The sequence below is a fragment of the Canis lupus genome, unplaced genomic scaffold, assembly GCF_011100685.1.
Source record: "Canis lupus familiaris isolate Mischka breed German Shepherd unplaced genomic scaffold, alternate assembly UU_Cfam_GSD_1.0 chrUn_S1451H1635, whole genome shotgun sequence".
In the NCBI taxonomy this organism is placed as follows: Eukaryota; Metazoa; Chordata; class Mammalia; order Carnivora; family Canidae; genus Canis; species Canis lupus.
The window spans coordinates 213,339-268,668 of record NW_023330284.1 but is presented as its reverse complement, the minus strand read 5'-3'; the positions used below and the strand labels follow the sequence as shown (position 1 = coordinate 268,668).

The 55,330-nt window shown below is 42.0% G+C and overlaps 1 protein-coding gene across 1 annotated transcript; it reads left to right on the top strand.

The window, feature by feature from the left end:
- The first annotated feature begins 24,026 nt into the window (after nucleotides 1-24,026).
- On the top strand, nucleotides 24,027-49,857 carry LOC119878318 (teneurin-3-like). Its single transcript, XM_038588954.1, is given in 9 exon segments — nucleotides 24,027-24,056; nucleotides 24,683-24,893; nucleotides 25,363-25,405; nucleotides 25,407-25,462; nucleotides 25,654-25,848; nucleotides 26,959-27,159; nucleotides 45,152-45,338; nucleotides 48,948-49,132; nucleotides 49,374-49,857. Coding segments are annotated over 9 exon segments (1,353 nt in total). The 3' UTR covers nucleotides 49,619-49,857.
- The last annotated feature ends 5,473 nt before the right edge of the window (nucleotides 49,858-55,330 follow it).

Genomic DNA, 55,330 nt, shown 5'->3' with positions numbered 1-55,330 from the left:
GAGGCTAGGACTTCCAATACTATGTTGAATAGCAGTGATGAGAGTGGACATTCCTGTCTTGTTCCTGATCTTAGGGCAAAGGCTCCCAGTGCTTCCCCATTGAGAATGATATTTGCTCTGGGCTTCTCGTAGATGGCTTTTAAGATGTTGAGGAATGTTCCCTCTATCCCTACACTCTGAAGAGTTTTGATCAGGAATGGATGCTGTATTTTGTCAAATGCTTTCTCCGCATCTAATGAGAGGATCATATGGTTCTTGGTTTTTCTCTTGCTGATATGATGAATCACATTGGTTGTTTTACGGGTGTTGAACCAGCCTTGTGTCCCAGGGATAAATCCTACTTGGTCATGGTGAATAATTTTCTTAATGTGCTGTTGGATCCTATTGGCTAGTATCTTGAGAATTTTTGCATCCATGTTCATCAGGGATATTGGTCTGTAATTCTCCTTTTTGGTGGGGTCTTTGTCTGGTTTTGGAATTAAGGTGATGCTGGCCTCATAGAACGAATTTGGAAGTACTCCATCTCTTTCTATCTTTCCAAACAGCTTCAGTAGAATAGGTATGATTTCTTCCTTAAACGTTTGATAGAATTCCCCTGGGAAGCCATCTGGCCCTGGACTTTTGAGTCTTGGGAGGTTTTTGATGACTGCTTCAATTTTCTTCATGGTTACTGGTCTGTTCAGGTTTTCAATGTCTTCCTGTTCCAGTTTTGGTAGTTTGTGGCTTTCCAGGAATACGTCCATTTCTTCTAGATTGCCTAATTTATTGGCCTATAGCTGTTCATAATATGTTTTCAAAATCGTTTGTATTTCCTTGGTGTTGTTAGTGATCTCTCCTTTCTCATTCATGATTTTATTAATTTGAGTCTTCTCTCTCTTCTTTTTAATAAGGCTGGCTAATGGTTTATCTATCTTATTAATTCTTTCAAAGAACCAACTCCTGGTTCTGTTGATCTGTTCCACAGTTCTTCTGGTCTCCATTTCGTTGAGTTCTGCTCGAATCTTTATTAACTCTCTTCTTCTGCTGGGCATGGGGTCCATCTGCTGTTTTTTCTCTAGCTACTTTATGTGTAAGATTAGCTTTTGTATTTGAGTTCTTTCCAGGTTTTGAATGGATGCTTGTATTGCGATGTATTTCCCCTTTAGGACTGCTTTTGCTGCATCCCAAAGATTTTGAATGGTTGTATCTTCATTCTCATTAGTTTCCATGAATCTTTTTATTTATTTATTTTTTCTTTATTTATGATAGTCACACAGAGAGAGAGAGAGGCAGAGACACAGGCAGAGGGAGAAGCAGGCTCCATGCACTGGGAGCCCGACGTGGGATTCGATCCCGGGTCTCCAGGATCACGCCCTGGGCCAAAGGCAGGCGCTAAACCGCTGCGCCACCCAGGGATCCCTCCATGAATCTTTTTAATTTTTCCTTAATTTCCTGGTTGACCCTTTCATCTTTTAGCAGGATGGTCCTTAACCTCCACGTGTTTGAGGTCCTTCCAAACTTCTTTTTTTTTTTTTAAATTTTTTTTTTATTATTTATTTATGATAGGCACACAGAGAGAGAGAGAGAGGCAGAGACACAGGCAGAGGGAGAAGCAGGCTCCATGCACCGGGAGCCCGACGTGGGATTCGATCCCGGGTCTCCAGGATCGCGCCCTGGGCCAAAGGCAGGCGCCAAACCGCTGCGCCACCCAGGGATCCCCCTTCCAAACTTCTTGTTGTGATTTAGTTCTAATTTCAAGGCATTATGGTTTGAGAATATGCAGGGGACGATCCCAATCTTTTGGTATCAGTTCAGACCCGATTTGTGACCCAGTATGTGGTCTATTCTGGAGAAAGTTCCATATTCACTCGAGAAGAATATGTATTCAGGTGAGTTTGGATGTAAAGTTGTGTAGATATCTGTGAAATCCATCTGGTCCCATGAATCATTTAAAGCTCTCGTTTCTGGGATCCCTGGGTGGCGTAGCGGTTTAGGGCCTGCCTTTGGCCCAGGGCGTGATCCTGAAGACCCAGGATCGAGTCCCACATCGGGCTCCCGGTGCATGGAGCCTGCTTCTCCCTCTGCCTGTGTCTCTGCCTTTCTCTCTCTCTCTCTGTGACTATCATAAATAAATAAAAAAAATAAAGCTCTCATTTCTTTGGAGATATTGTGCTTAGAAGACCTATTGAGGGTAGAAAGAGCTAGATTGAAGTCACCAAGTATAAGTGTATTATTATCTAAGTATTTCTTCACTTTGGTTATTAATGGCTTTAAATATTTGGCAGCTCCCACATTCGGGGCATATATATTGAGGATTGTTAAGTCCTCTTGCTGGATAGATCCTTTAAGTATGGTATAGTGTCCCTCTTCATCTCTCACTACAGTCTTCGGGGTAAATTTTAGTTTATCTGATATAAGGATGGCTACCCCGGCTTTTTTTGAGGACCTTTTGAATGGTAAATAGTTCTCCAACCTTTTATTTTCAGGCTGTAGGTGTCCTTCTGTCTAAAATGAGTCTCTTGTAGACAGCAAATACATGGGTCCTGCTTTTTTATCCAGTCTGACACCCTGCGCCTTTTGATGGGGTCATTAAGCCCGTTCACGTTCAGAGTTACTATTGACAGATATGAGTTTAGTGTCATCATGATATCTATTCAGTCCTTGTTTTTGTGGATTTTTGCACTGAACTTCTTCTTAAAGGGGAATTTTAAGAGTCCCCCTTAAAATTTCTTGCAGAGCTGGTTTGGAGGTCACATATTCTTTCAGTTCCTGCCTGTCTTGGAAGCTCTTTATCTCTCTTTCCATTCTGACAGAGAGCGTTGCTGGATAAAGTATTCTTGGTTGCATGTTTTTCTCATTTAGGACCCTGAATATATCCTGCCAGCCCTTTCTGGCCTGCCAGGTCTCTGTGGAGAGGTCTGCTGTACCCTAATATTCCTTCCCATAAAATTCAGAGATTTCTTATCTCTTGATGCTTTAAGGATCTTCTCTTTATCTTTGGAATTTGCAACCTTCACTATTAAATGTCGAGGTGTTGAACGGTTTTTATTGATTTTAGGGGAGGATCTCTCTATTTCCTGGATCTGAATGCCTGTTTCCCTTCACAGATTAGGAACGTTTTCAGCTATGATTTGTTCAAATACATATTCTGGCCCTCTGGCCCTTTAGGCGCCCTCGGGAACCCCAATTAAATGTAGGTTTTTCTTCCTCAGGCCATCGTTTATTTCCCTTAATCTGTCTTCATGGTTTGTAATTGTCTGTCTCTTTTTTCCTCAGTTTCCCTCTTTGCCATCAACTTGTCTTCTATGTCACTCACTCATTCTTCCACCTTGTTAACCCTCGTCGTTAGGACTTCTAGTTTGGATTGCATCTCATTCAATTGATTTTTAATTTCTGCCTGATTGGATCTAAATTCTGGAGTCATGAAGTCTCTTGAGTCCTTTATGCTTTTTTCTCGAGCCACCAGTACCTGTATAATAGTGCTTCTGAATTGGCTTTCTGACATTGAATTGTAACCCAGATTGTAACTCTGTGGGAGTGAGGACTGTGTCTGATTCTTTCTTTTGAGTTGAGGTTTTCCTTCTAGTCATTTTGCTCAGTGCAGAGTGGCCAAAAGCAAGTTGTAATGGGTAAAGGAGAAAAAGAGAGAGTGAGAAGGAAAGAAAAGGGAAAAAGAAAAAAGAAAAAAGGAAGAAAAAAGGAAAAAAGAGAATAAAAATAGAAAAAGAAAGAAATGTGACAACAAGGGTGGGGGAAGCAATCAGAAATCAAAAAGAAAAAAAAAACACGGGGGAATATCTTCTGATTCTGTATACTTTAAGTCCCTTGACCTCCCCTGGAACTTGTCCGTCTAGCTGGTCTTGTGGGGGAGGGGCCTGTTGTGCTGATTTTCAGGTGTTAGCACTTGGGGGAGCTGCTCTGCCCCCTGCCTGGTGCAGGGTTCAGTGGGGGTTGTTTACCCCGTGAGGCCGCAGGAGGAACACTCCAGTGGCTGTGGCAGCTCTGGAAACCTGGATTCAGCTCCCGCAGGAACTACTTCGTCTGCAGTGGCCTGGATGCTCCGGGGGCGCGGCCGCTGATCTGCTCAGCTCGGGGCAGGAGCGTCCTTGCTGTCCTGGGCCCTCCCGGACTCTGCCTGTCCCGGGGGAGGCCGGATCTTGGGCTGTGTCCTGGCGCCCTGTGCTCCGGGGCCTGCGCTGTTGGTTCACACTCCGGCCGAGCAGCCCCCTCCGTGGAGCCGCTACCCGAGCCCCTCCCAGCTGCTCCCAGAGCCATGCAGCCCCCTCTGCACGGAGCCTCTTCCTCTGCTGGAGCCCCTCCGAGTTGCTCCCGCTCCGCAGCCCCCTCCGCACGGAGCCTCTTCCTCCGCCGGAGCCCCTCCGAGCTGCTCCCGCCCCGTAGCTCCCGCCGCATGGATCCTCTTCCTCCGCCCGAGCCCCTCCGAGCTGCTCCCAGGCCGGCAGCCCCCTCCGCGGAGCCGCCGCCCGAGCTCCTCCGAGCTGCTCTGGGTCCCGCTGTGCCAGCTGCAGCCCTTAGGGAGCTCGGCGCACTCTCCCCGGGGCGCAGTTCCTCTGTTACTGTCCCAGGGAGCCTGAGGGCATCCCCGCCCTCCCGGGGTCCTGCTCTAACTCCCTGCGGGCCCCTTTCCACCCGGGAAGGTTGGTGCAGCTCCTGCTTCTCCAGGACGGGGCTCTCCTGTCCTGGGGACACTCGCTCCGGCCTTAGCCCGGGTCCTCGCGGGCCCCTCCCTCTTGGAAGCCTTTTGTTTCTTTATTTCTTTTTCCCCGTCTTCCTACCTTGATAGAAGCACGAACTCTTCTCACTGTAGCGTTTCAGCTGTTCTCTCTTTAAATCTCAGGCCGAATTCGTAGATTTTCAGGGTGATTTGAAGGTTATCTAGGTAATTTGGTGGGGACAGGTGATTTGGGGACCCTACTCTTCCGCCATCTTGCCCCTCCCATCTCTCTGTCCATTTTTTAATTGGATTGTTTCTTGCCACTGAGTTATGTAAGTTCTTTATTTTGGATTTAATCTTTTATCAGATATATGATTTGAAAATGTTATCCCCATTGTTTTGATGGTTTCTTTTCCTGTGCAGAAGGTTTTTTAGTCTGTAGTAGTCCCACTTGTTTACTTTTGCATTTGTTCCTAGGATTTGGTTATTACCTTAGTAATATAAGTCCTTGTGAAACAGGGTTATCATTACTTTAGAGTTGAAATTAGCAGTTTATTCAGGTATCTCTCAAAAAGATACCTAGTGTTTTTGGGGAAATATGAAGGTGAGGTCAGAGCAATTTCTTAGAGAACCAAAACTATACCCAGTGCCAAGCATTATGTTTGGCACTTAAGTTAGTGATCAATAAATATTTGTTGAATGAATGAATAATGACTGTAAGAAGGACTTAACTCTCTACTGTTTGTCTTTTTTATCTTAAATTCCTTCAGATCATGGTTTAACTTAATAATTTTTCATATGTGGGCCACTTTTACTTTTAACATTTTCTGCCTACACATCTATAATTATCTATTAAAACATTCTCAAATTGTCTTCTGTGGAAAAATATGTGTGTTGCAATTTTCAAAAAGGGATGGTAATTTCATGCACAAAAGTCAGGCTAATATTTTATCCAGCACTTTCCTCACAGACACTTTTATATACTATTATTGTACACTGTGAATTTCTTGGAGGAAGGAGAATATTCAGTATCTTTGAAGCTTATTTAATGATAAAATCCATTTTCTCAGTTTGTTAGAGACCATAGTGTCATAGAACACACTTCAGGAAATGTTTATCTGATCTCTAAAGTTCTGCTTAACTTTCTTTAGGCTAATTCCCTTGTTTTCTTTGTTTGTTTGTTTCATATTGTCATTTTTGGTTTACTTGATATACCCCAAGTGACTTTTCTTTCTTATTAATCCAGACAGCCTCTTTTCAGCTAAATGATGTCTTACAAAGTCCACCGATTTTCCAAAAAGCTGAGCCCATGTATGACAGATGACTTTAGGAAGATTATTCATCTAAACATTTGTCACATTTAAAAAAAAAATAAACATTTGTCACATTTTCATCAGACAATTTAATGCATAACTTTAAAGTCATTTAGATTCTTTGTAAACCATTCTATACACCTTGGTGGGGATGTTTTGTGTTTTAGTAGAAAAAGTAGTAAAATTTTTCAACATTCATGGAATGTTGAGTCAGTCTCTTAATGGCAAAATTGTACAGAGTAAGAAAAAAGTCCCTAGATATAGAACCAAGAGGCATCTATATAAATAGTAATGTGAAGAAGAGTGAATTCCTTTTTAGCTGTAACACTACATTTTTCGCATGTTGCACAAATTCTTTAGCCGTTTCTAAACACATTTCCATTTACGTTATTTATAAAAACTGACTAGCTTTATATTCTGGAAAATTGACAAAGTTATAATGAACAGATGCAGATTCCATAATTGTAATTGGCGTTTACTCTAATGTTCTGACTCATGCATCATTAATGATTTCTATTTTTCTCCATATATTACCTTACAAATATGAAAGCGTATCTTTCAGAATGAAAAACTTGATTGTTAAAAATCAGGGCTTATTACATTATAACCTATGTATTCTCCAAACACCTATATTTAAACCTAGAATTTCAACTTAGCTACCCTTTTATATATTTTTGCTTATATTTCTCTTTTCATTATCTTTCTCATTTTTTTTATTCCTCAGAGGAGCACACAGTTTTAAATGTAATCCTTTTTATTATATTTTTCTTATCAATGATAAGTTCTTATTTCTAAATTAGATATTATACTATATAATTTATCTATTTTATGTTTTTTTTCACAAATTCAACTTTATCTGGAGAATGAGAAATAAATATGAGTAGAATGCCAAACAGAAACAAAAAGATGTACTCTCATGTTAACTTGTTTTCTGATAAGATTTCAACAATAATATGGAAAGGACTTTTACTTTCCAAAGTGGAACTAACTTAAGTAAAGAACTGAAGGACTTAAAGGGACCAAAAAATCTTGTTTTAAGCATAATACACATACAATTTAAAATTAGGTTAAATAAACCCTCCAAACTCCTAGACTTTGAATAATTCTTTTGACAGTTTCTGACTATTGCTGAATTTTGTTATATGAGTAGAGAACACTATATTAATGAAGGAATGGTTTTATAATTACTTTTTTGGGGGAATCATAAGTTCTTTTGTGAAAGTACCAAAATACAGAGCAAGTGTTTTGGCATATTGTTGCTTGTTGTAAGGAAGATCTAAGCTTGTTATGGACTATTAATATGAATAGAAGTCATTTAGAGTTCAGATATATATTTAGAACTAACATGTGGACAGAAAGATACAAAGTGAATCAAGAAATTCTAGAAAAGATTGTTTGAAAAGGAGAAATAGCTATTTTTCTGGTTAGCACTAATGAAATAAAGAAATTTAAAGTTTTCTTTATTTTGAAGAATTTTGAGTCTCAAATAGTAACTTAGAATTGATAGAATTAAATCAGTGAAAGTATGAAACTCTTTAGCTGAAAAAGTAGTTACATAAATATAGTTTCATTGACTAGGAAACCCAAAAGTTACAGCTGTTTGTTATATGAGATGATTACCAACTGAACATCTGAGTTTAGTAATAAAATGTCATTTGTTAAGGCTTATAGCAAATTTAAAACAATTACATATAAATTAGTTTTCTCTGGTTTTGAAAATATCGTTACCATGCTATTTTGCATAAAGAAGAGAAAAATCTTCACATTCTAGACCTATTGAAGAAATGTTAATAGGAATGTAAGTGAATGATTTGTTCTCTAAGTTCTAATTTGTTGATTAAAAAGTATGTATAATGAAAGCACATGCCAAGTAGGTTTGCAGCATGAATTTTGCAACGTATGGTAAACTAAAACCCCGTTGACCTTTTGGTCTTGTTGATCACATGCATGAAGATAATCATCTGTTAATCTCTACTAATCACTGGTACATTCTTGTACAGAAGACAGAACGGTTTTTATTTGTGCTACATTTGCTCTTTTGGAAATTGCTTTAACAAGGAATTTTTAAAAATTATTTTATATCTTAAGATTCTAAGATAATGAACATTGTTTTTTTTTGTTTTTTTTTGTTTTTTTTTTAAGATTTTATTTATTTATTCATGATAGAGAGAGAGGCAGAGACACAGGCAGAGGGAGAAGCAGGCTCCATGCACTGGGAGCCCGATGTGGGATTCGATCCCGGGACTCCAGGATCACGCCCTGGGCCAAAGGCAGGCGCCAAACCGCTGCGCCACCCAGGGATCCCGATAATGAACATTGTATATCTAAAAGAGAATTTTAAAATAAGACTTAGAATTCTCAACCTGCATATATCTCAATATTGTGTTTTTTATGAGTTTTAGATACCACTAATAATTTTATGAAAGACATGGATATATATATATTTTTTTTTTGTAAGAAAAGGAAAACAACAGGGCTTCTCGGGCTTTGATATGAATTATCTAGGGATTTTGGTAAAATCCAATTTCTGATTCAATAGTTATAGGGTGTTGTTTGTTATTCTGAATTTCTAGCATGCTTTCCACTCATAACTGTTCAGCTAGTTTGAAGTCTGCAAACTTTTTCTTTAAGGGTCTTGGTAGCAAATATTTTAGACTTTGTACAATAAGGATATCACATAGGTGTTTACATAAGACAAAAATGTATGGAAATGCTTTATTGGTGAAATTCAGAGTATACTGATAGTTATTTTTTGTGGTATTTCCATATAACAAAACATTATTCAGCAATAGAAAGGAATGATCTATCAATACACACAACAGGACCCAGTCTCAAAAGCATGCCGAGTAAAGAGGCCTTACACAAAAGTTATATTCTCTGAGATTCCATTTACATGAAGTTCTAGAAAATACAAAGTAATCCACAGTAATAGAAAGCCAAGTTTCTCCTTTGCAGAAGGAGAAAGATACCGTGTTGTAGATCACAAGAAGGAAGAAGAGTTCCTCACTAGTGGGCTTTCCATAAAATTGATGCATTTGGAATAGAAGAAAGCCAAACCATAGCAGCATCTTGAACAGGAGCAGGAACTCCAGGTCAACAAAGTGATGAAGAAAAATTTTAAAACTGGAGAATGATACCATTTCTTAGAAGGTTACATTAGATCAAGTTTGTTGGAAAGATTAACCTTCCATCCAGCCTCTCCTCACATGCATATGGAAGGTCTTTCCTGCCTCGGATGTACAGTTATTCAAATATGTACTACGTAGGGCACCTGGGTGGCTCAGTTGGTTGAGTGTCTGCCTTCAGCTCAGGTCAGGATTCCAGGGTCTAAGGATGGAGCCTGCCAGGGAGCCCGCTTCTCCTCCTCCTCCAGCCAATCCCCCTGCTTGTTCTTTCTCTCTCTCTTTCTGTCAAATAAATAAATAAAAATATGAATTGCACAGCAAGAAATAAGTTTATGTAGTAACCCAGTATATGGATATTTTTGTAGCTGTGTCTGTGACTGCAATGGATTTCATGAAGTAATGCAAAACAAACCCAAACACACTTCTAGGGGCAGAAGGGCAGCGAGTCCCTGAGAGCCATTTGGATGAAAGAAACATTCTGTATCTTGATTGTAAGTGTAACGTTGTGCAGATGTATTATGTTTTTCAGAATTCCTTGAACTTGGGGAATCCACCTGACATTTTGTGAGGATATTCAAGCAGCCCAGTGGAAAGGTCTGTGGGTGAGAGGAACTAAGGCCTATTTCCAAGAGCCAAGTGAGTGAGCCGCCCTCCAAGCATATCTGCTAGCCTCACTCAAACATTCAGGTTACCCTATACCATAGCTCACAGCTTACTGCAACTTTACAAGAGTGTTGGAGCCAGAAGCATCCAACTAAGCCCTCCCAAATTCCTATTCATAGAAACTGTTAGTAAATTCTTGTTGTCTTAAGCCAAAAAGCACAGCAAAAAAAAAAAAAAAAAAACCTCAAACCATGCATTTTAAAAGAGTTTTGCTCTAGTTTATGGTATTTAAGTTATACTTCAATAAGACAAATTTTTAAAAATAAACTTAGGTGAGAGTCTTTGGCTAATATAATAAGTGAAATGACATTGTAATTGTGAATCAGTATCCAAATATGTTATTACTGTTTTGAGTACTCCCTAAGGGTACTTTACATTGTAGGTGGGTCCACCTTTTATCAGGAGGTTGCTTATTCTGACCAGTATATATTTAGGATAAATATAAAGACTAAAATATTAAGACCAAAAATATGTCTAACCTCCTCAACAGAAGAGTAGGGACTTCTGAAATGTTTGCTTCAAGGATTTAAACATGCTATAGTTACTACTCGACTATCCAAAATAGAAATAGAGGTAGTATGGTGGTATAGTGTAATAAGCTTTGGACTCTTTATCAGAAAATCTGGGGTTAATTTGCCACTCAGGCACTAATTCACAAAACAGTCATGGAGAAATCAGTCAGATTTCTCTGGATCTCAATTTCCTCCTTTTAAAAAACGAAGTTATTGGACTAGGTGGTTTTAAATAGCTTAAAAATCTATGATTTATGAAGTAGGAACTTTAAAGGATGATGAGAATATAGTATGTATCATAAAAGCAGCACAAATGTTCATTAAAAATGTTTCTACTTCTGATTTTATATGAAATGGTTTTAGGTGCTATGGATCTTCCATGATAGTTCACTGTGATACTTTTCTAAATTCCTACTTTTTAAAAGAAGCATTTAAAAGAGAAGATTTTAACAACCTGGAAGTGTTGCCTTGTTGGAGTATTGTATGTTGTGATGCAAAAAAGTAGAAACTAAAATGTCTATTTTCAGATATTTATCTTAAACACAATGTTTTTCCTTTTAACCTATAAAATGTTTTCAGTCCAAAATTCTGGAAAAATCTGAATTTATCTTCTATTACTAGATTTTTAGTCATGAAAAATGAGTGCATATATTATGATCAAAGAGTTATTTCTTTCTTAAATCTTCAAATAGAGATTTTATTTTTTAAAAATATTTATTTATTCATTCATGATAGAGAGAGAGAGAGAGAGAGAGGCAGAGACAGGCAGAGGGAGAAGCAGGCTCCATGCCAGGAGCCTGATGTGGAACTCGATCCCGGGACTCCAGGATCACACCCTGGGCCAAAGGCAGACGCCAAACCTCTGAGCCATCCAGGGATCCCCCAAATAGAGATTTTAAAGCAAATGATTTTACACTTTTGCAAATGTTTTCATGACTAAATCTTGCATTTCATACAAGAAAGCTAGTTTCCTCTGTAACTTAGATAAGTGTAGTAATCTGTGGTCAGCACACATAAACATTTTGAGCACATATAAACATTATTTTAAAGTACAGTTCATTATTTTCCTAATTGTGCTTTCCTACATTGACATTAGCCTATGTCTAGTGCAACTTTGGGGTCATTTGGGCCTAGAAGCAAGTAACTTTGTTGTTTATCAGTTAGATATGAGTTGCTCAGACTTTCTGAACCCCATTCTCTTTCTTTCTTTTTTTTAAATGGAAGAATACCTATCTCATGAAACGGCTGATTAGTTATGGATTAAGTGATCAAGCATAACAAAAGTACCTATGAATAAGTAACTATTTTCTTTTGTTCCCCAAAGTTAACAAGTTTAACAATTCATCAGTTATTAGATCTAACAGTTGAACTTTTGTTTTGCCATATATGAAGAACTAGTAATGGAGAAAAGATGAATTTGATCCTTTAGGTTTCATCCTATTCATCTGCATATGCTTTGGCTTGATGTGTTGACCATTTTCTGTATATTTTTGCATTGAATAGTTTTCAAGTATGGATTTTTAAGTATTCACATATTTTTATAAGTATATGATTTTAAACTATTTTACTAGTGCTTAAGTCATTTTCATTAGTCTATTATTGCTTAGTAGCTAAATGTATAAAATGTTTAATGAAGATGCAATGTGGCACTTTGTAGCCAGACAGCAGAGTTGGAATCCCCATACAAGCTATGTGACCTGGAGCAAGTTGCATAGTCTCTGAACCTAAATTTTTCAAGAAGTTAAATAGTGATAATGATTAAGTGCTTAGGTTGGTACCTGGAAAGTGTTGAACACTGAAAAATGTTAGTTGTATAGTGTCATCAGTACTAAATGACAATTAACAGATTTAATCCTATATAGATTTAAGTTAGCTCATTGTTGGTGATTTCTGATTGTAACCAGAGTTTTCAAATTTCTGTGAAGAATAAATTTTTTACCATTATGCAAAAGTGCACACTTTGTTGATGGTGGGCCAATAGTATTATCTCTATTGAAGATGGCATGTTACATGAAAATATGAAACAATGAGTTTATGTTGCTGAGATTCTTGACTTGGGAAGTTACCAAATCATCATTGTTTGTTGAGTCATGCCAGACTGACTTGGTAGAAAGTTTGGATTATTGAATATTTAACATATAATAAATACTTTTGTTTACTTCCTTGGAACTTACCACAGTGGTAAATACATTGTACATAGTATATAAATATTTATCCATTAATATTATTTGCTATAAGTTGGGAAATTTTAAGACATTTAGCGTTCTCAACTTCACTATATACCAGCAAATTAAATCCAGAAAGTTAACAGAGGAAGAAATGAATTCACAATTTATAAAATATTTTTTCCCAAGTCTCAGTTTTCACACATTCAGAAAATGAGATTCCTATCAGAAGAATTATTACTTTGTCTCTGCCTCAGCTAAGAGGACGCAGGACTTTCTGAACATCTTGTTTTCCTTTGAAGTTTAATTTTATAAGTTTAACTCTTTAAAGTGAGTTTTTTTCTTATTGCTATAGTAACATGCACTCACCACTCACCAAAAAGAAACTTTAATACAAAGAACAAAATAAAAAGTACATGTAGTTCTACTCCCCAGCAATATGTGTCTGTAATTTTATGGGCTCTACTTATTTTTTATGTATTTACATATATATTTATAAATGCATATAAATTCATACACATATACCCACCCCAAGAAACCTGCTAGAAACACTAGAAACATGTCTTTCCAAGTTAATATATTAAATCTATAGTGTCACTTAAATTATCAGTTGCCTTATATTGCCCTTTGACTTTTTCTATTAAGGTCTTTATTTTTTAGTTTAAGTGTTCTTCCATATAAAACATATATAACATGTTAACATATATATAGCATATGCATAGCAAAGTACTGCAACAATTTTAATTTATGATTTTTACTGTCATATAAATTTTAAATTTTTATTCAGTGAAAGCGTTAAAATTTTTTTCTTTTAGTATACTTTCAGTGTTAAGCTTAGAAACATCTTTTCACCCCAAGATTATTTAAGTATTTCTTTATATTTTTGCTAGTTCTTTCATGGTTTCATAAAATTCTTTAATCCTTTGGTAAATGCTTACATTGAAAGGCAAAACCACGCAGTAGGGAAGTGCATCTGTAGGTAGGCCAACAAGCTATGACCTACATTTCACTGTCCTAAAATATTTTCCCAAATGCCCTTCCAAATCCTGAAAGTCTAAAGTTAGAGAATCATCGTACCTTAGTTTTTTTTTAATTCTTTTTAAACTTTTATTTATTTATGATAGGCACACAGTGAGAGAGAGAGAGAGGTAGAGACACAGGCAGAGGGAGAAGCAGGCTCCATGCACTGGGAGCCCGACGTGGGACTCGATCCCGGGTCTCCAGGACCGCGCTCTGGGCCAAAGGCAGGCGCCAAACCGCTGCACCACCCAGGGATCCCCGTACCTTAGTTTTTCATGTAACATTTGCTTAAAACAAGAAAGGGGCTTAAGTTGGTCTCTCTTTCTCCCTCTGCCCTAAGGTGGTCAGTGATACATCCTCAGAGCTTGAGCTCCTTTTTGATCAGCTTCCAAGTCAGATGCCATTGGGAATTGAAAGAAAGCAATTTTTCTCCTTGAGTGAGTGCCTAGATTAGAAATAAAAGAAGATTCTATTTAGAATTCTAAGGCAAGAAGTTAGCTTTTCCTTTTTATCTGCTCCATTCCCTGAGGGCAACATTTATAAATGAGAAGAAATGGGTAAAAGAAAGTTAACAGGGGATCCCTGGGTGGCGCAGCGGTTTGGCGCCTGCCTTTGGCCCAGGGCATGATCCTGGAGACCCGGGATCGAATCCCACATCAGGCTCCTGGTGCATGGAGCCTGCTTCTCCCTCTGCCTGTGTCTTTGCCTCCCCCCCCCCCCTGTGACTATCATAAATAAATAAAAAAAAGAAAGTTAACAATAAGGAATGAGAAGAGCAACCTTTCAATATCTAAAACCAACCCATTACAGTTATTTTATGATCATTTTGAAGCAGGATATTTCCATTTACTTAGGATATACAACAGTAGGATGATTAATTACAGGCATGTATCTTTTAAAGAACTTTTGCCTTGAAAACAGTAGGCTATTGTAATGGAAAGGAGGAAAATGTGGACTAAGATTAATGTCAAAACAGAGGACAATAATGTAATACTAGCAACAGAAATGAGAAATAAGTGGTCAAGTGTCTTTGTTATCTGTGCCAGTCCTAGGAACTGTATCCTTTCTTGATGGCTTCACATTTTGGTGCCTACTAATGTGATAGCATCCCTAGCCAAAGACTTTCTGTCCTGGGTTCACTTATGACTCTGAGATAGGAAATGGCAGACAGTTTGGAGCTAAAAAGACATTCCCAAGGGTCTTGTCTATCTAGTTTACCAATATTTTCTGGATATGTAATAGAATGCTTGACACATAAATGCTCAAATAACAACAATAATGTTAATAAAAGCAAAATTTTAAAACATTTAAAAACATTTTTAAAACATATTGACGTATCAAAGAATTTAAATCTGGAAGAGACCTTAGAGATCCTTTTGAGGAAGTTCTTTTGATATTATAAAATGGGAGATCTAAGCCTCAGAGAAGCCCAGTGACTTGCCAAGGTCCCACAACTCGTTAGAAGCAGAATTGAGACTGGGACTTGGTTCTCCTTTAGTATAAACAAAGTTCCACAAGACACCACGGGCAATCTGTGTTGAAAACTGTGCTCTTGGGATCCCTGGGTGGCGCAGCGGTTTGGCGCCTGCCTTTGGCCCAGGGCGCGATCCTGGAGATCCGGGATCGAATCCCATGTCAGGCTCCCGGTGCATGGAGCCTGCTTCTCCCTCTGCCTGTGTCTCTGCCTCTCTCTCTCTCACTGTGTGCCTATCATGAATAAATAAAAAATTAAAAAAAAAAGAAAACTGTGCTCTTAACTGTAAAAGGTCAGATTCTGATTTTCTTTTCCAGCAACTTCTGATAACATGTTCTTAATGACTCTTTCTCAGAAAGATTATTTTTGGGAAACTGTACCATGGTGGATATGAGGTGATTTACAAGACAGGACAACTCTAGACCTTAGCTTACCTCCATGGACTTTCAGGGTTTGGGAGGCATAAGCAGAACCGACTTGCAGACATTTTCAGGATGATATTTTATTAAGCCCATTTTTTCTGAACCAGACTCTGGTTCTCATATTATCTCTTATTTTTTTGTCTTTGTGAGAATGGTTGCTTGCTCTTGTAATATTAAACAGCATTTAGCCAATAAATTGCATTTAGCCAATAATAGTTTAAGAACTATAGTCCAGGTTGCCAAAACCTCAGAGTGTCACTCTTCAGGGTTCTGGTGGCACAAGCTACGTTTGGGTTTCTGATGGCAAAGGTGCTTGCTTCTGTGTTCGCTTCACAACATCCCCTGTGATTTGCTCTAAGGTTCTGGCAGACTGCTTGAGCATGTCACCAGCTGTCACCACCCCTCCTTCCCATCCATATTTGGCAGTATCTAAGAACAGGCATGCCAGTAGAAATAATAGTAGCTGTGATAGCAACCTCAGTCCCCAGAGACAAGATCAAAATTTGGCACCATTTCTCTCAACATGGAACTAAAAATGGTGCTGAACTTGCTACTTGGTGGTATATAATTTTCTTTAATGACACGTTTTAGTTTTAAGTGTTCCCCATGCTGGCTTTTAAGTATCAAACCAGCGTACATTGGTTAAAAAGAATGGCATGCCTTTTTTTGCCATGGAGAAGATGTGGAATTGCTCTAATATCATGGATTCCTTTCATCTCCGTCAGCCTTGAAAGGTAAAAAGAATGTGCACTATAATTTCTTTCACTGGAATGGTCATTGAGTCAGAAAGAAAATGTCTTCATAAGATTTCACTAGCCTATTGTCTCAAAATTATTTCAGTGAGGGTTTTCTGCTTCTCATTAACTAGAAAAGCCTACAGGGGAAAAAAACCAAGAAGGTTATAAAATGAATTTTTAACTATATAAGAAATATTTCATTTTAAACATCTTCAGATCTGTTGAATCCAAGAATACCACGAGACAACCTAAAAAGATAAAGTCTGTAAAGTGGACCATTTGGCTGTTAGTAAGACAGTTTGCAGTAATAACGGAAGGTTTAACATCCATATCCATTACTTCTTGAGTTGATAGGACAATTTTTATCATCAATTTGGGTGATAGTATTGAAAGTGTGCTCATTAAGTTTGTAGATGAAAAATGTTAGCTATTATAACTAATCTAGAAGGGTTCTGACTGCGAATCATCTTGGAAGTCTATGTTTTCCTACCCTGAGAAAAGTGGAGGAATTATACGAGGTGCCCCCCAAGGCTTCTCCTTACTATTAATGGTTTCAGGGGCTTTGTTAGTCACCCCTGTTTCTCATGAGCCAGTTCAGCTATCCAGGCCTCTAAGATCAACTTTCAGCAAAGTATTGAAAAAGTTGAATTAGGGATCCCTGGGTGGCGCAGCGGTTTAGCGCCTGCCTTTGGTCCAGGGCGTGATCCTGGAGACCCGGGATCGAATCCCACATCGGGCTCCCGGTGCATGGAGCCTGCTTCTCCCTCTGCCTGTGTCTCTGCCTCTCTCTCTCTCTCACTGTGTGCCTATCATAAATAAATTTAAAAAAAAGTTGAATTATATATTAAATAGCTAAAATCCTCATTTATTCCCTTTCTTCTCAAGCTCCTCTTTTTTTCCCTCCATGTGTCTGTTTTACCCTTAATTTCAAAGATCCATTTCTGCTTCTCTGACAACTCCCCTCACTCCTCACAACTGCAGAAAGTAAAAAATTTATTCAGACAAAAAGTGGGATGTTTTAGATAAAATACTACAAAGTGCTATGGTAGTTTTTAATTGTAGAGGGCCTCTCATGAAGACATTTCAACTAGATTTCAAGGTACTGGTGAGATGTCATCAGAAAGAACTTGGAAACGGTATCCCAGAAGCCAGGAATGACAGGAACAAAGCCATGGAAACCAAGAAGTTACGGGCAGAATTTCAGTGGTAGACAAGCACATCTGGCCAGTTCAGGGTCCTTGTGATACATTCACATGGTTGCACAACAGATTTCCAGAACTGTTCCAACTTACAAAACTGAAACTCTCCACCTTTTAGACAAATTCCCATTTCCCCTTACCCTGTCGCCAAGTAACCATCGTTCTTTCTGCCTCTTTGAGCTTGAACTACTTTAGATAGCCCATATTAGTAGAATCAAAACAGTATTTATCTTTTTGCAACTAACTTATTTTATGTGATCTAATGTCCTCAAGATTCATCCATGTGACAGCCTGTGGCAAGGCTTCCTTCCTTTTTAAGACTAATATTCCCTTGTGTGTTTATACCACATATTCTTTCTCCATTCTTCTGTTGATGGCCATTTGGGTTGCTTTTGCCTCTTGACTGTTATGAATAGTGCTTCTATGAACATGGATGTGCAAATATCTCTTCGAGACCCTGCTTTCAGTTCTTTCTTGAGTGTATATCCAGAAAGGAGATTCTAGATCATATGGTAGTTCCAGTTTCAATGGTTTATTTTTGGAGATTTTTTTGAGGAACTTCCATAGTGTTTTCCATAGCATTTTATGGTCTCATCAGCAGTGCACCAGGGTTCCAGTTTCTGCACACCATCACCAAGACAAGTCACAATGTTTTGTTTATTGTTTTAAAGATTTTATTTATTTATTTATTTATTTATTCATGAGAGACACAGAGGGAGAAAGAGAGGCAGAGACAGAGGCAGAGGGAGAACCAGGCTCCATATGGGGAGCCCGACATGGGGCTCGATCCCCGTTCTCCAGGATCATGCCCTGGGCTGAAGGCAGCACTAACCTGCTGATCCACCCAGGCTGCCCAAGTCACAATGTTTTTAAACTACAAATCAATCTGGTTAAGGTCCTGAGTTGACAGTCATTAACCTAGTACATGCATTTGTTTAACCAGATTGTTTTCCTTCAAACACCTGAGATTTGCACCAAGGATGCCTTTTCTCACTCTTCGCTCTACCTTCTATCTGATGGAGTCACTTACCTTTCAACCTTCATATCTTTCCTAGAGGAGCACCTAAGAGCCTTGCAGAGATGGGCGGCTGCAGGGAAGTTTTAGGGAAGATGAAAATAGATGTTCTTTAGTTCTGCTAGACAGTTGGTGGACTACTTTTTAATAAACATTTAAATTTAAATGTACACATTTAGAAAACTGTACAGATCATAAGTGAACACATCAGTGGAACCGCCACCTGCATAGAAAAGTAAAATATTACTTGCATTCCAGAAGTCCCCTACGGCCTCTCCCAGTCATTCCCTAGGCCCCCTTCCCTAGAGGTAATTACTCTGGTGACTTTTATAAAAGATATTTTATTATTTTAATTTATTCATGAGAGACACACAAAGAGAGAGAGAGAGGCAGAGACATAGAGGGAGAAGCAGGTTCCTTGCAAGGAGCCCCATGTGGAGCTCAATCCTGGACCTTGGGATCACACCCTGAGCTAAAGGCAGATGCTCAACCACTGAGCCACCCAGGCATCCCCTCTGGTGACTTGTTCCTACCAGTTAATTTTACCTGCTTTTGAGCTTTATATATATTAGCTTATGCAATATTCTTGGGAGTTGTTTTTGGGAATAGGTTTTCTTGCTCAATACTGTGTTTGTGAGATATAGCCATGTCATTACACCTGGCAGTGTCTTACTCATTACATCGGTCTATAGAATTCCTTGTATGGGAGGAGGGGCAAGATGGCGGAAGAGTAGTGTTCCCAAATCACCTGTCCCCACAAAATTACCTAGGTAGCCTTCAAATCATCCTGAAAATCTATGAATTCAGCCTGAGATTTAAAGAGAGAACAGCTGGAATGCTACAGTGAGAAGAGTTCACGCTGCTATCAAGGTAAGAAGACAGAGAAAAAAGAATTAAAGAAACAAAAGACATCCAAAGGGGAGGGGCCGTGCCAGGAGCCAGGCTAAGGCCGGGGCGAGTGCCCCCAGGACAGGAGAGCTCCGTCCCAGAGAAGCAGGAGCTTCACCAATCATCCCCGGAGGAAAGGCACTCGAAGGGAGTTAGAGCAGGACCCCAGGAAGGGCGGGGATGTCCTCAGGCTCCCTGGGACACTAACAGAGCAACTGTGCACGAGGGAGAGTGCGCAGAGCTCCCTAAAGGACTGCAGCGCACACACATTGACCCGGGAACAGCTCGGAGGGGCTCGGGCTTCGACTCTGTGTGGAGGGGGCTGTGCGGCTCCAGGAGCAGCTCGGAGGGGCTCGGGCAGTGGCTCGCAGAGAGGGGGCTGCACAGCCAGGAGCACGAATTAACAGTGCAGGCCAGGGAGCACAGGGCGCTGGGGACACAGCCCAGGATGCGTTCTCCCCCAAGACAGGCAGAGGCCAGGAGGGCCCAGGACAGCAAGGACCCTCCTGCCCTGAGCTGAGAAGATCAGTGGCCCTGCCACCAGAGCATCCAGGCCCTTGCAGGCTGAGAGCTCTGTATTTACTGCGGGAGCTGAATCCAGGGCTCCAGAGCTGGCCGCTGCCACTGTGGTTGTTCCTCCTGGGGCCTCACAGGGTAAACAACCCCCACTGAGCTCTGCACGAGGCACGGGGCTGATCAGCTCCCCCAAGTGCTAACACCTGAAAATCAGCACAACAGGCCCCTCCCCCAGAAGACCAGGTAGATGGACAAGTTCCAGGGGAAGTCAAGGGACTTAAAGTATACAGAATCAGAAGATACTCCCCCGTGTTTCTTTCTTTCTTTTTTTTTTTTTTTTTTTTGCTTTTTGATTTCTGTTTGCTTCCCCCATCCTTTTTTACCTTTCTTTCTTTTTCGTCTCTTTTTTTCTTCCTTTTTTCCTTTTTCTTTTTCTCTTTTCTTTCCTTCTTTCTCTCCTCTCTTTTTCTCCTTTTCCCAATACAATTTGTTTTTGGCCACTCTGCACTGAGCAAAATGACTAGAAGTAAAACCTCACCTCAAAAGAAAGAATCAGAAACAGTCCTCTCTCCCACAGAGTTACAAAATCTGGATTACAACTCAATGTCAGAAAGCCAATTAAGAAGCACTATTATACAGCTACTGGTGGCTCGAGAAAAAAGCATAAAGGACTCAAGAGACTTCATGACTGCAGAATTTAGATCTAATCAGGCAGAAATTAAAAATCAATTGAGGGCAGCCCCGGTGGCGCAGCGGTTTAGTGCTGCCTGCAGCCCGGGGCGTGATCCTGGAGACCCTGGATCAAGTCCCACGTCAGGCTCTCTGCATGGAGCCTGCTTCTCCCTCTGCCTGTGTCTCTGCCTCTCATTCTCTCTCTGTGTCTCTATGAATAAATAAATAAAATCTTTAAAAAAAATAAAAAATAAAAAATAAAAATCAATTGAATGAGATGCAATCCAAACTAGAAGTCCTAATGACGAGGGTTAACGAGGTGGAAGAACAAGTGAGTGACATAGAAGACAAGATGATGGCAAAGAGGGAAACTGAGGAAAAAAGACACAAACAATTAAAAGACCATGAGGATAGATTAAGGGAAATAAACAACAGCCTGAGGAAGGAAAACCTACGTTTCATTGGTGTTCCCGAAGGCGACGAAGGGCCAGAGGGCCAGAATATGTATTTTAACAAATCATAACTGAAAACATTGCTAATCTGGGAAGGGAAACAGGCATGCAGATCCAGGAAATAGAGAGATCCTTGCCTAAAATCAAGATACTAGCCATTAGAATCCAACAGTATATTAAGAAAATTATTCACCATGACCAAGTAGGATTTATTCCCGGGACACAAGGCTTGTTCAACACTCGTAAAACAATCAATGTGATTCATCATATCAGCAAGAGAAAAACCAAGAAACAATCCAATCATGAAATGGGCAAAAGACATGAACAGAAATCTCACAGAGGAAGACATAAACATAGCCAACAAGCACATCAGAAAATGCTCAGCATTAGTTGCCATCAGGGAAATACAAATCAAATCCACATGAGATACCACCTCACACCAGTGAGAATGGGGAAAATTAGCAAAGCAGGAAACCACAAATGTTGGAGAGGATGTGGAGAAAGGGGAACCCTCCTGCACTGTTGGTGGGAATGTGAACTGGTGCAGCCACTCTGGAAAACTGTGGAGAATCCTCAAAGAGTTAAAAATAGATCTGCCCTGCAAGCCAGCAATTGCACTGCTGGGGATTTACCCCAAAGATACAGATGCAATGAAATGCCGGGACACCTGCACCCCAATGTTTATAGCAGCAATGTCCACAATAGCCAAACTGTGGAAGGAGCCTCAGTGTCCATCGAAAGATGAATGGATAAAGAAGATGTGGTTTATGTATATAATGGAATATTACTCAGCCATTAGATACAACAAATGCCCTCCATTTGCTTTGACGTGGATGGAACTGGAGGGTATCATGCTGAGTGAAATAAGTCAATCGGAGAATGACAAACATTATATGGTCTCATCCATTTGGGAACTATAAAAAATAGTGAAGGGGAATAAAGGGGCAATGAGAAAAAAATGAGTGGGAAATATGAAAGGCAGAACATGAAAGCTCCTAACTCTGGGAAACGAACTAAGCATGGTGGAAGGGGAGGTGGGCGGGTTTGGGGGTGACTGGGTGACGGGCACAGAGATGGGGAATTGACGGGATGAGCACTAGGTGTTATGCTATATGTTGGCAAATTGAACACCAATAAAAATAAATTTATAAAAGTCAAAAATGAACCACTAGGATAGTTTTATCAAGTCTAACGTTTGTTTCATGATTACTGCCCCAAAGTGCTACGACTGAATGTTATTCTAAAAATAGCCTAAGATCCTAATACTTCCCCCACACACACACACACAAATCCATTTCTCCATCTTATGAATGGGTATTAATTTCAAAGTAAAGCCAGTAAACCAATTCTGTCCAATAATTCATTGCTTTATACTTTACACTTTGAGAACAAAATTATTAAGTATTTTTGTTCCATATGATTTGTTCGCTTTTTGTAGAGATTGGTTTAGAGTTAAGTAGAGGACTTTTCTTTAGGTGTTTGAATAACCCTCCTGAAGGCATGTGTGTTATGCCACTACAGAGGACCCTAAGCAGATTCTCAACAACTGTGGCCTCCCACCCACCACCAGCACCATACCCACCACTCCAGCCTCATTTTATTGTTCATGGTGTGATGCAAATACACTCCTACAATGAAGGTCGTGACTATGAGTATGAGCTTGAAAGACCAGTTAAAACTCAAAATTTCCTCCCTTTCAGTTTTGCCGTTACTGTGCTTAATGTCAGAGGAGAAAAATTTTATATGCAAAGGAAACATAAAAAGGAATTTTCCCTGCCTCTTTGCCATGCTAATATAAATATTTAAATCTGATGAGAAAATGAATGGCTTATTTGAGATACAGGCATCTTTCAAAAGTGCTGAATTCATTTTCCTCTGATAATTTTGGAGGACAATTCCAGTGAAAATTTTGCAAGCTAAATATACACACCAGTGATTATTTTCATCCTTGTAAGGTAGAAATGAAAAAAGTTATTAAATGCTAACCAAGTTATAGCTTTTTGTGTGTATTTCTCACAGCTGCATGATGCCTTAAGGTAGTTTCAATACACGCACAGAAAAATAACAAAAAATATTTTTACATTTAAATAAAAATTTTAGTACATTGGAAACTGAATGAGATATTCTAGATTTTGCACAGTAGTTACATTAGAGTTCTTTGATCTGTACAGTGGTGGCACATTTAATGAATCTCAGAATCCCAACAGCTAATTTTATTCCAATTTGATTTTATTAAGGGATTCATATAATAAACTTCTCTTTTTTTTAATATTTTATTTATTTATTCATGATAGTCACAGAGAGAGAGAGGCAGAGACACAGGCAGAGGGAGAAGCAGGCTCCATGCACCGGGAGCCCGACGTGGGATTCGATCCCGGGTCTCCAGGATCGTGCCCTGGGCCAAAGGCAGGCGCCAAACCGCTGCGCCACCCAGGGATCCCAATAAACTTCTCTTTAAACAGTCCCTGGATGAAATTCCATTTCAAGAATCTATCAGAATAGAATATTGGCAATTTGCATAGATAGTACTGTAACATTATATATATTGCACTGTAGTGTATTTTTCACTATAAACACAGCCCTCAGGAATCAAGTGAAACTCGGGAAGAATCTATAGAAACTGAATCACCCTACTTGTAAGGAGGTTTTATCTGACAAGTTTATTAAACCTATGTTGGAAAGTCTTTGCCATGTCTTCCAAACTCACTGTGTTATCCCTGATTACCAAGCTTTACTACTGTCACTCACCTTCCATATTTTTAATTATCTTTAAATCCTCCAGTTGAATTCTGCTAGCAACACATTATTGATGAATCTTACTAAACCAAAAATGAAGTTAACTGACGTTTACTTCCTAATAATTACTGGGCATATTTTCTGTTACTGTCATCTCTTTGGAACTCCCTCCCCATTGTTTAATTTTTTTAGACTTTTGGGCAGAGATGTATAGGCATCTTGATATAGGATTTTAGTTTAATTATTACGGAGTACAAAGTCATGGGTTTCCTTCCCCAGGTTCCTGGGATGGTTGCATGAGGGTCACAGAGAGGAGTACTGTGGGTGGTAGGAAAGACCTGAGCTTTCTCACAAACCAACGCCCCTGCTTACCAGGGACCTACCCCTACTCAAGGGCCTGAAGGCTTGGTTTCCTTCATCTTCACAGTGGAAATACCGACGCCTTCCTAGAAGGGTTGTCACTATGATTGAGTATAATGCTGACACAGAGTGCGTATCGATGGCAGTTGTTGCCACATAGTGTTAAGTAGGAGAAGACCTTACAAGATTAACAAATGGTCTAGGGATCCCTGGGTGGCGCAGCGGTTTGGCGCCTGCCTTTGGCCCAGGGCGCAATCCTGGAGACCCGGGATCGAATCCCATGTCGGGCTCCCGGTGCATGGAGCCTGCTTCTCCCTCTGCCTATGTCTCTGCCTCTCTCTCTCTCTCTCTCTCTCTCTCTCTGTGACTATCATAAATAAATAAAAAATTAAAAAAAAACAAATGGTCTAAAATTAGGTTACAGGTTCAAGGTCGTACCCACCACCTGAACACATCAAACATCTTATCAGTTGCAAGAGTCCGATCTGATTCCAGAAACCGAGTGCACACTAAGGGGAAAATGATTTGTTCAGTTTCTGTAGAATTACAGTCTGCGGTGGTTAGTTCCCTTTCATGATCCCTGTAGGTGCTTTGCATAGAAGGACCTGTCCATTAGGGACCTTTTCCTGACATTGTCTTTAGTAGAGCTGAGGGGAAACAGTGGGTAAAAAAAAAAAAGGGGGGGGAAAGAGAGAGAGAGAAGCAGGACAACGGAAATGTTTCTGACCACTAACCAGCTGTACTCGTCCCCACCCTCAGTACGACTTTGTCAAGTTCCTGGACAGCAGCAGGTTGATTGCACGAGAGCAGCAGAACCTGCTGGAGCCCAAAAGAGCAAGGCAGCAGGCGAGATCCGCCAACCTGCACGAGGCTGGCTTCATCCAGTACTTGGACTCTGGGATCTGGCATCTGGCTTTTTACAATGACAGGGAAAATGCAGAGCAGGTGTCCTTTAGTACCATCATTATAGGTTAGCACGGCCCTTGAAGCCTCTTTTTCCAGGCTGCGGTCTAAACAGTGTGTTGAATAGAAACTCAGTTGTCTTCCCCGATTTGGAGTGATCCCTGGGGTGATGAAGCCTGAGGTCTAATGTGATGAAGTCTAATGTGAGAACTAGTTTAAATTTTTTATTTACAAATATGTGACATGCCACGAAGCACTAGAAGAACCTATGACTTGGAAGTGTCTTGGTATCTTGAAAACACTTAAAAAACATCTGCCTTTGAAATGGCCATGCTTTGCTTTCCTATTGGAATAATCAGGTGGCTTGCTTCACTTAGCTATTGGCATCACGTGGTGGAAGAGAATCCTTGGCCCAGTCGAGGAGCAGGCCATCCGTGATTCCCTCAACGTGGAGCTAGGATGACCAAAGTGGCGCAGTCTACCTCGTGCAAGCGGCAGGCTGGGAAATGAGTATTCCTTTTCTTTCTTTTCTTCAGAGTCCATGGTGGAGTGCCCCCGAAATTGCCATGGAAATGGAGAGTCTTTCTGGCACTTGCCATTGTTTCTTGGGATTTTTAGCTCCGGATTGTTCCAGAGGTATGCAAGTCACAGTCCTTTCATAAGCCCATGCAAATAAGCTGTAGAAACAGGAGTAATTCAGACCCAGGGCAGGGCGAGAACAGCTGGGGAAGGGAAGGTGGCATAGCCCCCAGCAGCCCTGCGCCTTTACCCCCAGATGTCACCCCTGAGGGTGTCTGCCAACTGCTCTGTCGTGGTCTATTTTGCAGCAGCCTGTCCAGTGCTGTGCAGCAGCAACGGGCAGTACTCCAAGGGTGGCTGCCTGTGCTTCAGTGGCTGGAAGGGCACCGAGTGCGACGTGCCCACTACGCAGTGCGTTGACCCGCAGTGTGGGGACAGTGGCATCTGCATCATGGGCTCCTGCGCCTGCAACTCCAGATACAAAGGAGAAAATTGTGAAGAGGGTAAACATGCCAATATTTAGGGAAGTCTCTTGTTCGCAGAAAGGAAGAGATTATCTTTATGATCTTCCGTGTGGCAGGTGCATCTCTTTGTGTGACTCCCCATAAAACTACTGTTCATTTCCACACTGACCCATGTGACTGATAAAAAAAGCACAAGTGCCCAAGGGAGCTCCTTTGCTCTCAGTAGTGTGATTCCCCCCCAACTATGAGGAAGCAAGCGAACACCTGTGTCTTGAAACCAGTGATAGTTGTTTTGTTTTGTTGGTTTTTTTTTTATCTTTGCTTTTTCGTTGGTGGTGGGTTTGTGTTGTTTTGTTTTGTGGTTTCCCACTTGGATGCCAGCTTTTAAGTCCAGTGTTGTGGCATCTCTAGGAAGACAGGCTATATTGCCCTGATATAGCAGTGAAAAAAATACATCGTGGCCTTGCTCTATAACTGTATGTAATGATGATAGTCAAGATGCTGTACTGTAAATTGCAGTTGAATTAAAAAAAAGCAGAAAAGCACCATTTCTGTTCTTCAATCAAATTGATTTTATTGATCTGCACACAGAAAGTAATGCAATTAAGCCTCTGGAATTAAATTTTCAGGCCATTGACCCTACAAGTGTAAAGTTTTGTTGAGTCAAATTGCTAAGTTAAATCTCGTCATCTAAACCACATTAAAGTGAATTAAGAAGGATAGAGAGTATGCAACTCATTTATTTCTCAAACAGTTTGAGGGCCCATACAGCTGTCAGTACTAAATGTTGTGGACTAGGTCAGCTGATGCTATTTTGTTACAGAGAAGCCAATACTTATTACTAAAATCTGATTAAGCAGAACAGAGAGCAGTAGCCTGAAATCTCAGGAGCATCTATGTGTGTAATTTGTAAAAATTACAAATCCTTGCAAGAGTCTCAATTACCTAATTGGCATGATTCTCAATGCCGTCTTATATGATTCTTTACATTTTCAGAAATCAGTTCTCAAAAATGGTAAAGAAGGAGTTGAGTATCCAAAATCGTCATATACATTGGTTTGGAATTCAGTTCTTTATCCTGCTTGTACTATGTATGTGTGACATCTTCTAGATTTAATTGTGAAACTATTCTCTTTTTCTCTACTGCAGCTGACTGTCTTGACCCTGGTGGTTCCAATCACGGTGTTTGTATCCATGAGGAATGTCACTGCAATCCCGGGTGGGGTGGCAGCAATTGAGAACTGGTGAAGACCATGTGTACAGACCAGTGCTCTGGTCATGGAACGTATCTTCAAGAGAGCGGCTCCTGCACCTGTGACCCTAACTGGACTGGCCCAGACTGCTCAAATGGTAAGGTGCATCAGTGCAGTGTGATCGAGTACTTAATATTGTGTAGCTGAAGATTAAGAGATCTTAATTTTTAAAAACACACTTATTGAATTTAGTGTAGATTGTATTGAAGTTATGATTTATAGAAATGAGTGTTAAAAGTAATGAAATTCCATTGCCTGATAAGAAGAAATAGGCTTTGTCAATTTGTCATTAACATTTCTCCATTAGTCGCATGGTAAAAAAAAAAAAAAACTATTTCATTTGTGTAAAGAACTCCATCTTCTTACCACTCAAGGCCTGTGTAGAGCTTGGGGATTTAAGCACATTATCTCATAAAGAGAAGCTCAATTAAAAAATAATTTGACAACATAAGGCTAAACATGATCACAGCAAAGAGTATACATATATAGATATTATGATGTGCATAATGGTCCAACACTGAGTTTTTAATTATAACAATATTATTGTCATAAAAATGGCAGGTAGTAATTTTTTTCAATCATTCACTCTATTATTGAGCAAAAGCTATGTGCATGCATGGCATGGTGATGAGTCCTGGAGGGATAAAGAATAATGAATTCTTCTTACCCTCTAGGATAGTGGCTTTCAAATTTTTGACCATAACCCACAGCCTCAAACAGTTTTACACTGTGACCCTACTGTATATAATATACTCGCATAACTGAAACAAAGATTTACAAATTGGTACACACGGATGCTTTTCTCCAAGGATGTCCTATTTTTTTTGTTAGTGCTGGTTGCATCCCATGAATTTATTCCATGACCACATTAGTGCCACAGTGTGAAAAGGTACTGTTCTAATCTGGATGATTGCAGTTTAATTGGGGAGATGAAGTCAAATGCACATGAAATGCTTGGAAAACAACACATCCCAGTTTATTTTTTTATTTTTATTTTTTAATTTATGATAGTGAAAGAGAGAGAGAGAGAGAGAGAGGCAGAGACATAGGCAGAGGGAGAAGCAGGCTCCATGCACCGGGAGCCCGACGTGGGACTCGATCCCGGGGTCTCCAGGATCACGCCCTGGGCCAAAGGCAGGTGCTAAACTGCTGCGCCACCCAGGGATCCCCACATCCCAGTTTAATATTTTATTGGATATAACATGGAATAATATACTAAATACAGTCAACATTCAGAGGAATGCTCCTTCCTTGATGCACATTGGAAGTTTTCAAGTGGATTTTGGTTAACATTTGTCACCTTCTTTCAAGATGGTAGTTAGTATGGGGATGGGAGGAGGTATTTTTCAACTAGGAACAGTATGAGAAAGTACTTCATAGCACTTCAGCACATCTGAGATCAGATGCTTGGGTTCACACCCGACCTCCACTACTTAATAGCTGTGTAAACTTAGGCAGACTACGGTATGCTTTAGTTTACCCATCTGTTAAATGGATTTAACCGAGACATGCTTTACAGAGATAGTTTGGCAAGTGCTTGAATTAATGTTTATAACGTACAAGGCTTAGTCCAGAATCCATTCAAAATAGTGCTGCCACCTCCACTCCTGTGACTGTTACTACTACTATGACAACTACCACTAGCAAAGATCCAACTATGAGATTATTGTTCTACACGTGGGAGAGTAAAGGAAAGGTATTCGGAGGTAAAGGCTGGGTTGGGCCCCGTTACGAGGGACGCAGCTTAGAAATGACGGTTCAGACAATGGAGAATCCACTTGACCTGACAATGTGCGCCCACCAGTGTGATGAGAGAAGTATGTGAGAACTGCCCAATTGGTTATGTGTCAGAGAGCACGACTAGTTGGAATTTGACGGCCAGAAGGCAAGTTTGAGAGCTTTCCCAGAGTGTGAAGTGCTGAGAGAATGAATTCATTAGGAGTTTGTAGAAATGAAGAGGATAAATCGGAGGGCCATTTTAAAGGAGAACTAGATGGAGCCTGCAGAAGAGACAGTACAGAGTTGGTACAGAGAACTGAACATCTGCAAGCAGGGTGGGCTGGGACAGTGGTCGTGTCTTTGGGAAGGGGTGAGGAGTGAGGCAGGATGCAGGGAGGTGATGGGGAGAGAAGGGGGAAGGCAAAGGGACAGGTCTTGTTGTTAACACTGTTGAGTCAATAAAAACAAAGGCTTGGCTGAAGGGAAGCCCACACTGATTGCCTTCTTCTCTGAAGACCTGTTTATAACTGAGTGGTTAAGAGCAGGCAATCTGGAGATGAAGGGACTGGGTTTGGGTCTAGCGCTGGCTGCTCCCTACATCTGTAATGTCAAATCAGCTCTTTAAAATGCTTCTCTGTACCTCATTTTCTTTCCCTGTAACATGTGGATGATAAGAGCAGTACCCTATACAATCGTCAGAAAGTGGAAATGAGTTAATAAGTGAAAAGCACTTAGAACAGTACCTGATACTGGCAGGTACTTGGTAAGTGGTACCTGTTAATAGAAGTGGTGATGGTCATAGTCATGGTGGTCGCGTTCCAAAGGTGATCTTAGCCTTTAGAGCTTGTCATCTTTATTCTTCATTGATTCAGGGGAGCTTCCCCAGGAAAGTACTGCCTAACTACAGTTCCCCAATTGTGAAATGTATGAAATGCAAATTATCTCATCTGTTAGTATAACCTAATGGCATTAACCTAAGAGAAATCCCACTAAGGCGGTGAATTCACATGCTTATTTTAAGGAGAGAAAAAGACTAGTAATTTTTACAAATCTATCTTTCCTGGCACTTTGAGAAACTTGGGTGACATGAATTACCAGCAGCACTACCGTTTTCTGTGCCATTCTTCACCGACTACAGACAATCCTCAAAACTCACACTAAAGATAGTTTTGTACAGGATAAATTGTGATATTGATGAAAAACTTCTGTTGACACCTCAAGTAGATATCCTTGGTAAAGGGACAAAAGGACAATGATGCACTCTCTTCCCAACATTTTCTCATTTCCCCCCCTTTTTCTCCTTCCTCCCTCCTCCCTCCCTCCCTACTACTACTTTCCTCCTACTCCCTTGGCTCCCTTCCCTCCTCCTTCATCCTCAACCTCCTACCTTCTCTTCCTTCCTTTTCCTCTGCCTCCCTCATCTTTTGGCCATACATTTTTGGGAGCAGACAGGTTGATGCTCCTTACAGCTTCATATAAACATGAGTTGAGGGGATCCCTGGGTGGCTTAGCGGTTTGGTGCCTGCCTTCAGCCCAGGGCGTGATCCTGGAGTTCCCGGATCAAGTCCCGTGTTGGGCTCCCTGCATGGAGTCTGCTTCTGTCTCTGCCTGTGTCTCTGCCTCTCTCTCTATCTGTGTCTCTCATGAATAAATAAAAATTAAAAAAAGAAACATGAGTTGATTCACATAGCTTGGAGGACCAGAAACTTGTAAAAAAAGTCATGATCACAAGAGCAATTAACATGTACAGGACAAATGAGAGTAAAAACATAAACTGCGGGTGGGATTATAGAGGACCTTGAATAGCCCCACGAAAGAGTTCTAGGAAATCATCACCCAACATTATCAAGCATAGGTGTGAGACATTATTTAAATAACACATTAGCTTGTTTTGTCCTCTGTTCTTAAAAATGTATTTTATAATCACAAGAATCAAAATAGGCATTTAATTATTTCTGTTGAGTTTTTATTTCCCTTTCTGGCTTCTGTACTAAAAAAAAATGCATCCCACCAAAAAAAAAATCCAATTAAAGTTTATAGATGTAATTATTTTTACAGTAAAGCTACTTGGTTCAGGTCTCTTATGCCATCATCAGTAAAATAAGCAAAATAATACTAGCTATAAAATAATACTGGTTTGAAATATTGCCATTCTAATTTGTCTCCCACAATTATCAGAGTAGGAAAGAAATAATGAAATAATTTTTTGTTTCATATAATGTTATTTAATAATCATCTGAGTCATTTTATAAAGGATCCTTTGTAATTGATACTGTAGCTCAAAAGATAATTCAGTCCTGGGGCATCTGGCTGGTGCAGTCAGGGTAGCATGCAACTCTTGATCTCAGGGTTCTGAGTTCAAGCCCCCTGATGGATGTAAAGATTACTTTTAAATACTTAAAAATAAAATAAAATTTAAAAAGATGATTCAGTAGTCTTCGTAAAATGATACTGCCATGAATGACAGAAAAGATAAAAAAGGATAGATGTTAATTAAAAGATTAAACTGGCTGCCAAAATCACCTATCATTATTTTACATATTTAGACTGATTTTCTACATGCTAATATAATTATTTTGCCAGCTGAAAATCTAATTTTACCTGTATACAAAATGACTGCTTAGACGTAGTGAGTGAAGATCTTAATCCTATTCATCTTTCTACCCCCAATGCAAAGCAGAAAACCATATATTAAACTCTCAATATATAGAGTTGAATAATTAACACAATACTTTTTTTGGGAGGAAGAGACTAACCACAGGAAACAAAGACTTTATTAAACTTTGCAATTAGCTACAAAAAGACAGAAAACTTACTTAGAATTATTAGTAAGGAGATCAAATATGCATATATTCATCCTCTGAAAATATCCTGGTTCTCATGCCTGAAATGTATCTGCATGTTGCACGGCTGTCCTTGGAAGTTTACAAAAATATTGTTGGTAACTTACATCTGTGGTTGAAGAAACTTTCAGCATTATTGGGAATTCCTAACTAGGGATCCCTGGGTGGCGCAGCGGTTTAGCGCCTGCCTTTGGCCCAGGGCGCGATCCTGGAGACCTGGGATCGAATCCCACACCGGGCTCCCAGTGCATGGAGCCTGCTTCTCCTTCTGCCTATGTCTCTGCTTCTCTCTCTGTGTGTGTGACTATCATAAATAAATAAAAATTTAAAAAAAAGGAATTCCTAACTAACTAAATCCTAAAGCAAAACACTCTACAAAGCTACTTCTTTTGTTGTTGTAGAAATGACCTTCAAATATCTAAATTCAACAAGAGTAGACTCTATACCTGCAGAAACATTTGGTTAAGCTGCTAAAAGAGAAGAAATGAATTCTTTCCATCAGAAAGTTTATAGGTTTGAAAGCAACAGAGCTTTCCTCTATCTTCATCAGCAGTTTGTCCATTAATTAGCCCTTCAATTCCACTTCAATTAAATTAACTCTAATTAATAAGTTCATTACAAAGATTGACGCACCTTGCTCAAAACTAGTGTGCTCAATGCTGATAAACACCTTCACACGAATGAAAATTTATTAGATTGAATAACCTCAGAAAGAAAGCTCTCTCTTCTGGAGCTGAGTTGACGTTCTGTTCATCTGAAGTTAATCACCATCTTAGATCTCTTAATCAAAACTTTAATTCAAATGAGATGGAAAATGTAGCATGAAAAACCATATACCACTCTCTTCCAGTTAATAGTCCTGGCTGTTGTTTATAAGAAATGTTATAACTCTCAGAGTTGCCTCCATTGGGTGTTTAGAATTCTGTAGGACTTTGAGAGAGAATTATGGTGTCTGAGAAATGTAACTTGAGCAATAAGTAGGAAAAACGGGGGCATGTGACTATATCAACAGTTACTTTTTTTCATTTAAAAATAAGGCTATAGTTCATTTTCTACTTGTTAGAAATGATTTCTGATTTTATTCGGCATTTTTATTTTTGCAAGAAAACCGAAATAAAGTTCTGGTCCTACAATCATAGAAAAAAGAGGTAGTTGATTTTATTTAATAACTTTGTATGTAGGGATCCCTGGGTGGCGCAGCGGTTTGGCGCCTGCCTTTGGCCCAGGGCGCGATCCTGGAGACCCGGGATCGAATCCCACGTCGGGCTCCCGGTGCATGGAGCCTGCTTCTCCCTCTGCCTGTGCCTCTGTCTCTCTCTCTCACTGTGTGCCTATCATAAATAAAAATTAAAAAAAAATAACTTTATATGTAAAAATAAACTACAAAATATCCTTCAGAGTTTTCTTTGTGTGTGTCAATCTTAACGAAGGTTTTAAAGAAAACAATTATTTTAGACACTTAAATTCTTAAAAATCGAACCTATTAGGGTTTTGAAATCCTTTGGCCACTTGGTCTCCCTTTAGTTTACTCTAGTACCTGAAAAATCTACTTTTTAATGACAGTGGCCATAGTTACATATGTTTTCAAACTGGTTTTCTACTATTGTTAATCTGTCCATAGTACAAATTTACTGAATAGGAAAAAAAATAGTTTATTTTCTTTAACCAGCATGTGTGTGTGTCAGAAGCGAGCCCAAGTGCATACTACAAAAGATTCTTTTATTTTATTATATTTTTTGTAATAATTTTTTTTGATGTTCAATTTGCCAATATACAGAATAACACCCATTGCTCATCCCGTCAAGTGCCCCCCTCAGTGCCCGTCACACATTCACCCCCACCCCCTGACCTCCTCCCCTTCCACCACCCCTAGTTCGTTTCCCAGAGTTAGGAGTCTTTATGTTCTGTCTCCCTATCTGATATTTCCCACACACTTCTTCTCCCTTCACTTATATTCCCTTTCACTATTATTTATATTCTCCAAATGAATGAGAACATATGTTTGTCCTTCTCCGATTGACTTACTTCACTCAGCATAATACCCTCCAGTTCCATTCACGTTGAAGCAAATGGTGGGTATTTGTCTTTTCTAATGGCTGAGTAATATTCCATTGTATACATAAACCACATCTTCTTTATCCATTCATCTTTTTTTTTTATCCATTCATCTTTTGATGGACACCGAGGCTACTTCAACAGTTTGGCTATTGTGGACATCACTGCTATAAACATCGGGGTGCAGGTGTCCCGGTGTTTCATTGCATCTGTATCTTTGGGGTAAATCCCCAAGAGTGAAATTGCTGGGTCGTAGGGCAGATCTATTTTTAGCTCTTTGAGGAACCTCCACAGAGTTTCCCAGAGTGGCTGCACCAGTTCACATTCCCACCAACGGTGTAAGAGGGTTCCCTTTTCTCCATATCCTCTCCAACATTTGGGGTTTCCTGCCTTGTTAATTTTCCCCATTCTCACGGGTGTGAGGTGGTATCTCATTGTTGTTTTGATTTGTATTTCCCTGATGGCAAGTGATGCAGAGCATTTTCTCATGTGCATGTTAGCCATGTCTATGTCTTCCTCTGTGAGATTTCTGTTCATGTCTTTTGCCCATTTCATGATTGGATTGTTTCTTTGCTGTTGAGTTGAATAAGTTCTTTATAGATCTTGGAACCGAGCCCTTTATCTGATACGTCATTTGCAAATATCCTCTCCCATTCTGTAGGTTGTCTTTGAGTTTTGTTGACTGTATACTTTGCTGTGCAAAAGCTTCTTATCTTGATGAAGTCCCAATAGTTCATTTTTGCTTTTGTTTCTTTGCCTTCGTGGATGTATCTTGCAAGAAGTTACTTTCCCCGAGTTCAAAAAGGGTGTTGCCTGTGTTTTCCTCTAGGGTTTTGATTGAATCTTGTCTCACATTTAGATCTTTCATCCATTTTGAGTTTGTCTTTGTGTATGGTGAAAGAGAGTGGTCTAGTTTCATTCTTCTGCATGTGGATGTCCAATTTTCCCAGCATCATTTATTGAAGAGACTGTCTTTCTTCCAATAGATAGTCTTTCCTCCTTCATCGAATATTAGTTGACCATAAAGTTCAGGGTCCACTTCTGGGTTCTCTATCCTGTTCCATTGATCTATGTGTCTGTTTTTGTGCCAGTACGACACTGTCTTGATGACCACAGCTTTGTAGTACAACCTGAAATCTGGCATTGTGAGGCCCCCAGCTATGGTTTTCTTTTTTAAAATTCCCTTGGTTACTCAGGGTCTTTTCTGATTCCACACAAATCTTAAAATAATTTGTTCCAACTCTCTGAAGAAAGCCCATGGTATTTTTTTTTAATTTTTTTTTATTTATTTATGATAGTGAGAGAGAGAGAGAGAGAGGCAGAGACACAGGCAGAGGGAGAAGCAGGCTCCATGCAGGGAGCCCGACGTGGGATTCGATCCCGGGTCTCCAGGATCGCGCCCCGGGCCAAAGGCAGGCGCCAAACCACTGCGCCACCCAGGGATCCCAAGCCCATGGTATTTTGATAGGGATTGCATTAAACGTGTACATTGCCCTGGGTAACATTGACATTTTCACAGTATTAATTCTGCCAATCCATGAGCATGGAATATTTTTCCATCTCTTGGTGTCTTCCTCAATTTCTTTCAGAAGTGTTCTATAATTTTTAGGGTATAGATCGTTTACCTCTATGGTTGTGTTTATTCCTAGGTATCTTATGCTTTTGGGTGCAATTGTAACTGGGGTTGACTCCTTAATTTCTCTTTCTTCAGTCTCATTGTTAGTGTATAGAAATGCCACTGACTTCTGGGCATTGATTTTGTATCCTGCCATGCTACCAAATTGCTGTATGAGTTCTAGCAATCTTGGGGTGGAGGCTTTTTTTTTTAATTTTTTATTTATTTATGATAGTCACAGAGAGAGAGAGAGAGAGAGAGAGGCAGAGGCACAGGCAGAGGGAGAAGCAGGCTCCATGCACCGGGAGCCCGACGTGGGATTCGATCCCGGGTCTCCAGGATCGCGCCCTGGGCCAAAGGCAGGCGCCAAACCGCTGCGCCACCCAGGGATCCCGCTTTTGGGTTTTCTATGTAGAGTATCATGTCATCGGTGAAGAGGGAGAGTTTGACTTCTTCTTTGCCAATTTGAATGCCTTTAATCCCAAAAGATTCTTTTAAATAAAAGTTTCTGGGCAGCCCTGGTTGCGCAGCGGTTAGCGCCACCTTCAGCCCAGGGCTGATCCTGGAGACCCTGGATCGAGTCCCACGTCCGGCTCTCTGCATGGAGCCTGCTTCTCCCTCTGCGTGTGTCTCTGCCTCTCTCTGTGTGTGTGTCTCTATGAATAAATAAATAAAATCTTAAAACATAAATAAATAAACGTTTCTGAATATTTTACAATTTTAAACATCAAGATTAGAAATCACCCCCTATACAATTCTTGCTAGACGGGTGAAGCCCAACTCCTGTTAAATACCGGACATGCCAGTCAGAGAAAGACAAACATTATATGGTTTTATTCATTTGGGGAATATAAAAAATAGTGAAAGGGAATAAAGGAGAAAGGAGAGAAAACGAGTGGGAAATATCAGTGAGGGAGACAGAACATGAGAGACTCCTAACTCTGGGAAGTGAAAGGGGGTGGTGGAAGGGGAGGTGGGCGGGGGGATAGGGTGACTTTGTGACAGGCACTGAGGGGAGCACCTGACGGGATGAGCACAGGGTATTATGCTATATGTTGGCAAATCGAACTCCAATAAAAAATATACAAAAAAAAAAAAAAAACCCTGCATAGGGACAACTGGCTGGCTCAATAGGAAAAGCATGTAACACTTGTCCTTAGGGCCATGAGTTCAAGTCCCACATCGAGTGTAGAGGTTACTTAAATAAATAAAAACTTTTAAATATAATAGTAAATTAAATAAATGAATACATGCATACATACATACTGAACATGCTTAGGCACTGAAATATTTTATTGATTTTATATGCACTTGATGTATGTATCTGGAGGGTGCAGGTTTCCTGGCGTTTCACTCCATCTGTATATTTGAGGTAAATCCCCAGAAATGCAATTGCTGGTCATAGGGTAGCTCAATTTTTAACGCTTTGAGGAACCTCCACACAGTTTTCCAGAGTGGCTGCACCAGTTCACATTCCCACCAACAGTGCAGGAGGGTTCCCCTTTCTCCACATCCTCCCCAACATCTGTTGTTTCCTGTCTTATTAGTTTTCATCATTCTCCCTGGTGAGAGGTGGCATCTCATTGTGGTTTTGATTTGTATTTCCCTGAGGGCAAGAGATGCAGAGCATTTTCCCATGTACTTGTTGGCCATGTGTGGGTCTTATCTGGAGATATTTCTGTTCATGTCATCTGCCCATTTCTTGATTGGATTATTTGTTAATTGGGTGTTGAGTCTGATAAGTTCTTTATAGATCACGGGCTACTAGTCCTTTATCTGATATGTCATTTGCAAATATCTTCTCCCATTCTGTAGGTTGTCTTTTAGTTTTGTTGATTGTTTCTTTGCTGTGCAGAAGATTTTTATACTGATGAAGTCCCAATAGTTTCTTTTTGCTTTGCTTTCCCTTGCCTTTTGTGATGTGTCTTGCAAGAAGTTATGTACCAGCTTATGTACATATTAAGAAAATCCTTCTGACAAAATGTAAGGAGCAGATTCACAAATCGTCTCTAAAAAAGGGAGAAAATTATGGAATATTACAGAAATATTGATTCATCAATCAAGTCATCAAAAGTGAAGATGGGGATCCCTGGGTGGCGCAGCGGTTTGGCGCCTGCCTTTGGCCCAGGGCGCGATCCTGGAGACCCGGGATCGAATCCCACGTCGGGCTCCCGGTGCATGGAGCCTGCTTCTCCCTCTGCCTATGTCTCTGCCTCTCTCTCTCTCTCACTGTGTGCCTATCATAAATAAATAAAAAATTAAAAAAATTTTAAAAAAGTGAAGATGGAGATGATAGAGAAACTTAAAAGATATTCAGGCTATAGTTTCAATAGGAGATATTGAACAATTAATTTTAAGGCAAGGGAGAGAAAGAGGTCTCAGATAAGCCTCAATGTTTCACGTTGGGAAAAGGTTGTTATCTGCTGAACAAGGGGACACAGAAGGAGCAACATATTTGGGAGAAGGGTTATATGAGTTTGGGGCATGTGATGCTTGTGGTGCCCATGGATCACACAAGTAGATTCCCAGAAGGAAGATACATCCTTGATTTTAAAGTTCTAAAGAGCATTGTGGGCTCAAAGAAGACACATGGAAGTCATCTGCAGTTGGTGAAAAGGCATGAGTGAGATCCCCAGAGATAGAATAAAGTGAGAAGCAGGGATTGGAGGAACAGAGACCATCAAAGGAGAATAAACTCCTTAGTAGACAAAGAGGTCAGAAGAAAAGGAGATGAGTATCATGGAAGCCAGTAGAGGAGGAGTCTTCCAAAGGCGAGACAACCAAGAGTGAAGGAGAAGACCAAAGAAATCTACCATACTTCAATTTTCATTTTTTGACAGATTTAAATTTGCCTATTTATATATATGAACAAAAATGTTTGCTTATTTGTATTTTATTTATATTAGCTACTCAATATAAAAATTCATAGGTTTAAACAAATTCCACAAAATATATATAGTCATATTTTGTTAATACTGCAGCTAAGAATTATGACCGACAATATCAAGATCCATCTTCTCTCTTGTATTCTTCTGGAAATACCAGAAGCATTTTTTTCCTGTTGTGCTTGAAACATAGCCTAGAACTATATAAAGCAACTATTCCTAAGATTCCTTAGTGTGAAATTTTATTTTATAGAAATGAACTCTAATATATATGACTGAATAGGTTCTTTTGAGAGCTACTTTATAACGCCATAATATAACTACTTGCACTCACAGGTTCAGTCATTCAGGTTTTTATATTTGTCATAATGTCAGAAATTACCCCGAGGTGTCCAGAGAGTAAAAATACTTTGAATATGATGGAAACATATTCAGAGTTCTCAACACTGTCACATAAACATTGAACCTAAATAATTGAATGACAAAAAAACCCATTTAAAAAGGTTTATTCCATAAGTTAAGGTTACCACAGCTTATAATAACCTCAGAAAGGATGCTGAAGCTAAATCTGGGATACAGGTTTTTAAGGGTGAAAAGACAAGTTAGTTGAAACTCAGAAAATTACTTGTTAGATGTTGGGTTCACATATATGTGCATATGAGTGTGTTGGTTTTATGGGATGTCTACCCAATGACATAACTAGAGACTTAACTCTTAGCCTTGCCTCGCATATGCTGAAATGCTAAAGATGGAAGATCCTGTGTTAGTATGACATAGGAAATGAGCTAAGGAAAAATAATTATTGCAGGAAAAAGAAGAGATTACTAAGGAGCAAATTCCTTGAGAAGGGATGGGAGTCAGAAAACACGTGGAAGGATTAGACTTTGATTAGAAAGGAAGCATTCCCTCAGTTGATGAGGAAAGGGAAAGATAAACAACAGAATGGATGCAAGTAAGTTTGTAAATCTGATGGTGGAAAGTAAGGATGTAAGCATCTGATAGCTCTCGTTTTCTCAACCAAGTATAAGCTAAGGTGATGAAAGATTGGAGCGAGCACCTGGGAAGAGTAGAAGGTATAAGAGGAGAGAAAAAAAAATGTTTCTCCTGGAAACAGGGACAGTAATCTTACCAGTAATAAAAACACTGGGGGGATCCCGGGGTGGCGCAGCGGTTTAGCGCCTGTCTTTGGCCCAGGGCGCGATCCTGGAGACCCGGGATCGAATCCCACATCGGGCTCCCAGTGCATGGAGCCTGCTCCTCCCTCTGCCTGTGTCTCTGCCTCTCTCTCTCTCTGTGTGACTATCATAAATAAATAAAAAATTTTAAAAAAATAAAAAAATAAAAACACTGGGGTGGTACGTTATAAAGAGGGGTCATCTGGGCTGTGGGATCACGAATTGTAAAGCCGATTTGCCCTGTTGTGCATATCTGGCAAAGTTCAACATTTGGGTGCAGACTTGGGGCTGTGGGCATCCAGGTTCAGACAAGTGTGGTGGAGAGAGAGAGAGGTGCTAGATCATTACAGTGATGGACCATGGAGCCTAATGAGGAGGAGAAATGTGAACAAAGGAAAAGGCAGATGGAGAAGTCACCAATTTTATGTCATGATAAATGTGAAATATGGTGGAAGTGTCATAGAAGATGAGTTGGGGTTACTGTGTGTAATATTTTGAAGGTGATACAAGTTTTGGTGAGGTGTATACAAAATGGGAGAGGATGACAGAGTGGAAGTAAAGCCACAGGAACCCGAGGAAGCGAGGAGCCAGGGCATTCGGCGGGTCATCCATGTAGATATTGAAGCTGTCAAGAAAGATGATGAGGACCGAAGATAGGGGGGAAACACACGAGGGAAAGAGACCAGCTTTGCTAATGACAGCAAACAGTGGAGGAGAGAGTAATGCCAACAGCAGCCATGAGTCTCAGGGAAGGGACAGTGATGGTCTGGAGTGGCCTTAGTCCCCTTGTACATAGGAGCTCAAGGTCAGCTCAAGGTTCCACTGACAGCAGAAAATGGAGTGAGCCTGCAAGAGGCTTAAGATGGAGGGAGAGTTTTGTTTATACAGAATGGGGGTTCCAGAGAGCTCAATGCCTCATCCACAAGTAATACATTAGTTTCATATCATTAATAATGTTTTCACTAATTAAAATGAAATAAATTCTCATGAAAGAAAAAATTTAAATATACAAAAATATAAAAAACATAGTAAAAATCATGGAGAAAGAGGAGAGTGCGTGTGGGAGAGGACATGCGTGGGGCACTCCACAAGAGAAACACTCTCCAAAGCCATCGAGGGGAGAAAGTGAAAGGGGCTGATTATAGAAAGTTCTTGGAAGCAGTGGAGCTCAGAGTCTGGAGTCTCAGAACTCCATGTCGTCCCCATGAGTGGATCCTGGCCAGCTCTGAAGTGCTCCTGGTGGAGTGGAGGTAGAGGTCCAGCAGCAGACAGCATGTCTAAGCATACCCTGCGGCCCACTGCACTGCATCGGGGAGAGGTGGCACTGCCGCTCAGGGACAAAACAGGCAGCAGACAGCACTGAAATGCCCCACGCATTACCATAGGAGCAGAGGCAGCTGCTGAGGACAGCTAACCTGGACACTGATTTTTTCGCTGAGCTTCACCATAAACTGCAAGCCCCGGTGTGTTCACGTGACTGCCCTTTACGGGCATAGTGGCACCGGCTACAATGGGCCAGACCCTTCCCCAGAGTATTAATGTGGCTCCAACCCACACTGGGTCCCTAAAATTTGGAGTTTTAAAACCCAGCCTGCATGCATGAGCTAAAACAGGAGCACTGAGCCACTGGGGGTCAGACAGCTCAGACACAGACAGGGGGAAGGCAGGAATCTGAGGGAAGCCTGGGGTCAATGAGGGGACATGGTTCCGTCTTCTATGATGGCTTCCTGAATAGCTGTGGGTGTGAACACTGCATGCATGATGCCATTTTTTTCTGCTCCTAGTCAACACTGAGGACTTCAGGCAGCAGTATAGAGAACAAAGTGGAAGCTTGAGAAACTTACAACAATCCTCATCCCCTTATGCTCTGCAGGTGCTTTCTTATGAGGGCATGTGTACCTGAGACCCAGAATGGCAGCTGGGTCTCTCCCCTCCAGACAACCAGCCCCCACTCCCCACACCTAAGTCTACAGACCATGGAGTGATAGAACACTAGCTCTAGAAGATACTAGATCTAGCCTTTCTACCCAGATGACCACAGCACACCTAGGTAAAACTCACCACACACTGGACAAGGGCCTCACTGCAGGCAGGCAGAAACACTGCACAGGTGACCTGAGGGAAAGAGCTGCCAAAACACAGCAGCAGAGTACACAGCATACTCCAGACACTTCCTGAAGCCCAGGTCCTGCCTGGTTAGCATATAACCTCTTCTTAATACAGTCATCACCACCATGACAAGGAAACATAAAGGATTTCCTAACACCTAGAAGACAGAGACTTGGGCAAAATGCCAAGAGGGAAGACCATCCCAAAAGAAAGAACAAAAAAAGGTCATAGCCAGGGATCTATATCTAACAGATATAAGTGATATGCCTCACCCAGAATTTAAAACAGAATCTAAGGATACTCTCTGGGCTTAAGAAAAGCATAGAGACACCAGAGAGTCCCTTACCACAGAGATAAAAGATCTAAACACTTGTCAGTCTGAACAAAAATCCTGTAATCGAGATGCAAACTCCACCAGATACAATGAGCACAATGATAGAAGCAGAAGAATGAATAAGTGATTTAAAAAATTACATTATGGGGAATAATGAAGCTGAAAAGTCAAAGGAAAGAAAAAATCACAAATATAGACTTAAAGAACTGGTGACCTCATAAAGCATAATAACAGGAAGAGCATAGGGGTCCCAGGGAAGTGGGGCAGACAGCTTTCCCTAGGAAGTTATAGTGAAGACCTCCTAATCTGATGAAGGAAACCGACATCCAAATCCAGGGGGCACAGAGAACTCTGGCCAGAATCAACAAAAGCAGGCCAACACCAAGACCTATTAGAGTAAAATTTGCAAAATATAGAGATGAGGAAAACATCTTGATAGCAGCAATGGAAAAGAAATCCCTAAATTAACTTACTGGGTCACAAATCAGGTCCTAACCAATACCAAAAGATTGGGATTGTCTCCTGCATAATTATAGTGGAAGAGAAATAAGGTTAGCAGCAGATCTCTCCACAGAAACCTAATATATCAGAGGGGAGAAGCATGATGTACTCAATGTGCTGAATGGGAGTAATATGCAGCCAAAGATCCTTTTCCAGCAAGGCTGTCATTCAGAATAGAAGGGGAGAAAAAGAGTTTCCCAGACAGACAAAAACAATAGGAGTTCATGACCACTACATTACCCCTGCAAGAAATATTAAAGGGAACTTTTCAAGAGGGAAAGAAGGATAGATCACAAGCCACAAAGACTACAAAGGAGGAGAGAAAATCTACAGGAACAGCAACCTCACAAGTAACACAATGGCACTAAATTCATATCTATCAACACTCACTCTGAAGGGAAACAGACTAACTGCTCCCACCAACAGACATAGGATATCAGAGTGGATGAAAAACAAGACCCATCTCTATGCTGCCTACAAGAAACTCATTTTAGACTTAAAGACACTTAGAGATTCAAAGTGAGCGGATGGAAAACCATGTACCATGCAAATGGACATCAAGAGAAAGTCAGCAGCCACACTTACATCAGACAAACTAGATTTTAAACTAAAGACTGTAAGAAGAGATGAAAAGGGGCACTATAATATAATAAAGGGATCTATCCAACAAGAACATCTAACAGTTGTACATATTTATGCCCCCCAAACCTAAAAAATCAACTAATAACAAACTTAAAGTCACTGAAATAAAACAATATTAGGAGACTTTAACACCCACTTAGAGCAACAGGCAGATCATCTACCAGAAAATCAACAAGGATAAAATGGTTTAAATAACAAACTGGACCAGATGGTCTTCACAAATATATTCAGAACATTTTGTCTGAAAGCACCAGAACACGTTCATTTTGAATGCACGTGGAATATTCTCCAGAATATATCACACACTGGGTCGCATATCGGGGCACAACAAATACAAAAAGACTGAGATCATATCATGCATAATGTCTCACCACAATGCTATGAAACCTAAAGTCAATCACAAGGAAAAAGTTGGAAAAACCACAAATGCATGGAGGTTAAAGAATACCATACTAAAGAATAAAAGGGTTAATCAGAAAATTAAAAATGAAATAAAAATACATGGAAGCAAATGAAAATGAAAACAGGACTGTGTCAAACTTTTGCTGACCTTGGAGGTACAGCTCTACTTGTCTCTAAGTGGTCCTAAGAGGAAAGTATACTGCAATACAGGCCTACCTCAAGATGCAAGAAGAGGGGCAAATACACAACTGAGCCTTACTGCTAAGGAAGCTAGGAAAGGAACAGTAATTAATGCCTAAAGGCAAAAGAAGGAGAGAAAGAATCATGATTGAGCAGAAATAAATGATAAAGAAACAAAAAAGCGTAGACCACTGGAAAAAAACACAGTCTATTCAATAATTAGCTTAGTCTAAGACCCCCAGGTGACTCCAGGGTTGAGCGTCCGCCTTCGGCTCCGGGCCTGATCCTGGGATCCAGGATCGAGTCCCCCATCAGGCTTCCAGCATGGAGCCTACTTCTCCCTCTGCCTATATCTCTGCCTCTCTCACTCTCTGTCACTCTCATGAAAAAAGAAATAAAAACATTTAAGTAAAAACAAACAAAACAAAATAATTCTCTTAGGCCTTTGCTGGAAGGTGCTGCTTGTTGCTCGACTTCTGTTCCATGGAATCCGTGAGGCAAGATCATACTTACATTCGAGGCTTGCCACTTTCTTTGTGTCACCAATCTGCTCCTGCTTCTTTATCCTTCTTTCTGCTTTTTGGTTTGATGAATTATTTTTCATGGTTCTATTTTAATTACTCCATTTTCTTCATTCAAGATTCAGCTGTATTTCTTTTTTTATTTAATTATCTTCAATGATGTTACTTCTCCTCTGCTAACTACCTAGTTCTGCATATGTGTCTACATTTACATCCGTTTCTCTGTTTCTCTGTCAGTGTGCATGGATACACAAAATGATTTCAGTTCAGTTGGTGGTCAAGCTGGAGATTCAGTGCCTACTGTCTACTTACAGTTCTGTGTCTGACAGCAGGTTTCCTAGAGCCCAGGTCAGGGCGACCCACTGGGTGCACCGCTGTCCACAGCTCACCCAGTGGAAATGAGGGAATGGCCCTTAACACACAACAGGCAGGGTTTCAGGATAAGGACAGCCTCACAACTTCTAGGCCAAGACTCTGACACATTCTGTAGGGTTTGCCTTATATTCAGGAGCCTAGGATTGTGGGCAGCTATTGCCCATCCCTGCCCCAGTGGGACTGTCATCTCCTGGGCCTCCAGAATGAGAGTACTGGTGCCCACTTTTTTGCACACAGGACCATGTGGGCCTGGATGCATGTACACGCCAAGGAAGAACATGTGGTTGGAGGTATTTCCTGCATGTGACACCCGCCTCCAATGTCATAGATATGATGCCACAGTGGCCTGGGGATGTCTGGAGGAAGCACCTGCTAGGAAAATCCCTATCCCACAGGCAAGATGCAGACCATCCCCAACGGGCACAATGGCTTCTCTGGGGTCAAAACCAGAGAAGAATGGAAAGTTGTGTCTGAACCCAGGTGTGTTTCCAGGTTGGGGCCCTGGCTGCACACAGTCCTTCCCTGGGGCCTGTGGGGAGGGGTGCGGTTGTGTCACTGTGTGCACAGGCCATTGCCTGCAAGGAGGGGGGAGCCGTTGGCAGCCCTGAGTGCTGCTCCTGAAGCTTCCTCCAGGAGTGGACTCAGGTACAGGGTCCCAGGCAGTGAGGTCACTTTCTTGACAGCAGAGCCCAACAGAACTTGGAACCCCTGTAACCAGGCACCCGCATTCTAGTGCAGCCCCACCTCAGGCTCACTTGGCTGGAGATAATCGCTACTGGAAGATGTTCTCTTGCTGCTTGCCCACCTCTGGGGACTCTGGCTTCCAGGAACCCCAGGGATGCCACTTGTTCAAATGCTGTAGGCTTTGGCTCCACCATAAAAGCCAACGCCTCAGGACATTTATCAGGAGGTGCCATAAGGTAAAAGCAGCACAGGCCAGGCCACCCCACCTGTGCCAGCCATCCTGGGCAGTCCCATCCCCTCCTCTTCAGGTTCAGGGAAACAGGGATGTGTGGGCAGGTCGCATCCAGGCTGGAGGACATTGTAGGGCAGCAGGTTCCCCGGTGACCCCTTCAGGGTCACGCTGATGTCATGGTGGTCAGGGTGGAAAGAGGATTCCTGAGGTGCCTCTTACCCGACCCAGAGTTAGCCCAAGGCCCTGCAGCTGCATCCCTTTTCTCTCCTTGGGGGAAGTGTGTGCCAACTGTGCTGTGGTGTGTCTGGAATTGAGTCAGCTGGGTATGTGGCCCAGCCAAGGCAGCCAGAACGGGCACTGATGCCTCCTGCCTGGTTTCTGAGCACTGTCTTCACAGAGCTCCACACAGGACTGGGGGTGGGAGCGGAAGGAAGAGGTCATCTGCCCCACTGCCTCAAGGAACTGGGAAATGCCCTGCACGGCTAACAGAGGCCAGCGCAGGGTCAAGGTGAGTGCAGGGGCTGGGGCCACCTGAAACCCAGGACCCCGTGCGGTACGAAGGGCTCCGGGGCCCAGAAGCCAGCCTGCTACTCCCCTGGGCTCCCCCCTAGACACCGGCTCCCACATGAGTCTGGATTCCCCTTCTCCCCAAACTTGCCCCCATGGCCCTGCCCCTGCCTGGGCCAGATGCAGAGTCCCTGTGCACAGATTTGTGGGAATATCAGAATAGAGCCTTCAGGGGATGCCTGGTCACCCAGTGGTTTAGCGCCTGCCTTCTGCCCAGGCCCTGATCTTGGAGTCCCAAGATCAAGTCCTGCCTCGGGCTCTCTGCATGGGGGCTGCTTCTACCTCTGTCTGTGTGTCTGCCTCTCTCTGTCTCTGTCTCTCTGTGTCTCTCATGAATAATGAAAACTTTTTAAAAAAGAGACACAACATGTCTCATCGCACACGGTCTCCAGTAGTTTGCACTGTGCTATGCTTTCTCCTAACTGGTGCTCCCTGGAGACCCCATTGGCCTGAGGTCCTTCTCCACCTTCTGCAAGGCTTGAGCATAGTCTTGGTGAATTGGGAGACTTTTTCCCAAAGGGACATGGGGCTCACTGTACTATGTCTATTGCTGTGTAGTTAGGTTGTGAAGGAGCACATTCCTGCCCCCCCCGTTCTGGGGTCAGGCACAAGGGCCTCGTGTGCTGCACAACATGTCAGAAGGCCAGTTGGTTCACACAGCCACTGAGCCCTTCACTGATGCAGGACTTCAATACAATTCCCTTCTGTTGCCAAATCACAGGGCGGCACTGAACATCCTACAGCCTTCACACCCTGAGCCCTCTCACCCAAGGAAAGGTCTCCAAGTTGGCACCTTGAGAGAGGGATGTGTGGTGAAATTCAAGGGGTGAAGCCATTATCACAGGGGGGTGCTGTCAAAACTCAGCTGACAATCGGACCTGGGATACTAACCTCTCCCACTTGAGGTCCTTGTATTGATCCAATTTTTTTTAACATTTATCCTCTAAGATCATTTCTTTATTGGATAGTTTGTCTTGTTTGTTTAAGAGACAGGCAGAGAGCAGGGAGTAGGAGAGGGAGACACAGGCTCCTCAAGCTGACTCTGCCCCAAGCTCAGAGCCTGCCAGGGAAGGGATCTCAGGATACTGAGGCCATGACCTGAGCCATAACCAAGAGTCAGATGCTAAGTGACTGAGCCACAGGCTTCAAGCCCTGTGTTCCTGCTATGGGGACTCTTGCACACACCCCGCAGCTGCTGAGAGGTCGGGCTTTGGTCTGCGCTCCAACTCCCAGGCCTCCTGGTGGCTACAGCACAGGCTGCACGTCCCCTCTGTCCCACCTCATGGTGAAAGGGCCTCGGCCATGAAGTGGAATCTGATCTCCCCGACGAAGCCCAGCTGGATGGAGCTGCTGGAGCACGAAGTACAACAACTGCTGCCCGCCTTGCTGCGCGGGGACATCATCTCTATTTTCAGTTTCTTAGAAAACTATAATGAATTTGCCAGCACTGAAGAGGTGCTGGACCTGCTGTTTACCAAGTGAGCACCCTGACTCTCCACAGCCCAGTGTGATGGGCCACCTACTGGTTGGGAGTCTGGGGAATGTTTCTGAGCTTCCTGGCACCTTGCGCTGCTCCTCTGACTGGAGTAGAGTCACAGAGGGCCTAGTGGGGTCCTGTAGGGAAGCCCCCAGGGTCTGTGTTGTGGCAGGTCGGCTAGAGGGGTTGTGCTTGTGCTCATCAGCCGTCGTTCTCTCCCCATGACGAAGCCTGTGCCTCCCCCACCACCACCAGGGTCTTAAGCTGGCCTGTTTTCCCACTGAAATGGAGGTTTGAGAGTCCATCAGGGGTCTGTGTCATGGGGCAACCAGACTGGGGGACCCCGGGGACCCTGGGGTGCCCTAGGCCCACTCAGATATTGGCCATGCGCCTGGCCAGAGCCCTTTCATTCCTCAAGCATTCTGGAAGCCCCAGCAGGTGTAGGCACTTCTCCGGGAGCTGCCGGTGGCTCCAAGCACAGAGCTGACAGCCTCCCAGGTCTCAGGACTAGTCAGGGGTCAGAGGGTGACAGCCCCCATGATGAGAGGTCACATCCACAGGACGATTCATGTGATGCCCCCCGCCCTTCTCTAGATATGGATGCATCGTAGCTGCCTATGGTGACAACCACACTGTCCTGCAGTGGTGGAAAATGTGACAGAGCTCTCGCTCTTCCAGGAGGGCCTTCCCTCTCCAGGAGGGCAGCGAGGGGGTTGTGGGTCGGAGGGGCTGCTGGACCCTCACCCCACACATCTGCAATTCCTGTGACAGGGTCAACTTCTAAGGACCCTTCAGGAGAAGAGCAAAGGAGAGCCATGGATGGGGTGCGGGCTTTATGGGAGAGCACTGGGACCCCTAAGGGAGACCTTCTCCATGCCCGCCCCCTCCCAACCCTTTGTCTACCCCACACCTGGGACCCAGAGCAGAGGGTGTGGAGAGCATCGCACTCACCAATATGGTGGCACCTGGACCTGGGTGGACAGCAGGTGCTCAGGAGGGCCAGTGAGAGCTCACGGACCAGATGGCACTCGCCCCGTGGGAGATGGGAGATTAGAGTCAGTGGAAGGACACCCCCTGGAGGCCCCTCGTGAGTGAGGCACCACAGAGCCACAGGAGGGAAGGTGGTGGTAACGGGTGGCTCCTGGCAAGGCCATGGTAAGACACAGAGCCCAAGCCCTCCTCACTTGGACATTCCCAGAGTGACAGTCTGTGCAGTGAGGGCAATGACAGGACAGACACCCTCCTCCCCGGACACCTGCCGGTGAATTCAAGGGGCAAGTGGGCAGGTAGCCAGGCTTAGGAGGGAGTCCTGCTTCCCCAGGAAAGACAGTGATAGTCACACCGCTGGTCGTGGGCTCCCACACACAGAGGCTTCATGGCAGCCCCTCCTCAGTGAGCAGGGCTTTGGCAGGCAGGACCACCAGGTGGCAGGTGGACAAAGAGCAGGACTGGCCTCCGACAGCCCCGAGCAGGAGGCCGGGTGCCCTGGTTCCTGCAGGGCTTCCCTGGAAAACCTGTGTGTGAGGGAGCCCTGTCTTCTGATGCCTGTGCCTGCTTGTCCCTCCCCAGGGCGATCTCCTGCATCCTGGACATTTGGCTGGAGTACTATCAGGAGGATTTTCATCAGCTCCCAGAATTTTCCTCCCTGACAAAGCTGCTGGAATTCAAGAGGCAGCGCATGCCAGGCTCAGACCGTGCCTGGCGTTACCTCAAACTATTCAGACACCTCCATGCAATAGAGCCAGAGGCTAGGGGTGAGGAGGACTGGGGGTGGCTGAGTTTGGGACCGGGTGGGCTCCACAGATCAAGCTTCCGTGCAGCTGTGCCAGGAGAAGTGGGTAGTCTTACTCCCCCATCCCCACGGGCTGCATTCTGGGGAGACCTCCCAGGGCTCTTGCACTCACACACGTTGAGCGGTAGGAAGAGTGTCCTGGATTTGGGAGGGACGTGGAAAGTCTATCCTGGTGATGATACTTTGTCTTCTTGGAGCTACAGCTTCGGCCCGAGAACAACACCCTGAATCACCTCAAGAGCCTGCCCCAGCTCTGACTGTGGCGCTGGCTGCACCTTCAGGGCCAGAGGTGATCGAGCAGGTCCTGGCTGCTGGAGCTAAGGGCTTGGCCCGAACTGAGATACAGGCTGCTGAGTCAAAGCCCCTGCAGATAGTGGTCACTGCTCTATTTCACTGCTCCACCCTGGAGGAGCCACCTGTACCCTCAGACACCCCGGAGGAGGAGTAGGTCCTGGCGCCTGCAATCGGGGTCCCCAAAGTGCCAGAGCCACCACCTGCCTCCAGAGCAGCTGGCTTCGACCCCTGAGCAACACCCTGAACCACCTCAAGAGCCCGCCCCAGCTCCTACCATGGGGCTCGTGATGGCTGCAGCCCAACGGAGGCTTGCACTCCTCTGTCATTTCACTGTTTCTATAATTTGAGTTTTCCTTTAACCTGTATAATGGTTTATGAGTTTTATTTGTAATAAAGGATAAGTTAACTTCACACAAAATTTACTCTGATGCTCTTAAATTATACATCGTGGTACTTTAGGTCCATTCACAGGGTCGCAGGCCCTGGAGCCCAGGGCACCGGGGGACACAGCCCAAGATCCGGTGCTCCTCTGAGACAGGCAGAAGCCGGGAGGACACAGGACAGCCAGGATGCTTCTGCCGCTGGGTGGCCCCGAGTTTGCAGATCAGCAGGTGCCCCCCGGAGCATCCAGGCCCCTGTGGACTAGGAGTGGCGGTAGTGACTCCAGGAGCTGACTCCAGGGCTGCACAACTGGCCGCCACCCCTGTTTTTGTCCCTCTTGGTGTCACCCTCTACCTAGGACTGAGCAGGGGCCTCACAGGATAAACAACACCCACTGAGCTGTACACCTGGCAGGGGGCTGGGCAGCTCCCAAAGGTGCAGGCACCTGAGGATCAGCACAGAAGGCAGAAGACCTCTAGAAGGTCAGGGGGAAAGCAAGTTATTGACCAAGCAGCACTGGAAAGTTCCAGGGGAAGTTGAGAGATTTACAGTATATGGAATCAGACGATACTCCCCCTTCTTTTTCTTTCCTGTTTGTATCTGTTGTTTCCCCACCCCCCTTTTTTCTTCTTTTTTTCCTTCTTTTCTTTTTGCTTTTTCTCCTTTTTGCAGTACAACTTGGTTTTGGCCACTACACACTGAGCGAAATGACTATAAGGAAAAACTCACCTCAAAAGAAAGAATCAGAAACAGTCCTCTCTCCCATAGAGTTACAAAATCTGGATTACAATTCAATGTCAGAAAGCCAATTCAGAAGCACTATTATAAAGCTACTGGTGGCTCTAGAAAAATGCAGAAAGGATTCAAGAGACTTCATGACTGCAGAATTTAGATCTAATCAGGCCGAAATTAAAAATCAATTAAATGACATGCAATCCAAACTGGAGGTCCTAACGATGATGGTTAACGAGGTAGGAGAACAAGTGAGTGACATAGAAGACAAGTTGATGGCAAGGACAGACACTGAGGAAAAAAGAGAAAAACAATTAAAAGACTATGAGGATAGGTTAAGGGAAACAAATGACAGCATCAGAAGGAAAAATCTACGTTTAATTGGGGTTCCTGAGGGCGTTGAAAGGAACAGATGTACAGAATGTGTACATGAACAACTCATAGCTGAGAGCTTCCCTAACTTGGGAAGGGAAATAGGCATTCAGATCCAGGAGATAGAGAGACCACCCCCTAAAGTCAATTAAAAACCGCTCAACACCTCTACATTTAATAGTGAAGCTGGCAAATTCCAAAGATAAAAAGAAGATCCTTAAAGCAGCAAGAAACAAGAAATCCCTAACTTCTATGGGGAGAAGCATTAGGATAACAGCAGACCTGTCCACCGAGACCTGGCAGGCCAGAAAAGGCTGGCAGGATATATTCAGGGTCCTAAATAAGAAGAACATGCAGCCAAGAATACTTTATCCACCAAGGCTCTCATTCAGAATAGAAGGAGAGATAAAGAGCTTCCACAAAAGGCAGAAACTGAAAGAATATGTAACCACCAAGCCGGCTCTGCAAGAAATATAAAGGGGGGGCCCTGCAAAAGAAAAAGTCCAAGAAAACAATCCACAAAAACAGGGACTGAATAGATATCATGGTAACACTAAATTCATATCTTTCCATAGTAATTCTGAACGTGAATGGGATTAATGACCTCATCAAAAGGCACAGGGTTTCAGACTCGGTAAAAAAGCAAGACCCATCTATTGGCTGTCAACAAGAGACAGGTTTCAGACATAAGGACACCTTCAGCCTGAAAATAAAAGGTTGGAGAACCATGTACCATTGAAATGGTCCTTGAGGATGGCAGGCGTAGCCATCCTTATATCAGATAAATTAGTTTGTCCCAAAGACTGCAGTAAGAGATGAAGATGGATACTATATTATACTTAAAGGATCTATCCAACAAGAGGACCTAAGAGTCATGAATATTTATGTCCCGAATGCGGGAGCCACCAAGTATATCAATCAATTAATAACCGAAGTTAAGACTTGCTTAGATAATAATACACTTACACTTGGAGACTTCAATCTAGCGTTTTCTACAATCGACAGATATTCTAAGCACAACATCTCCAAAACCACAAGAGCTTTAAATGATACACTGGACCAGATGGAATTCACAGATATTACAGAAATTTACATCCAAACGCAACTGAATACACCTTCTTCTCAAGTGCACATGTAACTTTTTCCAGAAAAGACCACATACTCGGTCACAAATCAGGTCTTAACCGATGCCAAAAGATTGGGATCATCCACTGCATATTTTCACACAACAATGCTTTGAAATTAGAACTAAATCACAACAAGATGTTTGGAAGGATTTCAAACACGTGAAGGTTAAGGACCATCCTGTAAAAGATGAAAGGGTCAGCCAGGAAATTAGAGAAGAAGTAAAAAGATTCATGGAAACTAATGAGAATGAAGATACAACCATTCAAAATCTTTGGGATACAGCAAAAGCAGTCCTCAGGGGGAAACACATCACAATTCAAGCATCCATCCAAAAACAGGAAAGAACCCAAATACAAAAGCTAACCTTGCACCTAAAGGACCTGGAGACAAAACAGCAAATAGATCCTACACCCAGCAGAAGAAGAGAATTAATAAAAATTCGAGCAGAACTCAATGAAACAGAGACCAGAAGAACTGTGGAACAGATCAACAAAACCAGGATTTGGTTCTTTGAAAGAATTAATAAGATAGATCAACCATTAGCCAGCCTTATTAAAAAGAAGGGAGAAAAGACAAAAATTAATAAATCATCAATGAGACAGAAGAGATCACCACCAACACCAAGGAAATACAAACGATTTTTAAAACTTATTATGAGCAGCTATACACCAATAAATTAGGCAATCTAAAAGAAATGGACACACTTCTGGAAAACCACAAACTACTGAAACTGAAACAGGAAGAAATAGAAAACCTGAACAGGCCAATAACCAGGGAGGAAATTGAAGCAGTCATCAAAAACCTCCCAAGACACAAAAGTCCAGGGACAGATGGCCTCCCAGGTGAATTCTATCAAACGTTTAAAGAAGAAACCGTACCTATTTTACTAAAGCTGTTCCAAAAGATAGAAAGAGATGGAGTACTTCCAAACCCATTCTATGAGGCCAGCATCACCTTAATTCCAAAACCAGACAAAGACCCCACCAAAAAGGAGAATTATAGACCAATACCCCTGATGAACACAGATGCAAACATTCTCAACAAGATACTAGCCAATAGGATCCAACAGTAAATAAAGATTATTCACCATGACCAAGTGGGATTTATCCCCGGGATGCAAGGCTGATTCAACACTCTTAAAACAATCAGTGTGATTGATCAGGTCAGCAAGAGAAAAAACAAGAACCATATGATCCTCTCAACAGATGCAGAGAAAGCATTTGACAAAATACAGCATCCATTCCTGATCACAACTCTTCAGAGTGTAGGGATAGAAGAAACATTCCTCAGCATCTTAAAAGCCATCTAGGAAAAGCCCACAGCAAATATCATTCTCAATGGAGAAAAACTGGGAGCCTTTCCCCTAACATCAGGAATGAGACTGGGATGTCCACTCTCACCACTGCTATTCAACATAGTACTAGAATTCCTAGCTTCAGCAATCAGGCATCAAAAAGAAATAAAAGGGATTCAAATTGGCAAAGAAAAAGTCAAACTCTCCCTATTCACAGATGATATGATACTCTCATAGAAAACCCAAAGGACACCACCCCAAGATTGCTAGAACTTATACTGCAATCTGGCAGTGTGGCAGGATACAAAATCAAATCACTGCCCAGAAGTCAGTGGCATTTCTATACACTAAAAATGAGACTGAGGAAAGAGAAATTAAGGAGTCAGTCCCATTTACAATTGCACCCAAAAGAATAAGATACCTAGGAGTAAACCTAACCAAAGAGGTAAGGGATCTATATCCTAAAAACTACAGAACATTTCTGAAAGAAATAGAGGAAGACACAAAGAGATGGAAAAATATTCCATGCTCATGGATTGGAAGAATTAATATTATGAAAATGTCAATGCTACCTAGGGCAATTTACATGCTCAATGCAATCCCTATCAAAATACCATGGACTTTATTCAGAGAGGTGGAATAAATCATCTTAAGATTTGTGTGGAATCAGAAAAGACCCCAAGTAGCCAGGGGAATATTAAAAAAGAAAACCAGAGCTGGGGACATCACAATGCCAGATTTCAGGTTGTACTACAAAAGTTGTGGTCATCAAGACAGTGTGGTACTGGCACAAAAACAGACACATAGATCAATGGAACAGAATAGAGAATCCAGAAGTGGACCCTCGACTTTATGGTCAACTAATATTCGACAAAGGAGTAAAGACTATCCACTGGAAAAAAGTCTCTTCAATAAACGGTGCTGGGAAAATTGGACATCCACATGCAGAAGAATGAAACTAGACCACTCTCTTGCAGCATACACAAAGACAAACTCAAAATGGATGAAAGATCTAAATGTGACACAAGATCCCATCAAAATCCTAGAGGAGAACACAGGCAACACCCTTTTTGAACTCAGCCACAGTAACTTCTTGCAAGATACATCCGTGAAGGCAAGATAAACAAAAGCAGAAATGAACTATTGGGACTTCATCAAGATAAGAAGCTTTTGCACAGCAAAGGATACAGTCCACAAAACTCAAAGACAACCTATGGAATGGGAGAAGATATTTGGAAATGAAGTATCAGTTAAAGGCCTAGTATCCAATATCTATAAAGAACTTATTCAACTCAACAGCAAAGAAAACAACTCTTGGTGATAATCACTTGTAAATATTTTGTGTATATCTTCTGGTCTTTTTCTTCTACCTATATGTGCACATACATATATGTGTGTCTGTGCATTCATCACCCAAACAGACATCATAGAGCTTATATGATTTTCTGTCCTAAAATCAACATGGCACGGTGCTTGTGCACGTTGACTCTGGGACACATTCTGTTTTTTTAAGATTTATTTATTCATGAGAGACACACAAACAAAGAGAGAGAGAGAGAGAGAGAGGCAGAAACACAGGCAGAGGGAGAGGCAGGCTCCACACAGGGAGCTGGATGTGGGACTCCATCCTGGAACTCCAAGATGACACCCTGGGCCGAGGGCAGACACCCAACCACTTAACCACCCAGGCATCCCTCAGTCTCCACATTCTTAACATGGAGATAACAGTAGATGGAATCAGTTCACATGAGGATTAAGTGAGATAATGAATATATAGCAATTTACCACAATGTTAGGCAAAGTGTGAGCATTCAAGAAATTTTCACTTCTTTTTAAGATATGATCAAAACTTCTCATTCTATTAAATATTCTTCAAATACCGGATTCTTTCCCATTAGTATCTCAATATATTTAAGTATTCTATGCCCATCCCTTTTTGATCACAGCATAATGTAGAAA